We start from the raw sequence: 52,992 nt of genomic DNA on the forward strand, positions 1-52,992 counted from the left end.
TCCTTCATCCTCTGCAGACCAATGCAAAGACTTCATTTAACTTCTCTGTAATGGCCTTGTCTTCCTTGAGTGCTCCTTTAGCATCTCAATCATCCAGCGACTCCACCGATTGGTTGGCAGGCTTTCTGCTTCTGATGTACTTAAAAAAAATTGCTGTTAGTTTCTGAGTCTTTTGCTAGTTGCTCTTCAAATTCTTCTTTGGACTGCCTAATTATACTGTTACTTTACTTTTACTAACACCTGCTTTACTAACAGCCAGAATCACCCTGAGGAGTGTTTTGCATGAAACCATGTGAGAATAAAATCTCTGCTCAAGAAGTCATATTGAAATCAAAGTCTGTTACCCTAAAAATTCCAAACATCTTGCAATTATTTGATGAAAGCTTATATGTAATTTTAATATGAAACAAATTTTTAAGTAGTTGAAGCTGTTTACAGCAAATGTAACCAGTTGTTAAAATATAATGAATATCCAAAAAATTATAAGGCACACCCAGCTGTAGTCAATATAATAAGTTAGCCTGGGCCAAAAATAATACAAAGAAATTCAACTCAGAATTCAGTCCTCCAGTCACTGAACTAAAAAAACCTGTAAGTACCATGACAGTGCTATTTAAAGTAACCAGCAACCAACACAAAGAGAGAGAACACGGATATATACAACGCTAAAGATGGGATGTTATTAAACGGGCATACGTACATTTAGCAATGTTTTAGCAAAGCCAAGTTATGTTTTTGATACAAACAATTTAAATGTCATTTATAGTTTCCTTTTCAATTTATTTTTCACATCAGAGAAAATGTCCATTTCATTTTTAATCCAATATACCGAGTAACCTGAAGTGCCAGGAATGAAGTCATTTAGTTCCCCAAGGTATTTCTTCATCTCACTAGAAGAGACATAACCTACAAAGTGAAAAAAAAAATATATATATATATATATATAAACACCACAGAAACTACAGCACCTGGGCCAGTCTTTTTTATTGGACTTTCTGAAGTGTGGAATGAATATCCACAAAATTAAAAACACTGTTGATATGGCGTGGGGGAGAATCACAGACACAGTATCACAAACACAGAAATGCCTGGTACTTTATTACTATTTTCAGTGAGATTACATCAAATATTATATAATGTATTTCAGAGAAGAGCACTTTGTTGAGAAATACATGCAGCTCCTGAAACTCTGCCATCATTTCCCCAGGGAAAGCAAGCACAGGGTTGCAAATGTTATTAAATCATTTATAGTATGCACACAAGTTAAAGAAAGGCTTTTTCACTGGTGCAAACTGGAGAGAAAGAACCTTTATACTGGGAGTGATGTCCTTGGACAATCCTTCTCTCTACCCCATTGAGTGCACACTAAATGGTTCCTGTGCATTAATTAGTCTTGTTTGAAGAGTACTATGTTAATGCAAGCTAGGAACCTTTTAGTTTGCAACTGCAGCATTCACACAGGAGTGCTACAGTGCAGCACTGGTATGCACTGCTATTCATACCCCCATAGGCCAAACTGTTGGGCAGCGTAGACATAGGTTTAGTGTAGTGAGGGAATGAACTTGTCTACTAGGATAGAAATTCATTTCTGTGCAGAAAAGACAGGACCAAGCCTATGTATCACTTTAGTCCTGCTTAAGCCTTCAAAATAGAATTTAAGTTGCCCATAAGGTTGGCCCTCTGCACAGGGATGAATTTCACAGTAGGTGAATTATACTGAAAATAATTAATACATGAAAAATATTGTAATAGAACCCCATATTGCACTTACAGATTTGGGAACCTCTCATAATGATCAACTAAGAAAAGGGGTAGCCATGACACATCCTCTAGAAGGATACCTAGATAATGTAAACTTTTTCTTATCATCAGCATCTGGTGACACACATCCTAAAGTGCTCATGAAACTAGATGGAGTATCAGAAGCACAGGTGAGCTCCCCAAGGGTCAAAATATGGCAAATACAGCACCTGTTTTTAGGAGAGGAAATGATGGATCCAGGGAGTTACTAGACAGTCATTTTAACTTTGATGCAACATCTGATAAACTGCTAGAAATGTTACTACACCATCACTTTTGATACCTGCAAACACCTAGAGAAATTAAAGTGATAAATTGGGGACAACCTGGATTCATCAAAAACAAATATCAAATCAATTTCAGTGAAAACTATACCCTTTGTTGAACCCAACTGTTAGAAAGTTCACATGGTGAGAAGGACATCTCACTAGAAATAGATGCAGAATTGCATGAATATTGATTGTATAGAATTTGCACAGAAAAGATACACTGCATGATTTTCTGTCTGCATTATAAAGAAATCAAGCATGAACATAGAATCAAGCATAGAATAGGCCAGTCCTCATCAGTATCACCCATAACATTGTTTGCATTTGTTCCATTTGGCGGAAAGTTCACCTATATTAATCTTTACCTGTCACCATGTTGTTCACTGGATAATCCTGAAGTGGACAGTATGCAGGTTTCCCTCCCACTGGTGTTTTTGATACTCTTTTTTCTTTACTGCTGTAGAGAAAAAAAAGTGTTATTTTTGCTTCTTTCATTTACTTTTTAAAGCTTGCTTTCAGGAATGGCTGTGTTACTGGATTCGGCTATTCATGGGAATTTCAAATTTTCCCTTCCCTGCCAATCTATAGTCAAGGCTAAGGACCTAAATTCCACAGCAAGATCTCCTCATTTCTGAAGAAGTCCAGTGTGACAAGATGGAAATTCTGCAGCAACCTCTGCTAAATTCACAAATGAAGGTTTTTATTTAATTAAATATGGAAATAAATAATACAATGGGTACAGAATCCATTATCTTATTTATTTTGATATCACATTAATTTTATTTCAGTCTGGCCTTCCATCTTCAATTTTTATTGCACTGCAGATTTTTGTATTGAACATATAACCAAGGTGCAGAAGTTGACAGGAGAGGAAGTTGAAGGTTTTGGCAACTAGGCAGGGCACAGTTGAGAACAAGGGGACTACAGTTTTGGATCTTGGGATAAATACATTAGTTGGATGTTTCTGCTAAAATGATCAACAGCAAAATAATTATGGTTGAGATTTACACTGTAATCACTAGGATTCAGAGTTATCGATCAATTGATATGTTATACCAGGTGTGGCCAAACTGCAGCTTGCGAGCCACATGCTGCTCTTTTACAGCTAAAGTGTGGCTCACAGAGCCCCCCATGCCTCCCCATTCTCCACCTACCAGACTGGGAGGGAGCTCAGGGATTCTACTTTGTGGCGGGGTGGTGAAACTTCTTGCTGAAGCCCTGAGCACTGGCAGGCACCTCCCACAGGGCTGAAGCCCCATGCCCCACCCCTCTGCCGCAGGGCAGAAGCCCTGAGCAGGTGCAACCAGCTCTCGAACTTCTGAAGATTATCGTATGCAGCTCAGACGATCAGTAAGTTCGACCACACTTGTGTAATATGCTCATGTGCCCAAACTTCAGGACCTATGCAATCCTAACATGGAAATAAAGAAAATACCTTCCATCCAGGTCTTTTTTGCCCTTTATTCTTTGCTCATCCTCTTTTATGCTAGTCTTTATTTCAACTGGTGTTAATTCATCAAGCTGTAGATGTCAACATACATTTTGATTAAAATTGTGCATACAGCCCCTTCTGACTTGATAAGGAAGCAAAGGAAAGTGCCTCTGATAATTATCATTTTCAATTTTCTGACACTGATAGGCACTATCAAATGCAAATTTTACAAGAGGGCAATATGCCCCAGTGTGTACGTGCACACATACACACACACACAAAACAAACTTTAAAAATCACATAAACACCAAAATTGAAGTGGAAACAAAACAGTCTAACCTTGCCCTGAGAAGTGGACTGGGGTTCATCTCAAGGGGGAAATAATCACACCCTGTGTGATTCCTTTACTGTAACTGCCATCTACAGCCCTTACTTCCTATCTAGAATTTACTTTGGGACTGTTACCAAGTCCAGTCCCATTTATCTCAGCTGCGGACACAGGACAGTGAAAGGTCCTTCAGCAGGGCTAAGCTTTTACTACTTAGGATTTTAACACTAAAATCAAACTTTGCAATATAAGGCAGCTTGTGTTGATCATGTTGTCCAGAAATCTTAGCCTCTGGCAGGAGGAGATTCTTGCATAGCAGTAATTTGCCTGGGGAGCAAGAGATCTGAACCCACATTTTTGGCATAGTAATACAAAGGACTACCATTAAGCCATCCAACCCAGCCAGCAGTAACCACAGAAAGCACAAAAGCTTTGTAACCTGCTTCTGTGGACTGAGTGCTTTATATCATTGTTGGCTTTTCTCAATCCATTTCATTATTGTTAAGAATATGGACATTGCTTTGTGGTGATGGTAGTGAATCCCTCTGCAGCTCCATTTTCTGCAAGTTCTGAATGGTTGCTCCCTGGACACGATGCAGTAGAAGGGGGATATACAGTAGGCCAAAGGCAGTAGTAGACATCTTGATTATCACAATTCAGTCATCAAAAAAAAAACATTTGATCCACTGTTTGACTTGAAGCCCTACAATGAAATCCTGCCTCCACTGAAGTCAGGCAAAGTTTTGCCATTGATTTCAATGGGACAGGATTTCACCCCGATGTGCATTTAGTACAACCTTACCCGTTCCATCAGGGAATCATTCATCTGCTCCCATATAAAACTACCAAGTTTTCTTCTAATTTCTGTAGTGAATAAAAATAAATTAATGTCAAAAGTATTACACAGTGGTATCTGTCCAGCAAAAATCAGTCAGCTAGCAGAGATGATCTTTAACCAAGCGTGAAACTAAACTGTAATGACCACTGATTGGTACCTAGGTAAGGATCTCTAGAAGTGGTTACACGGACTCCTTTGCCCCCCCCCCCCCCCCCCCCCCCCAGCAAACAGGAAAACAGGCCTCCCACTCCTGGCTAGACATGCAGAGACTCTGCCCCATGCCAATGCAATCTGTCCCCCCTTTGGAGTCCACCCTGTCCGTGCTCTCTGAGGCTGGTGTGCGGTATGAGCTCAAAATAATGGGTCCTGTCACATGGGCTCAGCTTGTTCTGTCAGATCCAGGCTGAGCACTTATAAGACTCCCCTTTTACAAGCAGCTGGTTCCACTTCAAACAGCTCCCTTTCTCCCATAGCTCAGGGTTCCTGCTCCCGGCTTATTTCTCTGTTTCCTCTCTGAATCTTCCCAGGTTGGTCCCCCATCTGCTCATTCACTCAAACCCTCCCAGGGGGTCTCTCTTTTTTTTCTTTTTCATGACAAAGCAGACTTGACTGGCTAGTCCATAGCCGTCACCAGCTATAATTCCTAAATACCTAGGGATTTATATTCTCCCGTTAATTGATTAGATGACCTCTACATATGGAGGCATCCTTTCTTATGGCCAGAAGGCTTGATATTGAGTCCGAAAAAATGACTGCCCCTGCTGGGTGCACACTCCAGATCCAGTTTAACACTAGCATTATCGCCACTAGTCCAGCTGTCATGACAGCTACACAATCGGATCTTTTAGACATATTAATTCCTAATTTTGATACACAATATGCCATCCCTATTCTTCCTGTTTTTAATCTTTTGGACTCCCAGGGGTCAGAGTTAATTCTGTGTCCTTGTTTTGGAGTGGCACTCTGCTCTGCCTGCCAGGTTTCTGAAGAGTAGCAGGGAGGAGAGAAAAAGGGGGTATAGGAATGGCATAACCCCCCAGCCAATCAGGTTTGTGGAGAGTAGCAGGCTGCCGGGGGGAGGGGGAGGAAGAGGGGAGAGAAATGGGGAGAAAGGAAGGGAAGAGCTTTTTGCCCAGCCCCACATCAACTGTCAAGATACCAGAAACTGCATGATTCCAAACTCATAGCATAGATGACTCCAATCCATTCATCTGCGAGGTAACAAACGGCCAAACATATTAGCAAAGCGATACCTGTGTAATGGCATATGCCCTGACTGGGGGCAGCTCATGGAGCAGCAGCATTTGCTACAGCTGTACAACAGGGCTAGCATGTGCTCCTCCATGGGCAAGATCTCACTCAAACTGCCAACCTAGACCTGCACCTAGTAGAGGGGTAAGCACCACCAACAGCAGTAGATTCAGATCTACCTGCACTACAGAATGGTGGACGCCTCCTGTCCTGGGACACTCCCTATGCCCCTTCTCCCCCAGTACTCTCAGACTGAGGTCACTGTAATTTGACCATGTATGCTCAACATCACCAACAGCCTCAGTTTTAAAACAATGAGTAAACAGTATGGTAAATGCTCTATATTTTTCCTAACCTTCTTGCACACAGGCCGGGGGAAGGATGAAGTGACCCAAAGCCACTGTCTGTTTCATTTCAGAGCTGGCACTTGCATTTGCAGAGAGATAACAAGAATGAAAAACTGTAGCTTTACCCTCTATATAATCTAGGCTCTGGTGTATTCTAGAAGGAAAAAACAGAAAAAGCTTTTATAAAAAAAGAAATGTGAAAAAAACCAAATCATAATTATTTGAATGATCAATTTAACCCTAGAGTGTACCAAGGCTGGACACAGTAAAACTTACAGTGACTAATGAGTTTAAAGGGATTGTAAGCTCTTTAGTACAAAGACTGTCTTTTTGTTCTGTTTGTGTACGGTGCTGAGCACAATGGGATCCTAGTCTGCAACTGGGGTTGCTATGCACTATGATAAGTCAAATAATAAATAAGAATAATAACACTGTCATGCAATAGACCTACTTTTAAATTGTTTCAATTGTTGTAAATATTAATATTTCAAAAGTTAATATAAAGCTTTCACAAAAAATATAGAGCATGTTTTATATCCAAAATCATTAATTAAATATACAGTGCATGGAAACTGATATTACAGATACATTTTTATTTTGAAACAAATTATATGAAAAGCATTTTCTCTTTCACTATCTGTCAAGTCTTGACTTCAGGGCTGTGCATTTTCCCTGTGACAGTTGATGCAAGCAGAACTACATATAACTATGCCAGACAGGTAATAATTGGCATAGCTCTGTCAGAGGGTTACAGTGTTATCAGCTGTTGTGGGAAAAACAAATCCTTTGCTCATAACTTGACTGGTAAATGCCTGCAAAGATGTAGGGATAGTTATGAAATTAAAGAATTAAAGTGAGTTTGAGTTTGATAAAGAAAATAATATATTTGCTTTATGGTGTGTGGCTAGTAAGGAAAAGGAGGCCACATCAGCCTCACCAACACACTGAAGCAAGGAAGCAGAGCCCCATAGATCAGGTAAATATGTATTTTTATATACTAAATGACATGGCTGTGCAAACAGTTAAAGAAATGGTTCAAGCCCTTTGAATAGAAGTGAATATCTTTACATTGTTTCAAACCCACGAAGTATTGACGAAAACCTGCACTTAATGTTTGGTGACCTGTTGGCCAGCACCATGCTCCAAAGGCTTCTGTGGCAGTAGTAGTCTCATCACAGTACACAATGGGGTGTTACTTCAGAACTGAAGCCAGTGATGTCATAAAAACTAAGCAGAAAAGGGAAAATGTTGGTAATAACATGCTGAATTCCCCTGTTAGCCTGATTAATAGGAGAATATGGTGCACCTCGCTAAAGTTAACAGAACATTGACAATTTCCTGTGTGTGTCATCTGTAAAATGTATTTAGTTGACATTTAATCTATACCAGCAGTTCTCAATCCACGGTCCGCCTGCGGCCCAATTAGCACACAGCTGTAGCCCAGCTGTGTGCTAAAATAAATTCAAAATTCACCGCTCTGCTCTGGCAGAGGGTACGGCTGGCTGAGGAGGGAGATAGTGTCTGGCAGCCTGCAGGAGCACTTCTGCCAGCAGGGGGAGCGCTGGGCATAGGGGACTGTAGGGAGTTCAGGGTGGGGTGGGCACTGTGGTTCTCAACCTGCAGCCCACAATGATAAATAGGTTGAGAACCACTGATTTATACAAATATTCACTTCAAGATTGAGGATCTTTTACAGTCTTTTCTTCATTTTAAGCTTTGCAGCTCTCCTTTTTAAAAAAACCCCACTGTCAAGCCCTCTTTTGTTTTCTGTATTTCCTTTCCTTTATTTGTAATAATTTAGCAGACTGAAAGTAAAATTTCTTTCCCTAGCGATTTGACCGTTTTCCATTTGGCAAGTATTGATTTTTTTTTTCTCCCACCTTGCTTATAAAGACTGAATTTTCTATGTCTCTTGTTTTGATTACTTCCTTATGCCTCAGTGAAGAAGTCAGCAACACTGGGATTTGAGGTTGTTAGCTAACTATCACAAAACCAGCTGGGAGAGCATAACAGCAGAAAAAAATTCATTTAACTGTAGAATTGATGCTGGTTTGGAAAACTAAACTACTTTCCTTTTTTGTGCTTACATTTTTACTAACAAAGGCCAGGTCTACACACACATTTTGTACCAGCATAAATTATTTTGATTAGGGGTGTGATATATATTTTTAAACCAAAATAGCTATACAAATACAACCCATACTATGAATGCAGTTATACTGATATATAGGTGCCTTCTACTGGTATAGCTTATTCCCCATACCTTACAGGAATAAGCTATGCAGTATAAGCACCTTTAAGTTGTGTCACTTTAACTAGTTAAAGCTGTACAACTTTTGCATATAGGGAAGGCCAAAGTGGTTTGCTAGGAGACTTATGTATTTTGTCCAAGACATCTTACCTATAGTTTATTGTGGTTGTGATTTTCAGAAATGCTCAGCATTAGCCTAACACTGCCCCCTTTGAAGTACTTCAATGGGAATAGTTGGGCACTTTTAAAAATTCCATCTGTGTTTAAGTTACTGCCATTAAATATTGAGATTATTTAACACAATCCTTAATGTTAATAATTTTGTATTGCATTATGTTTTGTATATAATTAATTGTGCAGCTGAAAAACTCAGAGGTTAGAGGTATACAATACATAATATACACAGCGCTCTAACGGGTGCACAATATTTCCAAAAGGGAATTCTCATAACAAAAACAGAAAAAGGAAGGAGAATTTTGTTAGCTGAAGGCACTTTCAGAGAAGCAGGGGAGGGGTGATTAGGGTCAGGGCATATCTAAAAACACTCCACAGACAAGAACACAGCCAAACAGCTACAAGAGTCAAACCTACAAAGTGTACCTCTGTGTATCAAGGTGTGAAGCATCACTGCTGAACAGGTAATCAGCACCATGATGAGTTGAAATCACTCCTCCTTCAGCCACTGCAGAAAAATGGTCACATTGAGTGCATATGGCACTCTTGGTTTAGGATTATTACCCCCAGTATGTTCAAAACACCTTTATTTGTGGAGGCAAGTGACTCCAGTCCTAAGGAACAAAATATGAACTTTCTGCTTTTTACCTGACAGTTCACCCCAGTCATAGATTTTTAGATTTGAAGCCCAGAGGGATCATTATAATCATCTAGTCTGACCTCCTGCATAACACAGGCCAGGTGCCTACTCCCTTCCTTTTACCTATGGACTTTTTAACCCTTTACAGGTAAAGCAAGTAGAGAACAGCTACTAACAGGGATTTTATAGTTAACTGGCTGGGTGTTCATAAAAGGGAGCTTCCCCCCCTTCATTTATCACAATAACTTTCTCTGCTAGATTGATTTATTAAATATTTAATATCTTTTCAATATTTGTTCCCCATGGAGGTACTTAGACTGTAATCAAGTTATGCCTTAGCCATCTTTGTTAAGCTAAATTGATTGAGCTCCTTGAGTCTATCAATCACTATAAACCACGTATTCGAATCCTTTAATCATTCTCTTGGCTCTTCTCTGAATCCTCTCTGATTTATCAATATCCTTCTTGAACTGTGGAATCCTGAACTGGACACAGTATTCCAGCAGTGATTTCACAGTGCCAAATAAGAGGTACTGTACTACTGCAAATTCTGTACTACTGCAAATTCCCCAATTTATGCATCCAAGCACTGCATTAGCATTTTGGCCACAGCATCATAATGGAAATTCATGTTCAGCTGATTATCATTATCCATCACAACCTCCCAATCTTTTCCACAGTCACTTCTTCCCAAGATCAAATCCCCCATTCTGTAAGTAGGACCTCCATTCTTTGTTCCTAGATGTGAATGTGCCAGATATTGCAATCCCATGCAGTATCTTTGGGGACCACTGTATTCAATTTATGAATGGTTTATGTATGATTGTGTTCTAGTCCATGCAGAAGGGTTACTACAGCTCATCGAGGAAATAAAAACAGTGGAAGGTGATTACCCTGGGAATTGTAAACAACTCCAGAGAAGCGTCACCCCCAGGGGTGTTTGCAAATACTGCTTCAAACTGTGTTTTCCAGAGATTTAAACAAAGAAGAGGCTTTTGGTGTAAAAACCTGATCCAGCAAACGGACAGGACCTTCTGGCCCGGGAAGCGGGGGCCACCCTTGCAGGCTGGAAGGACTTTGGCCTACTAGGGCCCCAAAAGACTGATGGGTGATAAGCTTTTAGCATGCACATTTATTTTACGTTTTCTCTGTAATGCTTTTACCTTAAGAATAAGGATGCTTGCTTAGAAAGAGCTGTGGGGTAATTGTAAATGCTAACAATACACTCATTGTTCATCGCCCTCTCAGAGAAACCAACGAACAGATGCTGGCTGTTAGGCAGACTGACTTGCTGGGGATCTCACAGCGTAAGGCAGCTGTGCAGCTTTAAAATCCCAATCAGAAAGGAGTGGGAGAAGCGTCCCTACCCAGAGACAGGTGATGACTGGAGACCTGTCTGGTCATTCCTGGAGTGGACTATGGAGATAGGGGGGAATATAGGCACAGTTATCCTGAAACTGTGACAGTATACATTTACATGGAGCTGTATTAAAATGCATATTGTTTGGCTGTGCCCAGATTACCAAGTGATCCAGTTCGCTCTATATCAGTGACCTGTCCTCTTCCTTCTTTACCACTCCCTCACATTGTTTCTTTTGCAAACTTTATCAGTGAGGATTTTGTGTTTTCTTCCTGGTCACTGATAAAAATGTTAAATAGCATAGGGCCAAGAAAGATCCCCGCAGAACCCCACTACAGACACACCCACTCAATGATGATTTCCTGTTTACCATTATATTTTGAGACCTATCATTTAGCTAGTTTTTAAAACAGTTAATCTGTGCCACGTTAATTTTATATCATTATAGTTTTTTAATCAAATGTCATGTGTTACCAAGTCAAATGCTTTACTGAAGTCTAAGTATATACATCAACACCTTTTTCAACTAACCTTGTAATCTCATAAAAAAATCAACTTAGTTTGATAGGTTCTATTTTTCATAAACATATGTTGATTGGTATTAATTATGTTACTCTCTTTTAATTCCTTATTAAGTGAAGCCTGTATCAGCCGCTCCATTATATTGCCCAGCCTCAGCGTCAGCCTCACAGACCTATAATTATCCCCAAGTCATCCCATTTACCCTTTTAAAATTGGCATATCAGCTGTCTTCCAGTCTTCTGGAACTTAAGTCTTTCAAGACTTATTGAAAATCAACATTAACGGTCCAGTGAGCTCCTCATCCAGCTCTGTTAAAAGTCTTGGATGCAAATTAACCGGACCTGCTAATTCTAAAATGTCTATCCTTAGCTGTTACTTACCATCCTCCTCCAATACTAATGGAATGGAAAAAGAGCAATCATATAATATGACATTATCTGTCTTTTCCCCAATACAGAACAGGTATTTGTTGAACACTTCCACTTTTTCTGCATCATTATTGATAATTATACTGTTTCCATCTAGTATTGGACTAGTACCATTGTTTGGAGTCTTTTTGTTCCTAGTGCACTTAAAAAACTCTTCCTTAATTACATTAACTCTGTTGGTCATAGAGTTCTCTGGGTGTCCCTTTGCTTCCATTATCAATTTTCTACAATTCCTAGCTTCTGATTTATAATTATTACTGTCAACTTCCCCTTTCTTCCATTTGTTATATTTTATTTTTTTATAGCGGTCTTCACTTCCCCTCTAAACCAGGTCTCTTTTTTAACCAACTTGGCATTCTTCCTTGATTGTGGCCTTTCGGGCATCTAATAAAGTGTTCTTAAACAATTCCCAATTATTATTCATATTTTTCTGATTAAATTCTTCCTCACAGCTGATTTGGCTCATAACTGTTTTCAGCTTGTGAAATCAGCCCGTGTGTGTGTGTGTGTGTATTAGTGGTTTGGACTTTATTCTGTTTTCATATTATAAATATGATCAAGTTTGATCATGTGTACCTAAGCCCCCATTAATTTTTAGTTCTGTGATCTGTTCCATTTTATCTGTCAAGACAAGGTCTAATACAGAACTCTCCTGTGTTGGATGCAACACCTTGAGTTAGAATATTGCCATCTATAATATTTAGAAATGCCAAAGATGTTTTAGTACTGGCAGCAGGTCATGTCTAGACTGGAAATAAGGTGTAAATTTTTAACAGTGAGAGTAATTAACCACTAGAACAATTTACCAAAGGCTGTGGTAGATGCTTGTCTAAGAGAGGTGGCTCAAGGAATTACTTTGGGGAGGTTCTCTGGCCTCTGTTACATAGGAAATTACAGTAGATGATGACAATGGTCCCTTCTGCCCTTGGAGTCCATGAAGGTGTCAGTTAGACTGAAGTGACCCATGATTACAGCTGATTTTCCTACCCATTGTAGCGGGCTGTGCCAGGAGCTGGTCAGCCTGGTCCCCAGTGAGCTCTGATGGTCTCAAAGCACTACCGTACAGAAGTTCTGGGGTGCAGCAACTGGGCGCACAGGGACACGCAGCCGCTAGTGAGTGCTATCACCAGCTGGCCATGTGCTAAGTATGAGATACCCTCACACAGGCTGTGACGGTGCCCACAGGGCCATGCCTGCAGCTGGGAACAACCCTTGTGATGGGGGTGATGCTCCCCACCCGCTGCCCCATGCAGGGCTTGGGCTGTCAGCTGGGACCTCTCGCCAGGAGCCGGCCTCAGCGTCCCTTTACTCCACCCGAGCCCCACAGAGGGGCCGGGTAATGGGCTGCCCTGGGGAAGGAGGGCGGCTCCCCCCAGGGGCAGAGCGATCATGTGGCGCTGCAGCAACTTGGTGGGTGACCCCAGCCAGATGCTCGTTGCTGCCCACTCAGCCCTGGCAATGGCTGGAGCCCAGCTGGGGGAGGGGAGGCTGCTCTGGCAGCAGGCACCAGCCCAGTGCACCCAGCTCAGAGACCCAGTCACCCCCGGAGCACTCCCACTCGCACAGCCCCCGAGAGCAGGGTGCGGGGAGCCGGCCCAGCCCCATAATTCACCCTCAGCGGGGCGTGCCACTGACTCCCCTCCCCAGGGCCTGTCTCCACCCTCAGTGGGGCGTGCCACTGACTCCCCCCCCAGCACCCCCTCAGCGGGGCGTGCCACTGACTCCCCCTCCCCCGCCAGCACCCCCTCAGCGGGGCGTGCCAGTCCACTGCCCCCTCTCCGGCTGGGCCCCTCAGCGGGGCGTGCCACTGACTCCCCCCCCTCCCCCGCCAGCACCCCCTCAGCGGGGCGTGCCACTGACTCCCCCCCCCCTCCCCCGCCAGCACCCCCTCAGCGGGGCGTGCCACTGACTCCCCCGCCAGCACCCCCTCAGCGGGGCGTGCCAGTCCACTGCCCCCTCTCCGGCTGGGCCCCTCAGCGGGGCGTGCCACTGGCCGCTCGGGGCCCCCGCACCCCACAAATCGCGGAGCTCCCGGCTGACGCTCTGCGAGAACCAGGCGCTGCGGCCCCGAAACATCCCGACGCCCGGGCCCAGGCAGCGCTCAGCGCGAGCTCCCAGCCCTCGGCTTGGCGGGCAGCGCCGGGACAGCGAGGAGGAGGAGGAGCCCGGAGCACTGCCCCGCCCACCGCCCGTCTCGGGCTGTAGGGGGCGGGGCCTGAACAATTGCCCCGCCCGGGGCTGCGAAGAGTCCATAACGCGCCTTGACCACAGCGCCGTTAAACAGACACGCTCACTCCGCACGTCACAGTGCCTGTATTTCTCTTTTGCAAACTTTTCTGTTTAGTAACTGCAACACAGTATAGTCAAGAGATCAGTCGAACAAAGACAACAGACAACTTGGTTTTCAGGCAAAGTTATACAGCAAGATCCTGTAGGTATAAACTCAACCGGAAAAATGTAAATTATAAGTTTATTTAGGAATGCCCCCCTAGCGGAAACTCACAAGTCCAGCCAGGCCAGACTCAGTTCAGAATACTAGTGCACAGCTTTCAGATGATTGCAATAAGTGCTAAATGTTTTTAACATTAACAAAAAAATGAATATAAATTCTAGAGTCTATTAGGATGTAGTGTGTAAGAATGTGTCTGTGAAACCAGCATCCCCATCGATGTTATGACTTCAATGAGCAACAACGATTAACCAGGAAAAAAAACCTGTTAGTAATATAAGTTTTCAACTTTAAATCTGAAAAACAATATAATACAAGTAGTGTCCAGCTCTAATAATAAGGGCTGGATTCTTCTCTCACACTGGTGTAAATCAGAGAACAATCAGGCCCTGAGTATTTTCCATTCCTAAAGATGTGTCCTTGTATCAAACCAAGTATTCATGGCAGAAATTTAGGGGTCCACTTTAACTTCCTCTTGCAATTTTAGGGGTGAGGATTATTTCTTTGTCCTTAAGATTTAATAAAACTGCTACCCTAAAGCACTGCTCTATATGTAGGGGCTTCTTGAATGTTAAAGACTACAAGATTGTAATGTGTTGACAGGTGGCTCTAGTTAGATCAAGGACTTCTGCTCCTTCATAGATCTCCAGAATCTGGACATTTTCACTTTTCACATATTCTCCAATATTTCCACACTTCTTTAGAGGGCTCTACAATTCTGAGTTGCCTAGGCCATGATCTGCACCCTCTGAGCTCTATGGGAGTTTTGATATGGACTTTAATGAGAACAGGGTCAGGCCTCAAGTGAACTTGTTTTTTTTCTATAACATAGAATCATAGAATATCAGGGTTGGAAGGGACCTCAGGAGGTCATCTAGTCCAACCCCCTGCTCAAAGCAGGACCAATCCCCAATTTTTGCCCCAGATCCCTAAATGGCTCCCTCAAGGATTGAATTCACAACCCTGGGTTTAGCAGGCCAATGCTCAAATCACTTCTCATTGCCCTATATTTTAGTCATGCCATGGTTTGACTTCCTCTGTGCTCCTCACTTGTCCCTTAAGATTGTTTCCATGGGAAAAAAGATGTCCTTTTAAAATCCTTTAAAAAACTGGCTCATGCCAGTGGACTTCGGTGAGCTCTTAGCTGTTCAAACTTCAGTACGGTTCTTGGTCTCCATTTGCTACTTTTTGTGTTTAGCAATAGCCTGTGCAGCTGTCAGAAATTCACTGCTGGTCTTTGCATTAGGTTCTGCTCCTGCCGCCTTCTAATTGTATTATTTTAAAACAAATCTGTCTGTATAGGTTGCTATGCAGAGTTCTATACTGGTTAGTAGTGGACAAGAGGAGACTGAATGGAATAAAATTTGGTTTAAAAGAGCAACTTTTACACTCAAGGAGTCCCAATGCACATTCTCTCCCAGCCTTGGCCATTTCAGCTTGTTGTATTTAGAGGGGAAATGTTGACCCTTTCCTTGCCTAAGAGGATCTCCTTAACCCTTAGAACAAGTGAAGAAAGGTATACTCATCCTCAGCTCCTTCCCCCCAATACCCCAGCTCCATTGCCCTCAGGCAACCCCCTGGAGACAGCCCAGCCCAAATACCACCCTTCCCTGCAGCTGGCTCTATTGCTCTCTCGGATCTGGCTCCCTTCTGGTTTCCTACCCAGTCCTGCCTGTTTTCACTAACAAGGTCAGCTCCCAGACTGCTGCGCTGGGCATCACAGAATGGGGAGGAGATGGCCAGCCCTCTGTGGAGATAGAGGTGGTTAGGGACTATTTAGAAAAGCTGGACGTGCACAAGTCCATGGGGCCGGACGAGTTACATCCGAGAGTGCTGAAGGAATTGGCAGCTGTGATTGCAGAGCCCTTGGCCATTATCTTTGAAAACTCGTGGCGAACGGGGGAAGTCCCGGATGACTGGAAAAAGGCTAATGTAGTGCCAATCTTTAAAAAAGGGAAGAAGGAGGATCCTGGGAACTACAGGCCAGTCAGCCTCACCTCAGTCCCTGGAAAAATCATGGAGCAGGTCCTCAAAGAATCAATCCTGAAGCACTTACATGAGAGGAAAGTGATCAGGAACAGTCAGCATGGATTCACCAAGGGAAGGTCATGCCTGACTAATCTAATCGCCTTTTATGATGAGATTACTGGTTCTGTGGATGAAGGGAAAGCAGTGGATGTATTGTTTCTTGACTTTAGCAAAGCTTTTGACACGGTCTCCCACAGTATTCTTGTCAGCAAGTTAAGGAAGTATGGGCTAGATGAATGCACTATAAGGTGGGTAGAAAGCTGGCTAGATTGTCGGGCTCAACGGGTAGTGATAAATGGCTCCATGTCTAGTTGGCAGCCGGTGTCAAGTGGAGTGCCCCAGGGGTTGGTCCTGGGGCCGGTTTTGTTCAATATCTTCATAAATGATCTGGAGGATGGTGTGGATTGCACTCTCAGCAAATTTGCAGATGATACTAAACTGGGAGGAGTGGTAGATACGCTGGAGGGGAGGGATAGGATACAGAAGGACCTAGACAAATTGGAGGATTGGGCCAAAAGAAATCTGATGAGGTTCAATAAGGATAAGTGCAGGGTCCTGCACTTAGGATGGAAGAATCCAATGCACCGCTACAGACTAGGGACCGAATGGCTAGGCAGCAGTTCTGCGGAAAAGGACCTAGGGGTGACAGTGGACGAGAAGCTGGATATGAGTCAACAGTGTGCCCTTGTTGCCAAGAAGGCCAATGGCATTTTGGGATGTATAAGTAGGGGCATAGCGAGCAGATCGAGGGATGTGATCGTTCCCCTCTATTCGACACTGGTGAGGCCTCATCTGGAGTACTGTGTCCAGTTTTGGGCCCCACACTACAAGAAGGATGTGGATAAATTGGAGAGAGTCCAGCGAAGGGCAACAAAAATGATTAGGGGTCTAGAGCACATGACTTATGAAGAGAGGCTGAGGGAGCTGGGATTGTTTAGTCTGCAGAAGAGAAGAATGAGGGGGGATTTGATAGCTGCTTTCAACTACCTGAAAGGGGGTTCCAAAGATGATGGCTCTAGACTGTTCTCAATGGTAGCAGATGACAGAACGAGGAGTAATGGTCTCAAGTTGCAATGGGGGAGGTTTAGATTGGATATTAGGAAAAACTTTTTCACTAAGAGGGTGGTGAAACACTGGAATGCGTTACCTAGGGAGGTGGTAGAATCTCCTTCCTTAGAGGTTTTTAAGGTCAGGCTTGACAAAGCCCTGGCTGGGATGATTTAACTGGGAATTGGTCCTGCTTCGAGCAGGGGGTTGGACTAGATGACCTTCTGGGGTCCCTTCCAACCCTGATATTCTATGATTCTATGATTCTATGACTAGATCAACTCACCTTCCACACTTTCAGGATCCCAGCCCAATGGATCCTGTCCCAACCAGTGAAACTGGTCAAGTGGGGAGTATTTGCCAGGCCTCAGGAATGTTTTCCATCAACAAAATATAGTGAGACTGAATCAGGACTCATTCATGGCAGAAGTCCCAACCTCCCACCAAGCCACTACCAGAAACCCTCCCCACTCCCCAGCCTATTGCCCCTAAACCTGGAAAACCCTAAGAAACCATCAGAGGCAAGTGCTACAAACAGCATTTGTGATACTGGGTGTGTTGGAAGGGACACACCCTGCTATATTCAACACATTTTTAGTAACATAGGTTACTAAGTCTATGAGCCTTGTTTCAGATCTACTGGTGTCTAGGGAAACCTGATTCACAGGGGGAGGCGTCAGCAAATCTGCTCCTACATGTTGAATAAGATTTTCAGGGGTTCACTGTTCTCACTGGAGTCATTCAAGCAGGGACAGAAGTATGGGTAAAGCTTTTCTGTGAAAGTGTCCATGAAAGTGTAGATATGGGACATCTTATTAGCATCATAAAAGGACACCTGTCCCCCCTCATAGTCCAGATACACCCCAATCCTAGACAGGCTAGTGCTCAGGGTCAGACCCCTCGCAGGTATATCCAAAGCTTTAAACTTATTCCTGTTCCTGAGCCTTATAAGCCAGTATCCATCCCTGGGTGATAATGTGTTGTTCCCTTTCCGGTTGATGGACTCTTTGACCACCCCCAAAGTCCATTTGGTCTTGTTCTCCACCTCCACTTCCCAATAATGTTTTCCTGAAGTGAATCCTTCAGACCCCAGGACAGCAACACTGGAATCAAACCTCTCTGGGGTATCTGGGAGCATCTGCTTTGTGTCATCATGTCTCACGCAGCGCAGATCTTCAGAGAGAATGAGGTTTGGATGCGCTGTCTTCGGGTCCAGAATCACCAAGGAAAGACCTTGGTAGAAAAAGAAAACATGGTTATCAGAGAAAGCATTTAACATGGTACTTTCTACAGAGTAACCAGGGCCCTGGGAATGCTGCCAAAACTGTCCCAGAACTGAGAAATTCTCCTCTTTCCTGGGGGCCTCTCATCAGCAAGCCGGAGAATCAGAGCAGACAGAGGAAGAAGCGCTCTACACATAGCTGGGTTCGTCACCAAATCGTTCCAAAACGACCCAGCAAGGTAGGTGCAACCAAACCAAAGGAAAAACTACGGGGAAAATCTATTTGGGGGAGATTTCAGAGTAGCAGCCGTGTTAGTCTGTATTCACAAAAAGAAAAGGAGTACTTGTGGCACCTTAGAGACTAACAAATTTATTTGAGCATAAGCTTTCGTGAGCTTTGGATGCATCCGATGAAGTGAGCTGTAGCTCATGAAAGCTTATGCTCAAATAAATTTGTTAGTCTCTAAGGTGCCACAAGTACTCCTTTTCTTTTTGCGGATACAGACTAACACGGCTGCTACTCTGAAACACATCAGATAGTCCTTTTAAGTGCTTTCACTCTTTAATCAGATCACAACGTTGCTCTCCCACAAAATACCTCTTAGCCTAGAGAGAAAGGAAGCCAGCCATTTTAATCCTACATCTTCCACTGATTAGCACTACGTTTCTCAAGCCATCTCTAACAAGGGTTCCCAAACATCCATCACCACATTCCTCCACCTCTCCTATTTTACAAATGGGTTAAGTGAGTACCTGGGAGGTGGCCCAAGGTTATAAAAGAAATTTATAGCACAGCTGGGACTAGAATCCAGGAAGAGCCATGTCCCATCTACAGAGCCTCTCAGAAAACATATGCCAGATCATCTGTTAAAGCTGTAAAATAGAGTTACTTCTAGTAGCATAGATACATTAACAAATATTACAATATGCTACACATATGTAACTAAAGTGTAGAAAAGTGTGTGTGGGTATATTGTATCATCTGAGAAGTAGTGTGATTGTGTCTTGCATGTGCTGACAACAGGATGTCAGAAATGTACAATTATAATTTCATAACAAACTTGCATGATATTATATTGCATTACTTGAGACACAGGATACAGCCTTGTAATAAAATCATAAAGCATAGACAAAGGAGGGTGGAGTTAAGTTTTGCAATTTCCTGAATTTACTATGACTTTGCAACCTCAACATTGCTTCATGGTGCTTTTTTTGTACAGAAGATATTACATATCCCCCCGCCCTTCAAAAAATGTTAAAAAAATGTTAAGGTTGTAAAACCAACTACTCAAATGTTAGGAAATATCAGAATTAAGGTTTCTGTTCAACCTTAATTGGCTCCCTTGTGTGTATGCATCATGATACTGTCTTTAATTACATGATCATGTGCTATTTCTTCCACAGGACTTCAGAGTGAATGAACAGTTATTTCATTTTTGTTTTTCATTCTCCTCATTCAGGGTGTGGCCCCAAGCCTTATTTATTGCACACCATCCAAATCCCAAAACTATTAATTCTCTCCTGGGCATTTCTGTGGTGCTCTCATCATAGTGTTTGATCACATACGTGAATGAATTTATCTTCCCAGCATGCCTCTGAGTTTTACAAAATCTAACAGTACTAGAAATATTTTAATAATTTTCAAAAATTAAATTTAAATGATTTTTTTTGTTTAGATGTAAACCTTTCCCTCTAGTGCTGGGACTCCAGGCATATCAGCATGTTGTTATTGCATGTGAACTACAGATTGAAACAGACTAGAAACTAAGGGGGAAACTGCATGTAATAGCTCATTTATCATTTTGAAAATCAGGATGGAACAGCAACACAAAAGGAAAAATAAAAGCCGGACTGAAAAAAAGCAGGAATGGGTCAAATGGGCTGTAGCGAATAATGAAGCAATATCTTGTTACCTGGTCTGAGGATGGATTTCATTTCCTTCCATGCAGTGTACTGAATTGGACCCTTGAACTGTCCCAGGCTTAGTTCACGACAGACAAGTGCACCCAGAGATAAGGTGCTTGCTTTTTGCTCCAAGCTGTGTAGGACACAAAGCACACTGCCTGTTAGATTGTGTTTACAGTGTCTAGTAAATACAGATGCTACAGATGCACTAATGCTGCAAAAAACCTTGCAGCATCTTTGGTAAAATGTTAAAGAAAGTTTCTTTGACTGGATTCAAGTCCTTTTGATTCCCCTTTCTGTGAACATTCTAGCAAACAAGCTGTACTGGCACTGTGATTAATTAAACCACTGTGTCTAATCTAATATGATCATATGATTACAAAATTGTGATAAATCTTGTACAAAGTATGCCTTGTGAGGTATCATTGGAAAAAGTTATAATCTGCTGAGTATTATTATCTTGTTGTACTCTGTGTATCGACATTGTATGTGGAGTTATGAAATTTTGCTGTATGTTTGCAACTCAAACATATTGTGAGTCTGAGAAATGCCCACAGGTTAGCTCTTCAGCAACTGTAAACAAAAGCCTCTGCATGTCATTCCTGAAGACACCTCAAATGGGCACCTGCACAGAAGGTGCAAGCAAAAATTTGCAATTCATATGAAGGACTGATGGCAAAGCACAGACACAATTGAACTGCCTGACCCCATGACACAGCAAAGATTTTTCCAGCAAAAAGGGTCAAGATATAAAAAGGGAGAAGAAAGGGTAGGAAAGAGGTGGCCAGGGTCCTATCTCTGGACTGGTGAATTCTAACAGAGGAAATTTTGAACAAAAGGATGGAGATCCCCAAAAACTATTTGGGCACCCAGAGAGACGTATAGAAAACTAGCAGATTGAACATCCCTGTTATCATTTTGGACTTACAAACTCTAATTCACACATTCACACAGGTAACACATTTTACCTGCTTTAGCTTCTAAATAACTCATTTCTTTTTCTTAGCTAATAAAACTTTAGTTAGTTTACCAAGAAATTGACTGACAGCATTGTCTTTGCAGTGAGCTCTTGAGCATCCATTGACCTGGGGGTAAGTGACAGTCTCTTTAAGGTGGCTGTAAGAACCTAAAGATGGTGATTTTGGGTTTTAATAACCTTTCATCACAGACATCCAGTTCATCTGGGTGGTGGTATAGGTTGGAGTGTCTAAGGGGACTGTCTGTGGCTCCATAGTAAGCTAGTATAGATCCAGTATAGACCCAGTAGATCCAGCTAGTATAGATCCAGTATAGATCCAGAAACACACATTTGTTGCTGATTTGGTTAAATCTAATTATAGGTTATACTGCCAGTGAGGGAGTGTCTACCCCGTTCTTTGACAGTCTAACCTGAGACTGACTCTCTCAGCTGTGACCCATATCAGACATCGTGACAGGCACAAATACTCAGGATAAGCAAATCTGAAACCTGAATATTCACCAAAACTGAATTTCAGGTGGTGAAACTAATCAACAGCAATAGAAAGTGGAATTTCACACCCAATCATGCAATTCAGAATTTACACTCTTTTGTTGATCAATAGCATAAATCATCCAATCTGGGAATGAGAATAATACCACGTGACTTATGTATGGCACCAACCCCACACAAATTCCATGTTCTGACTATTCACATGGTGCTGTTTGCAAACAATCTGCAGACCAGCAATCATTTGCTGAAGAAATTTGTGAATAATTATGAACAGCTCAATTTGAGAATTTCACAATTTGTTCATAAATGGTTTTGCAAACAGAAAGAAGCAAAATTTGTCAACTAAATGATTTGTTATGAACTATTTGCCCAGCTCTAACAGAGACTGAAGAATCCTATAAATATGTACTTACTGTTCCATGAAGGTTTTTATGCCCTGTCAAAGGAAAAAAAGAGAAAGGTAAGAAGAGCTATTTATTAACTGTGTCATTCTGTATAGCACATGTTAATAGTATTTAGAACCCCAGCAGCCAGCTATATGTTGTGGTGGAAAGGAAATTGACAGTTTTTTTGAACTCTCAAAGGAGAAGATGACCCTGACCTGCCACAGCCTCTTCCTCTGAAACTGTTTCTATCCTTCCTCCAGAGCATGTTCCATTTCTCCCTCCTGGCCAGGGTCTGAGGGGTGATTTCAGCAAACATGCTTCTCGGGATATTTGGTATTTCGCAGCTTGTTCTGGTTTTGATATTGGAGATGCAACCAATCCCTTAGAGGGAATTATGGGAAATGTCCTGCTTAGAAACAGTTCCATGAATATATTCTACTTTTTCTATTTCCTTTCCTGTGCTCTTTGGCTGGGATTGTCAAAGGGGCTAAAGGGAGTTTGGCACCCAAATCCCAAGGAAAGTCCATAGGAGTTGGGCACACTTTAGCTCCTTTGAATTTCTCAGCTTTTATTACACAGGACAAGTCAATCAGAATCCTTTCTTCCTGAGGTTTCATCTGCTCCTATTACTTATTCCCCAACCAAAATCACAATCCATTGGCTGTCCCAGTGCAGGTCTTGGTATCAGGATTATCACAGAGGATCAGGCTTTCAGGTGAGGAGTAAGCAGGAGAGCAGAACTCTTAACAAAAACAATTAGCCTATTTTCATGCACATTCCCTTCATAATAAAATCCAGGCATTAGCTGACAAATGTTTCTAAATAAATATTTTAAAGCGTCTCATTAGGAATCAGCTGGGGTTAGAAATATCAAGAGGTAAAAACCAATGATGGTGACTTGGATCACCCTTCTCCAGTTCTCCCTCCCATGTGCTCTGCAGAAGGAACTTCATGGTCCCCAAATTATTACTCTGTCAGTCTACACGTCACTCTGTGTTAGTGTTTAAGACCAGATTTCTCACTGTAAGGAAGTCGATAGAACTGTGCTGGTAGAGCCGGGACTGAATGCGTAACACTGTCTCCTTGGCTCGCTGCCACTTTTCCTGGAGCTTGTTTAGATTCACCTCCATTTCTTGGAGGAAGATTTTCCCCTCCTCTTGCAGCTCATTCATTAATCTTTTCTCCCTTCCATGCAGGAACTGGTGGAGCTTCAGAAACTCTAAGGAGATGTGGTGCTGAAGATGAAATTTGTTCTCCTGGAAAACACACACAGTTTGTTAATGGGAAATATCTTGTACTCAGCAGCTTCAGATAAAAACATTTACTCAGATAACTAATTGCTACCAGCTCATAAAGCACAAGTGACAAATCACTTGTTTCATATTTTATAATTGCCAGTGTATCCTGTGAACCATTTATACCTTCTTAGAGGATTGTAGAATCTGCTTTACAAGGACAGACCCTTGGTCTGTCAAGTCTGCTATGGAACTCCTGCCAGGACAAATACAAAACAGTTACTAACATGTTCTATAACTTTTGTTCTTCGAGATGTGTTGCACATGTCCTTTCCACTTTAAGTGTATGCACGCCCACTGCACTATTGTCAAAGATTTTTCCCCTAGAGGTACCCCGTTGGGACAGCGCATACATTATTTACCCTGTTAATGCAAAACACAAATGTTACTAGTGGTCAAAGCATTATCCTCAAGAAGCAAAAGAGGATGCAAAACTGGCAGCGCTGAGCAAACCTCATGTTATGAAAGTCTGGCCCATCTTCAGCAGGTGCTTCCTGATTGTGCTGCTGTCTTGAAACTCATTAATATTGCAATAAATGTAAGGTTGTTTCAGGAGCAACTGTGTTTTTCCAAAAAGAAAAGAAGTACTTGTGGCACCTTAGAGACTAACCAATTTATTTGAGCATAAGCTTTGGTGAGCTACAGCTCACTTCATCGGATGCATACTATGGAAACTGCAGAAGACATTATATACACAGAGACCATGAAACAATACCTCCTCCCGCCCCACTCTCCTGCACTTTAGATAAGCTATTACCAGCATGAGAGTGGGGTGGGAGGAGGTATTGTTTCATGGTCTCAGTGTATATAATGTCTTCTGCAGTTTCCACAGTATGCATCCGATGAAGTGAGCTGTAGCTCACCAAAGCTTATGCTCAAATAAATTGGTTAGTCTCTAAGGTGCCACAAGTACTCCTTTTCTTTTTGTGAATACAGACTAACACGGCTGTTACTCTGAAACCTGTGTTTTTCCAGTGAGACCTGGTGAAACTCAGTGAATCTGACTGAGTTCACTTTGAGTTAGTTTGAACTGCAAATAATAACCAAAGAAATATTCCACAAACCTTTTTGAACCCATTAGAGCTGGTCAGGAATTTTTTGATGAAATGTTTTTTTGCCAGAAAATGCATGTTCATCAAAACTGAAACTTTCCATGAAAAAGGGTCAGTTTTGGTGAAAATTTTGTTGGGAAGGTTTCTGAGGCCCAGGAGGGAATTTCTGAGCAAAGCGAGAGAGATAGAGAATCTGTACCCCAGGCTAGCCAACAGCCTGGTGATTAGGACACTTGCTAGGATATGAAAGACCTGGGTTCAATCCCCTGCTCTGCCTGATTTACAGCAGGGACAAGAAGCTAGGTCTCCCACATCTTAGGCAATGCCCTGACCCTCAATATTACACTTTGGGAAGTCTTGGTTTCATCCTGCTCTGGAATGGGAACAATTTCTGAAGTCTTGAAAATATTTGTGGGACAGGAAAAACATTTCCCACCCAGCTCTAGAACCGATAGCGTACACTTTGCAGAGCTCTAGAAATAAGCAGATCTGGGAAGAATGGTAGATATTTATAACTGTCTCCTGGTTACACCTGATGGAGCAGTTTCTTTACTCCGCACATTCAGGAAGCTAATGATCCAAATTCTACTCCCATTTAGCTCCATTGCTAAGAAATTAAGACAGTGTGCAGTTTTTGTAGGTAATAGAAGATGTCTTGGGTGCATTGTCAAGTGTGAGCCTTCAGCAGTGATGGGGAAACCTCAAACACGCAGAGGTTTGGTTCAAGTAAGGCCCCAACATTCAGATGTTAATCAGACTTATTCAGACCTTTGGGATTTCTGTGCAATGGATGGATGAAATGACCTCTTGAGGTCCCTTCCAGCCTTACATTTCTGTGATGCCCAAAACAGCTGAACATGCATATTGGATTCTGGAAGATGGGCTGTTGAGGGACTTAGTGGGCAAAGCCAATGAAGTTCTCTCCAAGTACTTTTTTGAATGCCCATGCAGCAAAGGATTTTTTTAATGCAGGCACATTTCAATGTGCATTAAGATGCTTAATATATACATCTGCATATTTACCGCACATCATTTTGTTCTTAGTAGTAAACGGACTACTCACGCTAGACTCTTTATTCTAATAAGAAACCCCTAAGTGCTGTTCTCATCAAGAATGCCACCTGAAGTGCATTAAAATCAGGTCTTTTTGAATGAATGCTACTCACTTTGTGACAAGAGATCTTCTCTTGCTGGGCATTCTTCAGAGTCTTTAATTCCTGCACAGTGGCCTCCAGCTGAGTTCTGGTGGAGATCAACTTTTCCTGTTGGTATGACAAACACAGGCATTATGCTGTAACGTATGTAGTTATTTATACTAGCTGAAGCTAAGTGGATGTCTGGGAGATGGACCTAATGAGACCTAATTTTTCTCTTGCAGTTTTCCACTTGTTATGTTGGAGATCAGTTGAGATTAGGGGTACCAGAGGCACTTAGATTATTCTCTGTAATCTATGGAAAGACTACAGGAAATAGGTCAGTGGTTCTCAACCAGGGGTACATGTACCCCTGGGGGTATGCAAAGGTCTTCCAGGGGGTACATCAACTCATCTAAATATTTGCCTAATTTTAAAGCAGGCTAAATAAAAAGCACTAGCAAAGTCAGTACAAACTAAAATTTCATACAGACAATGACTTTGTTTATACTGCTTTATGTACTGAACACTGAAATGTAAGTACAATATTTATATTCCGATTGTTTTATTTTATAATTATATGATAAAAATGAAAAAGTAAGCCATTTTTCAGTAGCAGTGTGCTGTGACACTTTTGTATTTTTATGTCTGATTTTGTAAGCAAGTAATTTTTAAGTTAGGTGTAAGTTGGGGGTATGCAAGACAAATCAGACTCCTGAAAGGGGTGCAGTAGTCTGGAAAGGTTGAGAGCCACTGGGTTAGGCGACCTCAGTCCACAGCCTCCCTGCAGGTAGAACTGCTGCTGGGCAGTGGAACCCTTGTGGGGGAAGAGAGAATGGCAGACACTAGCCCATGAATATATAGCCTATTGCTGATCATATTTGGTACTTCTCTTTTAAAACGTTGTTTCTTTGATGGCTGCTGCAGCCCTCCAAACCCAGGTTACTGTCCGCCAAACCCAGGTTACTGTCCTTGTGGATCAGTGCAGCATTCCCCTTCCCCCTTTAAGGGCATCATGCATGCTATCTACTCCATACCACTGTGAATGTCTCCCTGAACTGCTCCAAGAACAGGCCAGCAGGCACTCTGCCTTCTGAGATCAGTGAGACCCACCTAGGGCTCCACCTCTCCCCCATCCCAGAGAGCACAAGCCCTCCACTTCTGAGGCCATACAAAAGGTAGGAAGCAGAGGAGATTCCTACAGCCCACCTTTAAGGAGAGCTCAATACACTGGGGAGATACCAGCAACTTCCCTTAGCGTCTTAATCACTGCACAATGGTTAAGTAGAGTCCTAAACAGAATTTAAAGAGAGACTTTTGGCTGGGCCAGCTTGAATAATTAAACACAAATCCAGTCCCTCAGCCAATATCTGTCTCAGATCCCTTTGCTTTGAATGCAAATATATCTATAGAGGAGCTTTTCATCCCTCTCGCACTATCTCCTCCTGACAATGAATTCTGCAACAGTCATTACTATGGGTTTCAGAGTAACAGCCGTGTTAGTCTGTATTCGCAAAAAGAAAAGGAGTACTTGTGGCACCTTAGAGACTAACCAATTTATTTGAGCATGAGCTTTCGATGAAGTGAGCTGTAGCTCACGAAAGCTCATGCTCAAATAAATTGGTTAGTCTCTAAGGTGCCACAAGTACTCCTTTTCTTTTTACTATGGGTTTGTGGTGTCACAGTCTGTTGTCATGGAAATTATCATGACATCACACACTGAGCTTTCGTGACCTCCCTGCTGGACAAATTTGAAAAGGAGCAAATATCTCTTCCAGTGCAAACATCTGGACAAATCAAAACATGTGGTGAGAAAGATTAGTGAAAGCTAAATCGGGGTGTGATGAATGGTGAATAAAAAACTTGCCCTCGTGACTAGATCTTACCCATTAGGATCTGCAGAATCTTAGCTTTCAGGAGTTTTTAAATGAAGGTTTTAGCCCTTATGGTTGGGAAGATCCCCTTTGAATGGGCCTCGTGTAATCAGTTGCAGTATTGTTTTCTTGAGTCTGCAGTTACACTGGATAACGGTGAACTGCCAAAGGCCCAAATCCTACCACCAGTATACACCCTGAGCAGCCTGCTCTGTGCTGGGGACTTACTGAAACCCCCAGGTCATTCAATGGAGCCAGTCACTGTTTGACACTCCAGCCTTAGGGCTAGACTAGCATCAGCAGCATCTGTGCTCCTACCACATGAAAGTGTGAAAGGAATACCTTGAGAGTACAGACCCTATACAAATTCAGTTTATATGTTTTAAATGGCTTTTGTCTTGACAGGCTTTAAAGTAACTTCCCTCTACCAAGATGAAGATGCCAAAAGATAAGCTGCTTGCCTTATAGCCCAGTGCTAAAATAGAAAAAATTACTGTATATTCATCAGTTCTAAAGGAACTGCAGGTGATAAAACTGGACATAGGTTTGAGAACTTATCTTTAACTTTGCTGCTGGGTGAATGTTGAGTGATTGGTTGTTGCTAGGGTTCTTTTTTCAATCAGTTATTTTTATATGATTTTGATTTTGAACTTTCCTGTAAACTGGTGACACAATGTCATCTCAAGGCCTTTCCACCTGGTTACAACCAGGCCAGCTTCCCCAAAGTGGTCTCACGCATACAGAGTTTTGCTAATTTTGAGGGGTCACAGATGTCAGTCTCTGTGGTATGCAAAACACTGCATTTTTTTTCAATGACTAATCTAAGTGGGACTTTTCCAGGTGGACACCTGCTAAGAAATTACCCAATTAGAAGCTCCTTGGAGCAAGTTGCATGGCTCCAAAGTTGGCCCAGAACTTGATTTGTCCAAAGAGCTTGGAGGGAGGCCTTGCAAGACTGAGCAAGCAAAATTTTCAAACTATAAGATCAAGGATAAGGTCAACAAGCCACTTGAGGCAAGGCTGACCTTCCAGAATCTCCAAGACTGGCCATCTTGGGGACATGAAACCATGACATCAACAAACAGCCTTTGATCAACACCCAAATAAGGCCCTTTAACGTGTAGTGTTGCATCAGCAAAACATCACCATCTGGCTCTTTGCCTGCAGGTCCAGCTCTTACTCTACAAGAGTCCAGACTGCAAAAATTGAGAGTTCATGAGACCCTGTTATCTTATTTTTCCTTTTTGTACTTTTATTAGCTGGAAGACATCCCAGCTGCTTAATATTTTTTAATTTTGGTGTGGGAAAGTGTGGTTATGACCATGCATGTGTGTCTGAGCACCCTCAGAAAGTTCACACAATGAAGGCACCAGAAAGAAAAGTTCCCCAGGTTTAAACAGCTCTAAATATTGGATCATAAAATTACTCATTGGGATGTGTACAAAAGCATTGTGTTAAAGTCTGTATTATAAAAGAAGAGGACCTTGTTAGCCATCACATAAAAAAGGAATTCTAAGAAGGCACCTCTGTAATTGGCTTCCATATTAAGCTCTTGATGAGCTTTAAATCTTGGATTTGATTGATTTAGGTGCAATTCTTTAGTTGGGATTGAAAACAAAACAGAGAACCACCTTCTTAGAATCTTCTCTAGAATTGATAAGGATTGATTATTTTTAGCATTCATTTGACTATTTAATTCCAATCCAATATTGAGACTAACGTGTGGATTTGATTTTGATTTTTAGTTTAGTTTAAAAGTACCAATAGTAGCTTAGATGTTTTCTCAGGAACTTCATGAGAATCCAATTAATAAAACTGATACTGAGTCACATTTCCTTCAGTATACAATGTGGGTTCAGAACCTTTGAGGATATCAGCTAATCAACTTAAAAGCCTGAGCAGCACCCAGTTATTAGCTTTTGATAAGTAGATCACCCTGCTCCCAAATTCTTGCTACAGTGGGGTCCAGGGGCAGCCCCACTTGAAACTAGGTCTTGTAGTGTGCAAGGATCTTCCTATCCTGCATGGGCTCTCCAAATCCTGTTCTGTCCCCTACACAGACAACCATGCTAGTTCTGGGCCACTGCCATGGAAAGAGGAGGCAGAATTTACCCCAAGAGCAGTAGTGTTCATCACAGTGGAATGTTAACTCCACTTCATAACTGACACATTTCATAGTCATCCTTCAGCACTGGGACAGTGCGACTGCTGGAAATTAGAGTATGCACAGGGCTCAAGCAATTTTATCACCTAGTACAGCTGGATGATATGATGGTAAAAATACCTGCATCCTCCACAGCTTCCGCTTTTGCTACCACTGGCAGTGAATTCCAGCTATGAAATGTAAATGCAGCCCTTGGGTCTCACTTTTGTCCCTCAGAATTTCTAGCTGCCCTATAACCTAGGAGGCTTAAACCATCACCCCACCTCCAGAGTTGTGAGCACTTCAAGCCCTGGTGATGAAGATAAAATCCTCTGGCTAGTGACATATTGCATGAATATTCATGTTTTAATTGCAGCATGGACAGTGCTTAGTATGCAAAAATCATGACTCAGATCCCTAAAATCAAGAGAGTGGCTTAAAATAATTATTTTTTAAAAAAATAATAAGTGTGGGGTTCTTTTTATTCACATCCTGGTTTTCGGAGCCTTTGGGGTTCACTTGGGTCATGTTTTCAAGTGTTTCTTCACAACCATGAAGGCTAGGATCCTGTTATTACTTTGAAATGAAAGCTGAGAGTCTCACACGATCATAGAATTCCAGGAGCCAGGACTTTAAGAATAATATCTAATATGGCAAGATTTTCAACAACATTGTGGGAGTTGGCAACACTGTAACATATTGAATGTTCCACATTCTCTTCAGTGGAAAGGTCTCTCTGTAAAATGTGCTAAAGTAGCAGAGAATGTTTCACACCTTCCTTTGTCTGAGCCTTACCACATAGAACTGCACAGCATCTGGGAGGAGTAGGAATTGGGAGCTTTGATCTTCAGGCTTCTGGGCATCTCTGCAGAGAAAGCAGGCCAGTTTCCCATCCATCTTCGAGAAGAGCTTGAGAGGCTCGCCATGTTTGCTGCACTTCTGCTGGCATTTCCCTACGTGAAAGCCCTTGATCTTTTCCACTAGTTTTTCCAGCACTATGTTCCCTATGTACTGCCTGTCTGGGGACTGTGCTTGGCACTCTGGGCACAGGCAGACCTCCGCCTTGCCCCAGATTTCCTCAATACAGGGTCTGCAGAAGTTGTGGCCACAAGGCAAAATCACCGGCTCCTTAAACCATTCCAAGCACAGAGGGCAGGTCAACTCCTTGGTGAAATCTTCAGCTTGTGGCCCTGAGGGCAGGTCGGAGGAGCTGGTGCCAAGTAAGAGGTTTATTTTGCTTTCATTGTCACTTACAGAAGTGCATGAGGAAGAGGAGACGTTTGTGCTGGAGGAAGATGACATCGTGCTGGAGGGAAATGTCTTAGATCAACTACCAAGCAAAGACCACCCTGTCAGAAGGGAAATGACTGGAATGAGATGCCCCCTCCTAGCCTAGGGCACAGATCTCTGCAAGGGTAACCCAGGCATGAGGAGGATCTGCAGCAAACCTCTCCTGTTGAGAGGGGCCTTGGGGAGAGACTCTTTGACCAAGGCCGCACCCACCCACAAACACAGTGTTAACTGCCCACGTTGGTGCATCAGCATAGTGTACATCCTGACACTGGGCCAGCCTTGCAGCTACTTAGGGAGTAATCAAATTTACCTGAGAGCCAGCCCTCAGGCTCACTCCCTGGTCTCCCACTAAACACCTGAGACTTTGCAGGTCGGTTGCAGACAACGCTCAACCCAGAGATGCGCACCCTGCGAGGAACTACCCATACAAAGTAACACAACCTATACAAGCACACATAGCCCCGCCCTATATCACCACGTACACACAACCATTCCCCAACCCCCGACCTCACAGATCTAGCCCCAGCACCGACAAAACCTTGCTCACCAGATGTATTACTGCACACAAATGAATGTCCCAGCTACACTCCAGAACCCCCAGATATTCCCCAGCCCTAAAATATGCCCCAAACACCCACACCTCATATCTCCTACATATACCAGAGAAATATGCAACAGAAACAACTATCCCTAAGTATGTCCTTGACACCCCAACTCACCACTACACAGCTACCTTCCACACATAGACCCGAGAAGCCCCAGTTTCCAGATATACTCCAGACACCATCACATACCAGCTAAGCATGCAAAAGTCACGTTTGGAAATGTAGGTCCATAGACGTATTTTTGACTGCTTCTTCACAGTGAGGTAATCATTTTAAAAGCAAAGCCAATCTAAAATTATCCTTCTACAGTCTTAAATCAGCAACCCTTGGTTTTGTAGCTCAACTGTCCTAACCAATAATGTCCAATATGGTAATAACTCCTCCCGCTCCACACTGGTCAGCGATGGAGACTGAATCCCGGATCTTCAGTACTCAAAATGTGAGTCACAGCTATTCGAACTAAGGAAGCACTGCCTTTAGTCACTTGCACTAGTAGGCTTTTATCATCTTTCTTAGGACCAGCCAGAACTGAGAACTAAAAAAACACCTGGAACCAGTAGGTTACACTTTGCTATTAGCCACTCAGGATTTTTCAACACGTACCAACACTTTAGGACTCACTGAAAATCCCCTGCAGAATTTCAACATAGAGAGAGAATCCTGTACTAGGCGCTGGGTCTTCTGCTGCTCCTACCCCAGGCCCTGGTAAGATTCACAAGGAGAAATTGCCCTTGGCTACTTCTTCTCCATGCTTCATGGCCCCTTAAGGGTGCATCCCCCTCACTGCTCCTCCTCCCCCCGGCCATGGGTAGGCTCAGGGGGTGAGCCCCTCAGCCATCCCCTCCTTCTTCTCACCCCAGTCCTCCGGAGGAACTTCCTCTTCCTCCAGCACTATGGAGAGAGAGCGTGAGGGCTCCTCTTTTGCTATGATCCTTTCTTCCCCAGGGCCTACCCCCAGCCATCTGCAAGCCCCAGGCTGCGGAGCCACCTTGAGCAGAGCCCTGAGTCTGCCGGCAGCCTGCACCATGGCTCTGTGGTCCCAGAGTGAAGGGGAAGGCAGACTCAGGGCAGCTCCTCTCTGCTCTCTCCCAGGCCAGGCTGTGTGCATAGCACCTCACTCGCAGTGGCGCACCAGGCAGAGCTGAAGGGGAGGGGTGTGAAGGGCATAAAGGCTGGAGGAAGCCTCAGGCAGTCTGAAAAGTCAGCAGCTCTGCTGAAAAACTTGCCCCCCACTCACCCCTCAGCAGCAACTCCTGGGCTCCTATCCTGTGGGGTTGGCAGGGCTCAGCTCCTCACCCTGGGTATTATGACCTGGCCCAAGTGCACAGCACTGCTCAGGTTTGACCTGGACCCCTGACCCCCTGTACCAGGTCACAATGCTACTCACTCAAATTTAGCTTGGGCACGCACACACACAGTCAGCAGGCCAGGCTAAACCTGACCATCACTGTGAGACTGTGTGACAAGGGTCACTGTGCAATACCTGGAGCAGGGAGCCAAGGCCTGTAGGGCAGGAGCCACTTCAACCAGGACAAAGGGTTGGGGGGGGGGGTGTGTCAAAACAGGACAGTTCTGCTAAACCTGGGACAACTATTGGGAAGTCTGCTAGTCAGTGGGAAGCATATGAGTAGATAGTGTTTTCCTAATGACAGTAATTAATATAAATGCTCAGTATTTCTACAATCTTAAATATCTAAAAGTACTGTGCGAACATTAGCTGCTTGGTGAGAGTCTATGAGGTCACAGAAACCTGGGGAGGAAGGTTATAGCTAGAGAGATGGGCAGTAGTAATAACATTCATATTTCAGAGTAGCAGCTGTGTTACAGTATATATGGTAACACCCATTGTTTCATGTTCTCTATGTATATAAAATCTCCCCATGGTATTTTCTACCACATGCATCCAATGAAGCGAGCTGTAGCTCACAAAAGCTTATGCTCAAATAAATTTGTTAGGCTCTAAGGTGCCACAAGTACTCCTTTTCTTTTAACATATTCATGCTTACATAATAAATAAATAAATAAATAAAATAAAATAATATAAGTGTTACTCGCCCATTCAGTAATTAAAGGTGAACTTTCAGATCAATTTAGACCCAAATGTAGCTGCTGTGAAAACAAACTTTTGCAAAGCCTCACACCTCAATAAAAACACTCTAGTGGATTTTTTGCTTAAAACTTTCAAAGGATACAATTTATTGTTAAAGACCTAACATTTCCCTCCCATGTTTGCTTCCCAAACATTGCCACCCTCTGCTAATGTGCAAGAATGCAGGAAAGTGATTGGAAACCTAATACATTTATACTCACTTGCTCCCTGCTAATTTAGGGGATTGGAAAAATAGAATGGAGTTTAATTTGATACACTTTTCTTGGTTTTAAAATACAGATAATTCCTGTCTCTTACAGAGCATCAGCTCAACTGGAATATACCAGACTTTTCTTTATTCCTGTGTTTTCAGAAAAAGTTCTCTTACCCAGCCTGAGGTTAAAATTTCCATAATTAGAGAGCCTCTTTGAGCAAATGCTGTCTTCAAGTACAAAACCTTAAATGGGAGGAGATTACTTTGCACAATGTCTGCCTTCCTTGCTTGTTAAAAATAATTTCATGATTAAATGGGAAAAAGTGGTCACATCCTTTCAAAGCAGAGGGATGGAATTCCATAATGTCTTTCATGCATGCTTGTTCTGCCTCAACAAGCTTGTTAGAGTCACGCCATCAGATCACATGGAACACACTGCAATCACTAGGGTACCCTGCATCCTAGGCTCTGTCCCTGCCCCATATTAGTTCCTTACTGGGCACTTGCTCTTTGTTACACAAAGAAAATATTGGCTTTTTCAGAAAATAAGGCCAGCAGGGGCCATTATGATCACAACAGGTATAGGATTTCATCCAGTAATTTCTCCATCAAGCCAAACAACTTCTGGTGGGGCTAGAAACTCTGTTTTTGGTGCCATTCCTTCCAGAATCTTGTTTCTTGACATACCTGAACACTGAGGACCACCACAAAACTGGATACTAGCCTGGCTTTTGTGTTGACAGTTGTTTGTAGGAGAAAGGAACCCTGGCTCTCCGTCCATGGTAGAATGGACTCACCAGCCTGGACCAGCCTGCCTTTCTATAACACAGCACAGCTACACTTGTGAGAAAGCATAAGTTTGCATATATGCTGTGTTCTTTAAGTTATCCTAAAGCAAAAACACAGTTGCATAAAGTGGATTGTTCACTTGAATAAAATCTGGAGAAACTGATGAATTTCTCAAGTTTCAATTTGTTTCTTTCCCACCTGCTTAAATCTTACTTTACTGTTTTGAAGAACAAAACAGTACAGACCTTAGTGTAACCTATAAGTTTATGCATGAAGGCTTTAGTCATTTTCAGATTTTTTTTTTTTTTTTTTAAAGTTAAATGTTAAGTGAGTTGTATTATTCTCCCAGCAAGGCTCCAAGAGCCAGGAATGAAAAGCCTACAAGAAATTCAAAGCAGCTGAACTACATGGTGGTTTTCCCTCCTGACACCTGGCAACAGCTTTATTTAAAGTAGGTATCTGCTAGTCTGTTTGAATGTTACACCTTCTCAGAGCTATTGGTGGGGCATTTGTATTGTTCTGGCAGTATTTCGGGCAGCCTCAAAAAATCAGACCTCCTTAAGTAAGTCACCATGTATTTGTTTCTTCATTTGTCTTCAAAGAACAAGTCTTCTCTTTCCTGATGGACCACTGAAGAACGGACTCACTCAAAATCCTTCTGAAAAGTTGTCTGAAGACCACCCTTATTGACAATGTCTCAATTTCACTGAGCTGGTCTTCTTCCCATAGCTCTGCCCCACCCTATAGCGAAGTTGGGTGTTCCAGAAATACAAGGATCATCAAAAAGAACAGGAGTACTTCATCTGATGAAGTGGGCTGTAGCCCACGAAAGCTTATGCTCAAATAAATTTGTTAGTCTAAGGTGCCACAAGTACTCCTGTTCTTTTCGATGATACAGACCAACACGGCTGCTACTCTGAAACAAGGATCATCATTCAATTGACTCAAACAGAAGCATGGTCATGAGGATGTCTTATAGGAGTTTGTGCAAGGACAGGGACTGGAAACTGCACCTGTATTCCCCTCCATGGCCCAGCACAGGCTCCCAGTCTAGGCTAAGGAGCCAGAAGCCATCACCACTCGTAGATAGAGACCCGTACCTCTTCCCCTCCTAACCAGGGTTTTTCCAGACTGCACAGTTCCTTGCCTACACAGTTAAGCAGTCTGGCTTGTTGGGCATAACAGATTGGTATTTGTGCTTTTGCTCTCTCTTCAGAGGTGATAAAATAGCAAAAGTGCCCAGTTACCACACAGCTGATTCTAAGCAAGCATTTATTCTTAAAGTAAACGCACTACAGAAAATATGCTAAACAATAAAAGAACCTACATGCATGCTAATAAAACTTACCAGAGATCATCCCCCACAGGTGCTGTGGTTGGAGTCAGTCCTCCTGAGCTGAGGCTGTTATGAATAAGAACCCAGATGGCACAGATCACCCTGTTTCTTTACACAACTTGGGTCTTTGATCGCCAGCCTTCAGGATCAGATAGTCAGTGGACAATGGTGCCCCCTCCTCAGAGTGTATCTTGCGCTAGTTTTTTTTTTTGACGCCCAACTTTTAGATGATATTTGCATTCACCTCCTAGGAGTTCCATTTCACACATATTGACTTCAAAGACCATTCTTGTCTACTACAATTTTCAATATAGTTCATTAATCATCCAGGCCCACAATAATACAGAACATTTGCATTGAATACAATTGACTCCAAATGTACTAAATTCAATGGTGTGAATTGGCCATGTCTGTCACAAGGGGCAGCAGAGGCAAAAAGAGGGGGAGAAGGGGAAGTGTGTCAGGAGAAAGCAAAGGATTGTTGGGAGCAGAGCTGTGCAGGACTTGAAGACAAAGCTGAGAAGTCAATGATCATATGGATCAAGAACACAATCTCCTTTTATCAGAAAGTGGAAAACAAAAGATTTGAGCAGCTGCTCTTACAGCAGGGAGACTAATTCATTGACAGACATATTGCATGCCTTGATGAACCCAATGCAAGGCAAGAAATGTCCTCTCTTCAACTTAAGAAATCACAACTTCCACAGGGTTTTGGTTTTTTTTTTTAAAAGATATATTTAAGACAAAACATCATTCTGTACAATTAAGAACCATACAAAGTGTTACACTCTCCTTTTAATTAGTAAAACAGATCCATATAGATTGTCCAAAAATGTTTAACAGACTTGCACGCATGGATTTATTGCTTTAACTGACTATTTTAATTGATTGGCATTTATAGTAAGAAATGCTGTAGCCAAGAGCTATTCTTGAAAGCTCTACTATTGCTCACCCCAAAGGGCTTGGCAACATGTGTTGCACTCAGGCCCTGGTAGCCCTCAATGCTGTTCCCATCCCTGCTGTACTGGGACCTTGTTATAGCTCTTATGTTCTGGAGCTACTGGAAAGACAAAAATCTTCCAAATTTGCAGTGCAAATTCTCTCTCTCAATACCATGAGCACAGCATGGCTGGATTAGAAGAAGGATCCATGGGTCTTAAAAGACCCTGAGACGTGTTTAGGATTTACTTTACAAGTGCCAGTTTAAATAGCAGTAACACACCTGCCAGACTGACCAATACAAGTTTGGCTTATCTTTGCATAAAATCTATAATGATTCTATAACATGTCCACCACCAGATTACCCAAGTTTTCCACCTAAGCAGACAGCGCATTGATAATTTTGGTGTGAGGCCAGCTCTAATGTCACACTGCCATACACAGATGAGGGCCCCAGGCTCAAATCTAACATTTCACACTAGCAAGTTTTTAATTTCAAAAGACCACCCCCACATCCCACCCCCAAACAAATTATTTAGCATCAGTTTAAAGCTATATATTCAGCTCCAACACAAAATGAGTGTGGGGTGTGAAGAGCACAGAGGAAAATGGGTTAGGGTTTAAGCTGATTTCAGATTTCAAGGCAGAAGTTCTTCAGACCTGAAAAGGGGAAAAAAAAAAAAAAAAGAAGATTGTGTTTTATTAATAAAGCTTATATTACCATAAAAAATAAGCAATCTGAAATGGAGAACCGGGCTCAGAGATCCCAGCTGCAAACAACTAATACAGGGGTCGGCAACCTATTGCACATGTGCCAAAGACGGCACGGGAGCAGATTTATAATGGCACGCTGTGGCCTGCCGGGACCCAGCCACCAGCCCCGCTTTTCTCCGCCCCCCCCCAGGGGCAGGGTGAAGAAGCTTGGTCCTGCCAGCTGCTGCTGCAGGGCAGGCAAGGTCCCCCCTCCCCTGCCTCTTCCCCCACTGTGCTGGGTTCCTGCCCCTCCTCCTTCCTCTCCCTCCCTGCTGCAGATTAGCTGATGGCCCTTGAGGGAGGGGGAGAAGAGGTGGGCTGGGGGCCTTGGGGAAGGGGGGTGGAATCAGGGCATATCCCCTCCAGCCCCCTGCCGTGAGCCGCTCTGGGCAGGGGGCTGGGAGCACCCCCACGACCCTACCACACACACCCCAGCCCTCTGCCCTGACCCCTACACCTCCCCATGACCCCAGCCCTGACTCCAGCACCCCCACACATACCCAGCCGCCCCAGCCCTCTGGCCTGACTCCTACAACCTCCTCATACACCCCCTGCCCTGACTCTTGCACCCCCCACATTCCCACCTCCACCCTCTGCACCAAACAGGAGCTCCTACACCCCTTGCCCCACATTCCCACCTGCACCCCTCGCACCAAATGGGAACTGCCCAGGTAAAGCACTTCACACCTAAGCCTCCTGCTCCAACCCTATGCCCCCTCCCTCATTCTATTTCCTGGCCAGACCCTACACCCCAACCCTGTTCTCAGCATACTCCCACCCTCATCTCAGTGCAGAGAGAGGAAGAGAGTGCGCTAGAACCAGGGAGAAGGTAGGTACCTACTCTATGTGGGCAGGGCCGGGATCTATGTGGGCAGGGCTGCTGCTGGTCTGGGATTCTGGCTGCCGGCCCCTTGCCAACCGGGGTGCTGCCCACAGGCCCCGCTCAGCCTGCGGCCAGCCTAGGCAAACGGAACCCCAGGCCGGCAGCAGGCTGAACAGGCCGGTGGCGTAAGATCAGCATTTTAATTTAATTTTAAATGACGCTTCTTAAACATTTTGAAAACCTTGTTTACCTTGCATATGACAATAGTTTAGTTATATAATATATAGACTTACAGAGAGAGACCCTCTAAAAAACATTAAAAAGTATTTCTGGCACGCAAAACCTTAAATTAAAGTGAATAAATGAAGACTCAGCACACCACTTCTGAAAGGTTGCTGACCCCTGAACTAGTATAAACCCTAACAGGTTCCGGACGTCATAGATTCTAAGAGCTGCTGCATCTCCCAAGTGTTGTTCTATCACATGCCCAAGCTTCTCAGATAGTTTAAGGCACTGTACCTGAAACTTCACCTCTTACTTGTTCACACTTGGTGTGCTGCATTTGCTGGTGCTGCACATTAAGCCCTTTGTTATAATTCACCAACCCAAAGCTGCTCCAGCACTGCCTGGCAAGAGACTGCCCCGTGCCCGCTCCCCCTGGCCACAAATGATGCCTTATAGTGACTACTGTCCCTCTAACTTTAATGCAATATTAGCCAGCCCTCCTCGGAGATATAGTTAGATCATAAGCAAGGACTGCCAAATCTACCTCTTCCCACCCATCAAGAGAAAATACCATGGGGTCTGGTGACTAGCAGACCCTGTGACATATAAATAACCCTTCTTTCCAGGTGCCAAGTGAAGTCATAAGCTTTACAAAAATATATTTTGCTTAAAAGGCTGCTCTCTAATCCTTGGACAAGCAAGTGGAGTCTCCATAAGGAGACAATATTGTTACCAGTGGAACAATTCAAGGCGACACACATACCAACTAATAAGCTAGAGACAGAGCTGCCTGTTCATCTTCTCCCTGGCTTTCTGCCTCAGCATGGCAGACATTTTGCTTCCTTCCCCTGGGCTTCAACCTAAGGATCAGTCTAGCACCAAATTCACTTTGACAGCAAGAAATGAAATATCCATAACTTACCATATGTGTCTAAGATGCAGGTTAATTATCTGGGTCTGCAAAAAAAAGAGGACAACAGGATGTTAGACTTCACTTCCAAGACATGGCTGTGCTGCACAAATAACCCTCCCATCAATCACAACAATTCTAATGCAGAGCTAGGAGAGTTCTATCACTCTAGCAGCCAGACAGATGCCCTGTGATAAGCCACCACTGCTCATGCTAAGGGACTATGGACTGGGCCAGAAAAGAAACAGACACCACACCCCTCATCCTCTTGCCAGTTGTCCTAAGCATCTTTGCTTAGTTTACCAAAACTAATTGGGTTTCCTCCTCCCAGCAAGCAGAAGTCAACTGGATTCCGTTCCACCCTGTCATGCTTGTGATGCCAGACAAATTCAAAGTCCTGGATCTTTTATTGTTGGTGATTATGTATCAAATAAAAAAAAAAAAAAAAAGACAGAGAAAAGCCTGCGGAGCAAAGTAAGAGACCAGGCTGGGGTTGAAAATGGTTTCTCTGACAAAAACTGCTCTTTTAATAAAATACATCTTTTTATCTTCTCACTTACCCTTTTTCAACAGGCAAGTTATATAAAAGTTACATCTGACATATCTGTTCAGGTAATTTTTATTTCGAGATGAGCATAAGGGATTAAGATACCATTAAGACACTATGATAACATTCAAGCCAGGTACCGAGTGGGCAGGCAGGGGTTGTGCATACCTTCCCCAGAGCTCTGCTAACTGAGGCTATGTCTACGCCAGCACTTTTGTCGATGAGCGGTGTGAAAAGAACACCCCTGGACCAACTTAAGTTTTACCAACAAAACTGCTGGTGCACACAGTGCTATTGTCAGCAGGAGAGCCTCTCCTGCCAACATAGCTAACACCGCTCGTTGGGGGTAGCTTAATTATGCCAGCAGGAGAGCTCTCTCCTGCCACAAAGAGTGGCTACATGGGAGACCTTACAGTAGCAGGGCTGTAGCAGTACAGCTGTGCCGCTGTAAGGTCTGCAGCGTAGATATAGCCTGGCCTGATCTACAGCACGTCCAATATTCCAGAAATTAGTCTCTCCCTCTTTCCATTACTATCAGATGTTCCAATGCAGTGTATTAATTTCCATGGGGATTTAGTTTAGTTGGGGATTGGTCCTGCTTTGAGCAGGGGGTTGGACTAGATGACCTCCTGAGGTCCCTTCCAACCCTGACATTCCATGATTCTATGTTCCCTTTGGCAGTTAGAGACAATTTATTTCACTGGAGCCTAGGAAAAGGTCAAAAGGTGTCTAGAAACAAGAAATCAGGAACTCACCCTATTATATTACGCTTAAAAGAAAAAAAGAAAAGAAAAAAAAGACACTGGACTTGTGACTAAGCAGACAAGCTGCATTCTCTGGCAGAGTGCAGGATCTCAGTAGCAACAGAATCCAAATCCAGTCTACAATTGCTGAGGGATGAAGTGAACAAGATGGAAGTAGTGAAATACTCACCCCATTTGATGTTCTTGGGACTGTCAAGGGCGATATGCTCCACTCTGCATACATATGCATCTTTCCCATTAGGAGTGAATGGGACATGCACCAGGCGCTGGAAACTCCAGTCTTCGCGGAAGGAAAGGTCGGACGTTTCCACGTTATCCATCTTCTCACCATTCTTCAGCAAGGTGACCTGAATGTTTGGAGGCTGGAACCCCTCCACAAAGCAGTTCAGGACGTTCTGCTTGCCATTCTCCGCTGGGTAGCGGGAGTACACATGTACTTTGGGGGCAGCTAAAGGGATTGAGAAAAGAACAGAGCTGAGTGACATCCTAGCTGCTGTAATTGTCTCCCCCCAGCCAGACTCCACCAGCTGCACACTTATGACTCAAAGAGCTGAGCCAAGCCAAGACACAATGCCAGCTTCCTAGATTTTGAGCCTTTAAAAGCTCTTTGTTAAGAAACCGCAAGGCACGTAAGTACAGTAGCACCTCAGAGTTATGAGCACTGTGGGAATGGAGGCTGTTCACAAATCTGAAATGTTACGATTGTTCCTTCAAAAGTTTACAACTGAACACTGGCTTTGAAACTGTTTATGCAAAAGAAAAATGCTGCTTTTAACCATCTTAATGTAAATGAAAGCAGTACAGAAATAGTTTCCTTCCTTTGTCAAAAAAAAATTAGGCTTTCCCTTAATTTTTTTAGTATTTTACATTTAACAGTACTGTACTATACAGTATTTGCTTCCTCCCCCCCCTCCCCATATCTCTGCTGCTTGATTGTGTACTTCCAGTTCCAAATGAGGTGTGTGGTTGACTGGTCAGTTTGTAACTCTGGAGTCTAGAGCTCTGAGGTTCTACTGGCCCAAAGCAGCTTGGTTTACACTTACAAGAGATCAGTCTAGCCATGTCCATTAGGGTGTGAAAAACCACTTAGCCCAACCAACACGCGAGCCATCCCCGTGGCATAGACACAACAAGAACCTCTACGCTGGCACAGCCCCAGTACAGACAGTCTACGCCCACAGCAGCTTTTCTGCCAGTGTAGGACCAGCACCTCCCTGACAGCTAGGCTGACCAGACAGTCTGATTTTATAGGGACAGCCACGCTATTTGGACCTGTGTCTTATATTGGTGCCTATTACCCCACACCCCCTTCCCGATTTTTCACACTCGCTATCCAGTTACCCTATTGCAACCAGGGTCAGTGGAACCTGGCTCCTGCTGAGTCGCGGAGGGAGGTGGGGTCCCTACCCCAGCAGCACTCCTCTGGGTACAGGCTGTAGCCGCACCAGGGCACCCCCAGCAGGAACGCAGCCCTGGGGGCTCCCGCGGCGGAGCTAACCTCGCTGCTGGGGCTCATCCAGCGCCCTCCCACCACCGCGGCAGAGGCGTCCCCCTCCCCAGCGAAAGCCAGGCGCGCAGCGCCATCAGGCGCCTTCCCAGAAAGCCCCTGGCGCACAGCCAGCCGGAGCCGCCCGACCCAGCGGGTCCCGCAACAACCCAGCCGGGCGGCCGCGGGGCGCCAGTCAGGGGAGCCGCTCCCGGGCCGGGCTGTCGGGGGGTGGCCCCGCGAGCAGCACGGGGCTCGGCGCGCTCCACGCAGCTGGGGCGAGACTCGCGCTCCGGTTCGGAGCGGGGCCCGGCTCCCCGGGCAGCTGTCCCCGGCTAAGGCTGCCGGCGGCCCCCGGGCTGGACCCCCCCGTCTGGCTCGGACACTGCGCGGCCCGGGACAGGTCTCAATGCGCCCCTCCAGCGGTCCCGGCACGGAGCGGGTCTTACTTTTGATCGCCTCCAGGCCGGCGAGTCCGAGCAGCACAAGCACCAACACGCTGAGACCCCGAGCCATGGCTCCAGCTACACACGCTCCTCCGCGCTCACCCTCAGCGGACTGGCACCTCCGCTGCCCGCCAGCGCCTTTATACCCTGCCTGCCTCGGGCCAATCACAGCGGGGTGAGGCCTCCCGCATCACTCGTCACCAGGCAGACATGCCGCTGACAGGTTAGCCGAGCCGAGAGGGGCTTTCCAGCGCGTGCACGCTCCTCGCAGCAGCCGCTCCCTCGGGCTCCAGCTCCCTTTCGGTTTCGCTTTTCAGCCTTCAGTCCTGGAGCAACTAGCGCGGGCCTCGCGGGCCACTCTCGCCAGGGCCCTTTGTGTAATAGCCTGAGCTCGGCTCTGGGCGTTCCTTACAGCTCCTCTGTCCCAGCTGAGACCCTGCTCAAGACAAGTTTCAGAGTAGCAGCCATGTTTGTCTGTATTCGCAAAAAGAGAAGGAGGACTTGTGGCACCTTAGAGACTAACCAATTTATTTGAGCATGAGCTTTCATGAGCTACAGCTCACTTCATTGGCTGCATGCAGAGGAAAATACTTGAGGAAAATACTAAGGTGCCACAAGTACTCCTTTTCTTTTTGCTCAAGATAAAGAGTCTTAACACCTCTGTCCCCTGACCTGCCACTACCCCCTTCTCCAGCACCTGCAACTGGGATTTCTGCAAAAACAACTTTTCCTCCCCATGTCCCCAGCCCGCACCCCCACCACCTTACCTAGCTCTGCTCAATCATAGTGCTCACAGCGCTGTGCACAGGTGGTCAGTCTCCTTAGCCGCTTTTACACATGGGGAGATTGAAGCTCTGGCTGGAGCCCTCCTTTAAAACCCCATAAAGGAGCGGTGGTGCCTTTGGTGGTCACAAGTTCAACAGAGCTAGCACACAGCTCTTCCCCAGAGCATCCGTGAGCCAAGGGCCTGTCCATTTTCTGGATCAGGAAGAAGGCCCTGAGCCAATTTAAAACCAGGTTTTTTATCCAAAAATCCTTTCTTTGTCTGAAACAATGAGGAGTCCAGGGGCACCTTAAAGGCTAACAGATTTATTGGGGCATAAGCTTTCATCTGAAGAAGTGGAGTTATTACCCACGAAAACCTATGCCCCAATAAATCTGTTAGCCTTTAAGATGCCACTGGACTCCTTGTTGTTTTTGTGGATACAGATTAACACGGTTACCCCTCTGATTCTTTGTCTGGTAGTCCCTGAAGAATCCAGTGTGAACTAGTGTCTGTGCACCTTTCTAGGAGTGTCTTCAAAGGGCTGGTAATAGGAATGACAATATTCCCTCCTACTAGAGAAGGTACATACAATGCCACAACAACACACCAGAACGGCATTTTTAATACAATAGATCCCAAAGGTTTTAAACCTAATTCGTAAGCTTTAACTTCATTCAGTAAAGTTTATCTTAATTCCAGAAGATTTGTCCAGGATATTGTCAGTGTGTCACATCCAACATCCCTACAGTATTTTTACTGTTATATTACTGATAGGCCCACAGACTTAACTCGAATTTAACTTACTTTGTATCTGGAAATATAAAATAAGATTCATCATTATTGTTCCTATTAACATGGGGGTTTTTATGAAAATTAAATAAGTGTCACATGACACTGAGATAGCTGCTAGCTTCTTCCTGTGTGGTTTACTGGTCGCTTGAGTGTGTGCGTGGTGTGAGGTTTGTCATTCCCTGCAGCACAGAATGTTACCTGTGCACAGAACTGAAAAACAAACAAAACAAAAAGAGAGAAAGAGACATTCTTAGAAAATAGAGTAACAAAGAACCAGAGTCAGCCCTCAGTTATACCCAAGCAAGCCCCTCGTCAAGGGCATAAGGTCACATGGTTACAAATAAGGGCAGAACTGGGCCCCTGTTTTTGTTCTTGTTTTTTATTTAAATTTATTGGGATTTGCTTTTACCTTAATACATTTTTGGTCCCTCCAAGACTAGCCAAGATCGACCGTTTCAGGGAGTGACCGTTATTTCCTGGTTTCCCTGCTTAGTCACTTCTTTTTCCTAATTGGTGAAGGGGGATGTAAGGTTCATGGCAGAATAATAAAAATTCCCTACTCATCCATTTTTAGTTTCTAGCAGAAAAATTCTGTTCCTTTTGAGGTCATGGTCCATCTGCCTTTACCAGAGCAGCATAGCTTGTTCCCAAACAGCAAGAGTCTCAGATTACAGAGCCTCCCTTTTCCTGGCAACAATCAACATTACAGCCGACTCAATACAAGGCAGCATTTCTCAGGGTAAGCCAGCCTTTCATCTTACTTCTCTATACTTCTCCTCCTTTCACTAAAGAGACCCCTTTTACCAACTCTTATGAACTGATTGAAAGTCTTATCATATTTGGAGTGATGTTTCAAGTGCCAGTCATTGAATATACAAAAATCTCAACTTTTTAATTTTTTAAAGCAAGTTTCTAGCCCTCATGGTTGTGGAGGTAAGTTTGAAAATGTTGCACAAGGCAACGTAAAGGCTCAGAAACCAGAAGCCAAATAAAAAAAACCAAACACACACAACCTACTGTTATTATTTTTTAAAAGTCTTATGATTTTTAGGCCAGTCTAGTTTTCAGCTGACTGACTCATGATTTTTGACCATTTTGGGTTGGCAAAACTATAACAAGCGCCACATACTCCCAATTGGGTCCTGGTGAAAACATAGCTGCCTCCTTTTCACCCACAATTAGAGTACATAAAAACGGCCATACTGAGTCAGACCAAAGGTCCATCTAGCCCAGTATCCTGTCGTCTGACAGCGGCCATTGCCAGGTGCCCAGAGGAAATGAACAGAACACGTAATTATCAAATGATCCATCACCTGCTCCTGTCGCCCATTCCCAGTTTCGGGCGAACAGAGGCTAGGGATACCATCCCTGCCCTCCCTATTCCTGACTAATAGCCATTGATGGACCTGTCCTCCATGAATTTATCTAGTTCTTTTTCAAACCCTGTTATAATCTTGGCCTTCACAACATCCTCTGGCAAGGAGTTCCACAGGACACAGTTGTGCCTTGTTAACCCTGCCTAGACCCCTTTCTTAACGGTTTGAGTTTGATGGGCAGCACCAGAACAATGTTGGCAAGAAGCTATTTTGGTTCCCTAAAAGGGCTGTTCAGCAGTGAACCAATGCCCTAATCTGGTGTTAGGGGAACTGTTCTATGGGAGATACCACTTCAAGTAAAGACATAAAACCAACATCCTGCTCACTTGGACTATTAAGGATCCCCCTATTACTTATCACAAAGGTTAGTGGGTCAGCCAGAGCATCTCGATTAAATTCAAGGCCATTTACATTCTGCCCCATATAATTTCAGTGGGATTGAGAACATGTCATTCTCCTCAGCAATAAAAAAAGAAAAACATAGCAGGAACTCACGAACTGGAAGAGAAATGCAGCAAGCAGAAACCAGCTGCACAGTAGCTATAGCTGCTTGGCTCTGCCAAGCTTCAAGGACCAGATGCAGACAGACATAGTAGGAAAAAGTTCCTATAAGCAAGCAAACTTTGCAGTGGGTAGCATCAATAAGAAGCAATTGCTGGATTCACAGGCACCTAAATATCTTTGTGACTCCCACCCCAGCTTGTCACAGAACATCATACAGGCTGATGGGATATGCCTGTGAAAAACCCAAAAAAACCTTAGCCAGAGTTATATCAATAGGAAAAAACAAGATATGAATTAAGTGGTTGCTATTAGGGGGTGATTCTGTGTGTTATGCACTGTCACTTTCATTGCATCAGTTCAAGATTGTTCCTTACTTTGTGTTGCATTGTTGTGCGTTGTTACAGAGCTGCAGCATTCCAGCCCAGAGGTAATGATATTTCACTAGGAGATACGGTTGTTCTGTAATGAGGTCATAAGGGCTGCTCCTGCCCCATTGGTGTCAATGGGAGCCTTCTCATGGATCTTAACAGTAGCAGGAACAAGCTCATTCCATTTAGGATTTAAGTGCCAATCTCCATATCTGTTACCAATCCCCTCAGCCAGCCAGTCTTCAGCTGGGATTTGCTGCCTTTGGCCCTGATCTTGCAGGCTTTATTCACATGTTGAACTTCATGCACGTAAACAGTCCTAATGACTTCAACAGAATTATTCACATACATAGTCTTCTCTGGCTGCAATAAGGGCCCAGCCCTGCCCGTTTGTTCCACAGGCTTAATGCTGTTCAGATGGGGATTCCCAGTGATGATCTCATAGTAAACAACCCTGACTGAAAGGGTTTCCTGTAAAAAGAAACTGAACTGTAACCTCCTGCAAAGGTGATTTTTAGAAAGCAAAAAGGAATCTTGTTTATTTGAAATTCAATGAAATGCCTCCCATTCTTCTTCTGAATTATGATCATCTACGATAATTACATCTGTATCTAATGGACCTTTTAGTTCTTGTAAACATGGTCTGTTAAGCTATAGCAGTCACTTTTATACAGAAACATTATAATCATGTGAGTATATATTCACACCAGGGGTGTAGCCATGGCCCATCCAATTAGCACTTAGGCCCACCCAAATCTGAGCAAGGCAGTGCTGCCAGATTAGTCTGCAGCATTGCTGTGGTGGGCTTCTCTGAATCGGTGAGTGGCAAGAACCAATGGGATGGAGTGGGGAGCTGGGCCCAGCCTCCTGGGACAGTCCTGTTGGGATCCAGGAAGTGGGCGGGCACACTCTCCAATACCTCCCTGTCCCTCCTCTCTGCACCAGGCCAGGATAGAGACTGCTAGCAACCCCACAACACTCCCCCCAGAGTGGTACCTGCCTGCCCTGCATACCTAGAGAGTCCTTCCCCACAAAACTAGGAGCAGGGTCACTGCCACAGAGAGCCACCCTCACACCAAATGCAAACCTCCCAGCACAGACCCTGCATCCCCATGTGGATGTTGGCACAGTTCCTCTGCCACAAGGGGCCCAGGCTGCATCTCACACCCTGTGTTTCCTCCCCGAAGGCTGTAGGTGTACGCAAACACCTGCTTCAGCCAGTTTAGTTTCCTCTGCTTCTTCCCTACCTAAGACCCAGGGGGCTGGACTTGGGGGGCTAGCCCAAGCCACAATGTTCACACTCCTAGCATGAGTCAGTCACTATCCATCCCCCATACACTGAGAACTACCCAAATTTCCACTCCTAGCTGTACCACTGATTCACACAGCGGGTCAGATGTAGCTGAAGGCAAGTGGAGAGGATGCGGACACTTGTGTGTTGCTATGGCAGTGATGACACAAGAACTACCCCACTCTGCCAGCCAGCTGATCAGTGGGAGCAGAGATCCAGAAATAGAAACATTCACCTTACTTTTAATTTCACAGACTTGAAAATCTGCAGAAATAAATTCACTGGGACCATTTCCAGTTCTACAGTCTATACACTCACAAGGCTTGAAAGTGCATTCACCTGTTTGCTAGGATGAGTAGGAAAATTACTCTGCCTGGAACTAACACCAACAGCATCTGCTGGCTCCCTTGACACCTTCGAGGAGCAGTGGGCGCTGTCTGGGGTTCTCTGCTCGGTGTCCCCATCCGGTTCCCTTCATTTAGCCCTGTGACCTCACTCCCATTCCTATTATCTCATTAATTGTCCCCTGCAATTATTTGGAATCCCAGACCTGTAGATCCTCCCCTTAGTCTGGGGGAGATCCTTTAGTAGTGGGTGGGTTTCTGCCTGACCGCCTATCCACCCGCTTTCTGGATCCCAACAGGACTAGCACCAACAGCCTGAAATTGTCAGGACTCTGCTTAGTTTCACTCTCTGCTCAGATTTATATAGGCAGCAGCTGTAACACTCCCTAGAAGGCTGTGATCAGTAACAGAGCCACGCCCCTGTGCCTGATTCTTTCCAGCTGCCTAGCTTGTGAGATCATGGAAACAGGTGTAAATGTTTCCTGCTGATTGGTAGTATTTTACATCTACTTTGGACAGGTGTGAATTAGTATGCAAGGTGCAAGGAAGTGGAAAATCAGGATCCCGATCTTGCTGATGTTGGGGTGTAGTCATGGAACATCTCCTGCTTCTCTCGCCTCTCCTATTCCTCCACCCCAGCAGTAGACTGGGTCTCTCTCTCTGCTACAGCACACAGCCTTCTAGCAGCTCCATGAAATTTACAAGACTCTAGTGAGTTTCACAATTACTGCTCAGTATCTCAAAGGTACCAGCTGTGAAACTGATGCTATAGTTGTCAGTTTTACTCTGCCACTAAGGGCTGGTCTACACTAGAAAATTAGGTTGACCCAGTTATGTGGCTAGGTGAGTTAAAAATCCATACCCCGGAGCAACGTAGTTAAGCTGACCTAAGTCCCCATGTAGATAGCACTAGGTTGATGGAAGAATTCTTCTGTTGATCCAGCTACTGCCTCTCAGGGAGGTGGATTACCTACACCAATGAGAGAGCCCCTCCCGTCGGCATAGTGTCTGCACTGAAGCATGGCAGGGGCACAATTGTGCCGCTTTAGCGCTTGGAGTGTAGACAAGCCCTGAGGAATGCTGAAAACCCAAGAAGAGTTGCAGAGGTATAAGGGTCATGGGGAAAACCCATAAAAAATACATGCAGCTGGGGACAAAGGAGAAAAGAGTGGGAAATTGTCCTCTTTCTTGCCCCTTTTCCAGGAGCCAAAAGAGGGAGGAAGTGTGTGCAAGTGGCTGAGAAGGCAGCAAAGCTGGGGCAAGGGAGTGGGAAGAAGTGTGATGTTCCCCCTCCTCTCAGCACCAGGGTTGGGAACCTATAAGCCAAGGGTGATGTGAATAAGGGAGGGGGAAAGAGGTGCTTAATGGGTCCAGGGATAATCTGCCATTGAGAATCACCCACTGCCCCCCCTTCTCAGCAGCGGGGGAGGAGAGGTGCTGCTCTCTGTCATATCGTAAAGCTCTCAGAAACTAAATCTGCCTATTGCATCACACTTAAAGTGGGGGCTTGTCTACACTGGCAAGTTTTGTCAATGAAATTAATGTTGACATGAAAAAACTGACAAAAGTAAAGTCGCCAAAGTGAGTCTACATTTGCTCCTTCTTTCAACAGATCGTGTCCACATTCGGGGCACCATTGTCGACACCATGGTATGTATCCCACAGTGCTTGGCGACACCATCTGTCGCTAGGTGTTGTGGGAAGGCGGAAATGGAACGCGGCACGTCCTGGGACGTGCAAAATACCCCGTCATGCACCACTTTGTGTCCCAGCCCTCCAATGGTTTCTGGCTTCCTTTTACGACGTTCTGGCTTTCCCGTCGCGCCGTTTTTCCAACTGTCAGTCTTTGTAGTGCGCACCAGCATCTGCAGTGAGAGAGGATGGATCCCACATTTCTCTCCTATGCGCTGTTAACTCTCATGAGGACATCACGCATGGCAACAGAGTTACTCGCAAAGTTACTGACAAGAGGATGAATCGCAGGCACCTGAGTGTGATATGGACAGCAGCAACTTATCAGTGTTTTGGCAGTCACAGAGCAGCTGCATACAGTAGACCGTCACTTTTGGGCTAGGGAAACAAGCACTGATTGGTGGAATCGCGTTGTCATGCAGGTTTGGGATGAAGACCAGTGGGTACAGAACTTTAGGATGAATAAAGCAACCTTCCTGGAGCTATGTGCTGAGCTGGCCCCCGACCTGCGGCGCAAGGACATCAGAATGAGAGCTGCCCTTTCGGTAGAGAAGCGGGCTGCAATCATTGTGTGGAAGCTGGAGAATCGAGACTCCTACAGGACATTGCAAATCAATTTGGAGAGGGGAAGTGGTTTGAGCATTGGCCTGCTAAACCCAGGGTTGTGAGATCAATCCTTGAGGGGGCCATTTAGGGATCTGGGGCAACTATGGGGGATTTGTCCTGCTTTGAGCAGGGGGTTGGACTAGATGACCTCCTGAGGTCCCTTCCAACCCTGATATTCTATGATTCTATGATTCACTCTTGGGGCTGTATTACTCCAAGTGTGCAGGGCAATAAATCGCATCCTGCTGCGGAGGATCGTGACTCTAGGAAATGTGCATAAAATAGTGGATGGCTTTGCAGAGATGGGTTTCCCTAACTGTGGCAGGGCAATTGATGGCACACACATTCCAATTTTAGCGCCAGACCACCTTACCTCAGAATACATCAATAGGAAGAGATACTTCTCCATGGGGTTGTAGGTGCTTGTGGATTACCAGGGGCATTTCATGGACATCAATGCAGGCTGGTCTGGAAAGGTGCATGATGCACGCATCTTCAGGAATAGTGGCCTGTACAGAAAGCTGCAGGCAGGGACTTTCTTTCCCTAAGAGTGGGGGGGGGGGCGGCACCGGCACTTGAACCATGGCCCCACCCCACCCACGCTGCCCCCAGTTCCTGCCCTCACGCTGCCTCTTCCCCCTTAAGCCCTTACCCTTGCACCATTCCATCCTCTCCCCTCATCACTCTCCCTTACAGCTAGTAAAAAGTGGGAGGGAATAGCCCCCTGGCCCCCCCTGTTCCGGCACCCCTGCTCTGCGCCAACGGGGTTCTGTGTAGTTGCAGAGGTCTACCTGTGCAAAGTTCATTGCAGGATCGGGGTAATGCATTCCAACCTATCTCATAAACATAATCACCAGTGATACCACATGAAATGTTGAGACCAAGGCAGACCATGCACCCTGATTTGTCTGCAACAAAATCTTTATCATCCTAAACTGATGGGTACCAATCTGATTTACTTGTTAATGTTTGTATTTATTCTGATTGCTATACAAAACAAGAAACGGCTCTGCCATATATTAAACTGTAAGAACAGCAGCTTCTTCTCACACCCCAAACCAAAAACTACCAATCAGAAAATAAAGCCCCAAAATTGCACCCCTCAAACATCCTCTTCCTCCATCACCAGTGGGAGACCATCCACAAGTCCAACCTCTGCAGTCTCCATTGCATTCCTAGATCAGATCCCCGACTGACAAAGTTCAGGGAGATCAGATGCACCAGAGACTCAGCTGTCTCACCACTTTTTCTTAAATAATAATAAAAAATGGAAGACTGGATTCCAGACAATAATTGTCAGCATCAAGTGATGGTTGCTTGAACCATAGCTGCATTTGCCAGATATGGAATCCCTGAAAGGATTCTGTCTGCAAATGAGTCAATACGCTTCAAAGGAATTTCTTGTATTTACCAAACATGACATGACATTTTAAACATGTTTAAACATATTTAAACACACCCCAAGAGTCTGTATTATCCATAAAGCACCAGTGTTGCTGATTAAACAGCTGACCACATGTTTGATAACAGTCCCCTCCTTAGTCTACTTGAGTTTCCTGGTACTCTTACTAAAATTGAATGTTTTGCTCACCTGACACAAGAGATTTACCAAAATCTGGCTGTGCTTCTGTGGCCAGAAAGCAGCGCGTTTAGCAAAGGACTTCTGGTCAGTGGCCATTGCAAATGCAGAAGAAGGTTCACTGTGTCTGCAGCTCAGAAGTCAGAATAAAATGGAAGAGTTAAGCACTGATCTGTTGGTGAACAAAGGGGGTTGCCTCTGTTGTGTAGGAGTCATTTGGTGACTGGTGGGATAGAAGGGACAAAGAACACTGGCCCATAGGACTGTGGGATAGGATTGGCAGACTCCCAGGGCTTGATTCCGGCATTGCTGTGTCCATGCTGCACAACGATAGGGCTTGAACCCTGGTCCTAGCTGGTCTTGGGCTGGGATCCTCCACCCCTGTGGGGTCCTAGGACCCTTGGTCCAAGTCTGAGCCCAAGAGATTTGTGTATAGACAGAAGGGTACGGGGGTAGAGTTTGAATCTGAGTCTGATCTTACATTGCAGTGTAGACATACCATTACTGACAAGTCTGTTATCTCTGATATATTAAAATATCTCAGATGCTATGGTGATTACACTTGGTAACTGGTGACTTATTTTTAAACACTGGTCACTGGTTTAAACTCTGCCCAGCTGGTGAGTCCTTCCTTAATACTGCCCTCTGCAGATAAAGAGCTGAAACCTGAAGCAGTGAATACAAGCCAGATTCAAGCTTAGATAACAAAAGCTGCAGTACTATTGGAGGAGTTCTGCTGCATCTTTCCTCCTCCAGTTCTACATGAGTCATTCTCCACTGGTCCCATCTCCTACAGAAGTTTAATAATCA

The 52,992-nt window shown here is 44.3% G+C and overlaps 3 protein-coding genes across 3 annotated transcripts; all 3 read right to left on the minus strand.

Moving 5' to 3' along the window:
- Positions 1 to 760: 760 nt before the first annotated feature.
- Positions 761 to 13,780, minus strand: TERB2 (telomere repeat binding bouquet formation protein 2). Its single transcript, XM_074964715.1, has 7 exons — positions 13,653 to 13,780; positions 9,117 to 9,198; positions 6,274 to 6,419; positions 4,632 to 4,693; positions 3,505 to 3,590; positions 2,435 to 2,526; positions 761 to 906 (listed from the first exon to the last, which is right to left on the minus strand). The coding sequence occupies exons 1-7, from the start codon at positions 13,714 to 13,716 to the stop codon at positions 761 to 763; spliced, it is 678 nt and encodes a 225-aa protein (XP_074820816.1). The 5' UTR covers positions 13,717 to 13,780.
- A 4,075-nt stretch (positions 13,781 to 17,855) lies between these two features.
- Positions 17,856 to 30,947, minus strand: TRIM69 (tripartite motif containing 69). Its single transcript, XM_074964716.1, has 6 exons — positions 30,441 to 30,947; positions 25,662 to 25,757; positions 23,171 to 23,404; positions 22,176 to 22,198; positions 20,300 to 20,424; positions 17,856 to 18,397 (listed from the first exon to the last, which is right to left on the minus strand). Exons 1-6 carry the CDS (start codon positions 30,945 to 30,947, stop codon positions 17,856 to 17,858), a joined length of 1,527 nt encoding a protein of 508 aa, XP_074820817.1.
- Positions 30,948 to 36,734: 5,787 nt separating this feature from the next.
- Positions 36,735 to 43,019, minus strand: B2M (beta-2-microglobulin). The gene is made up of 4 exons (XM_074964717.1): positions 42,868 to 43,019; positions 41,102 to 41,380; positions 39,634 to 39,668; positions 36,735 to 37,570 (listed from the first exon to the last, which is right to left on the minus strand). The coding sequence occupies exons 1-3, from the start codon at positions 42,932 to 42,934 to the stop codon at positions 39,655 to 39,657; spliced, it is 360 nt and encodes a 119-aa protein (XP_074820818.1). The 5' UTR covers positions 42,935 to 43,019; the 3' UTR covers positions 36,735 to 37,570; positions 39,634 to 39,654.
- Positions 43,020 to 52,992: the final 9,973 nt, after the last annotated feature.

Source organism: Natator depressus, chromosome 10, assembly GCF_965152275.1.
Source record: "Natator depressus isolate rNatDep1 chromosome 10, rNatDep2.hap1, whole genome shotgun sequence".
Taxonomy (NCBI): domain Eukaryota; kingdom Metazoa; phylum Chordata; order Testudines; family Cheloniidae; genus Natator; species Natator depressus.

What these genes read in the sequence shown, in the direction of transcription:
- TERB2 (XM_074964715.1), bottom strand. Translation starts at nt 13,716, where the DNA reads ATGTTTCGGGGCCGCAGCGCCTGGTTCTCGCAGAGCGTCAGCCGGGAG. An exon ending in GGAGCTCCGCGATTTGTGGG is followed by an intron (nt 9,199 to 13,652) that starts GTGCGGGGGCCC and finishes ATTTTTCTGCAG; the next exon opens with TGGCTGAAGGAGGAGTGATT. An exon ending in AAAAAAGACCTGGATGGAAG is followed by an intron (nt 2,527 to 3,504) that starts GTATTTTCTTTA and finishes TTTTCTCTACAG; the next exon opens with CAGTAAAGAAAAAAGAGTAT.
- TRIM69 (XM_074964716.1), bottom strand. Translation starts at nt 30,947, where the DNA reads ATGTCATCTTCCTCCAGCACAAACGTCTCCTCTTCCTCATGCACTTCT. An exon ending in AGAAGATCTCTTGTCACAAA is followed by an intron (nt 23,405 to 25,661) that starts GTGAGTAGCATT and finishes TGTGTTTTCCAG; the next exon opens with GAGAACAAATTTCATCTTCA. An exon ending in GAAATCCATCCTCAGACCAG is followed by an intron (nt 18,398 to 20,299) that starts GTAACAAGATAT and finishes TTTTCTACCAAG; the next exon opens with GTCTTTCCTTGGTGATTCTG.
- B2M (XM_074964717.1), bottom strand. Translation starts at nt 42,934, where the DNA reads ATGGCTCGGGGTCTCAGCGTGTTGGTGCTTGTGCTGCTCGGACTCGCC. An exon ending in CGGCCTGGAGGCGATCAAAA is followed by an intron (nt 41,381 to 42,867) that starts GTAAGACCCGCT and finishes CAATCCCTTTAG; the next exon opens with CTGCCCCCAAAGTACATGTG.